Genomic DNA, 60,948 nt, shown 5'->3' with positions numbered 1-60,948 from the left:
ACAGTACACAATACACAGGCACACACACACACGTACACAATACACAGGTACACACACACACGTACACAATACACAGGTACACACACACACGTACACAATACACAGGTACACACACACACGTACACAATACACAGGTACACAAACCATTACCACACACCTGGTAATGGTGTCTTTATTGCCTTAAAAGGTTTAGTGCGACTGCTATATAACGTCTTTATTGAAATCATCATGAATCAGGATACGTTACTTATTACATCCATTACACACACACACACGTACACAATACACAGGTACACACACGTACACAAAACACAGGTACACACACAGTACACAATACACAGGTACACACACAAACGTACACAGGTACACACACACGTACAAAATACACAGGTACACACACACGTACACAATACACAGGTACACACACACGTACACAATACACAGGTACACACACACGTACACAATACACAGGTGCACACACACACGTACACAATACACAGGTACACACACACACGTACACAATACACAGGTACACACACACACGTACACAATACACAGGTACACACACACACACGTACACAATACACAGGTACACATACACACGTACACAATACACAGGTACACACACACACAAGTACACAATACACAGGTACACACACACGTATACAATACACAGGTACACACACACGAAGTGCCTTGCAGCTAACCACTACACTACCATTCCCTACACAGACACACGCACAGTGATACACACGTACACAATACACAGGTACACACCCACACGTACACAATACACAGGTACACACACATACAGGTACACAATACACAGGTACACACACACACGTACACAATACACAGGTACACACACACGTACACAATACACAGGTACACACTACACAGGTACACACACACAGTACACAATACACAGGTACACACACAGTACACAATACACAGGCACACACACACACGTACACAATACACAGGTACACACACACACGTACACAATACACAGGTACACACATACGTACACAATACACAGGTACACACACACAGTACACGATACACAGGTACACACACACAGTACACAATACACAGGTACACACACGTACACAGGTACACACAAACACACGTACACAATACACAGGTACACACACACAGTATACAATACACAGGCACACACACACACAGGTACACAATACACAGGCACACACACACTTACACAATACACAGGTACACACAAACACAAAACACAGGCACACACACAAACACGTACACAATACACAGGTACACACACACGTACTCAATACACAGGTACACACACACACGTACACAATACACAGGTACACACACGTACACAATACACAGGTACACACACACACGTACAAAATACACAGTTACACACGTACACAATACACAGGTACACACACACACGTACACAATGCACAGGTACACACACACACGTACGCAATACACAGGTACACACACACGAAGTGCCTTGCCGCTAACCACTACACTACCATTCCCTACACAGACACACGCACAGTGATACACACGTACACAATAGAGAGGTACACACACACACGTACACAATACACAGGTACACACCCACACGTACACAATACACAGGTACACACCCACACGTACACAATACACAGGTACACACACACACGTACACAATACACAGGTACACATACACGTACACAATACATAGGTACACACTACACAGGTACACAATACACAGGTACACACTACACAGGTACACACACACAGTACACAATACACAGGTACACACGCACACAGTACACAATACACAGGTACACACGCACACAGTACACAATACACAGGCACACACACACGTACACAATACACAGGTACACACACACGTACACAATACACAGGTACACACACACACGTACACAATACACAGGTACACACACACACGTACACAATACACAGGTACACAAACCATTACCACACACCTGGTAATGGTGTCTTTATTGCCTTAAAAGGTTTAGTGCGACTGCTATATAACGTCTTTATTGAAATCATCATGAATCAGGATACGTTACTTATTACACCCATTACACACACACACACAATACACAGGTACACACACACACGTACACAATACACAGGTACACATACACACGCACACAATACACACACACATTTACACAATACACAGGCACACACACACATTACACTATACACAGGTACACACACAGTACACAATACACAGGTACACACACACACGTACACAATACACAGGTACACACACACACGTACACAATACACAGGTACACACACACATGTACACAATACACAGGTACACACACACATGTACACAATACACAGGTACACACACACGTACACAATACACAGGTACACACACACACGTACACAATACACAATACACACACACGTATACAATACACAGGCACACACACAGTACACTATACACAGGTACACACACAGTACACAATACACAGGTACACGCACACACAGTACACAATACACAGGTACACACACACGTACACACACACAGTACACAATACACAGGCACACACACACACACGTGGTAATCGTGTCTTTATTGCCTTCAAAGGTTTAGTGCGACTGCTATATAACGTCTTTATTGAAATCATCATGAATCAGGATACGTTACTTATTACATCCATTACACACACACACACGTACACAAACAAAGATAACAAAGATCCCCCATATAGCCTTAACAGACTGTAGGGGCAAGTGCTGTTAGCGAGCACCTATGAAGGCCGGAACGGTACACGAGGGGGTGGGTGGCCAGCACCACGCCCGACCGCCTTTGTCTCCCTAGTGGCGATGTTTACACACCGCACCAGGTACTCATTTGAGGCTGAGTAGACCTAGGGGAGGCCCGGGACCGGTTCAGATAATCGTCACTGGTGTTGGCCGTGAGCGGGAATCGAACCCGGGTCGCCAGGTTCATAGCGCAGCGCGCTAACCGCTACACTACCGCTCCCCACAACGTACACAATACACAGGTACACACACACACAGTACACAATACACAGGTACACACACACGTACACAATACACAGGTACACACACACGTACACAATACACAGGTACACACACACGTACACAATACACAGGTACACACGCACACACGTACACAATACACACGTACACACACACATGTACACAATACACAGGCACACACACACACACATGGTAATGTAGTCTTTATTGCCTTCAAAGGTTTAGTGCGACTGCTATATAACGTCTTTATTGAAATCATCATAAATCAGGATACGTTACTTATTGCACCCATTGCACACACACACACGTACACAATACACAGGTACACACACACACGAAGTGCCTTGCCACAAATGAACCGCAATTCCCTCGCCCATCTCGGTCAAGGAGCATGAACCATCGTCACACGAACTCCTCCGGTCATCCTTGCAGCAGCAGCAGCGGCAGCGGCTTTCGGATTGCCATCGGACAAAGACGGCGGTCACCGCTTCATCGCTACGGAACCTTCCAGACGCGCTCCCGCGCCCGTCTGGAACGCTCTCCCTCCCGATATCAGGAAGCCACCGGGAGATGCGCACGCTTCGAAATCATCATCATCATCATCACCAGTTTAACACGTAGTAGGCTTTCGCGACCAATATTTTTCATAATAAAGGTTGTTTTTGGGTTAGATCGCGTTTATTTATAAATGTGTCGTAACCCTCCACCACCCGACACGGCCAATCAGCAAATGTGGATTCACTCTTCAACACACCGGTGGGCTAAAGTAGTGAACTATTTGTCTTTTGTCAACGTGACACTTTTTTGTTTTGCTGATTGGCCGTGTCGGGTGGTGGAGGGTTACGACACATTTATAAATAAACGCGATCTAACCCAACAAAAACCTTGATTATGAATCATCATCATGATCATCACCATCCGGATTTGACAAGCCCGTTGCTTCACGGACCTGCTCGCTGTCGCGTTCCGTTCCGTTGTATTCATCTCGCCCCACCGGCGTAACCTCCCGATTGGAGCGCGCCGTTGGCTACGTACGGCGCCGACGGCGTTCAACGTGAGCCGTACGTCCCGAACGCCTCTCCCTTCGCGCCTTTCAAAATCGTCGCCTCCGCCGACGAACGGATCCCTTCGAACGGACACAGCGGGGGCGAGCGGTTGTGGTCTGTCGTGCTTTCCAACCCACCGCCCCCCTCCCCGCCCCACTCCCTTGCACCTCCGATGAAGTCTACGTCAAGGTGCGAAAGAGGAAGAATCAACTTCTTTGGTTTCTTTCGGTAAAGTCACCGCCACGTAGAATGAGAATGAAATAATAAATTGATTAAAATAAAATAACGCGATAAAATATTCTCGCGACGTTTCGGGCCACAACGACACGAGCGGCCTTCATCAGGTGAAGGGACGAGACTGTCTGGAGGACAGCGCTGGAGTGAAAAAGCCACGCTCAGATCGCGACCTTTAATCTGTGTGAGAAGAAACAAAGCGCCTTGACCAAGGAATTAGCATATAATTTAGCATTGAAATAGCTAAGTTAAAGCATACACATCTGCAGAGGCACCCCTTGACAAAGGAATTAGCATAGAATTTAGCATTGAAATAGCTAAGTTAAAGCATACACATCTGCAGAGGCACCCCTTGACAAAGGAATTAGCATAGAATTTAGCATTGAAATAGCTGAGTGATTAGCTTGTAACAGGTCACAGAAATAGCTTATTCATTCACAGAGGCACCTAGTACAAATCAAACAGGAGAATTTAGCATTGAAATAACTAGGCGAATTTAGCATTGAAATAACTGAGTGATTAGCTTGTGACTGGTCACAGAAATGGCTATGTTGAAGTCAAGGCCTACACATCTGAGCTATTCACAGTAACTGGGTATACACTACAATATATAATGAATACTACATAGTGAACCAATAAAAAACTAAAATATAAATTACCTCAATGTTATCAATAAACTCTATAAACTTCTCCAATCAGCTAAGCTAAGGGACGAGACTGTGTGGAGGACAGCGCTGTCACCTGATGAAGGCCGCTTGTGTCGTTGTGGCCCGAAACGTCGTGAGAATTTTTTTCGCGTCATTTTATTTTATCAATTTATTATTTTGTTCTCATTCTACGTGGCGGTGACTTTACCGAAAGAACCAAAGAAGACGAATCCTCGCGGTCACGAAAGCTTTCAATCGAAGAAGATCAACGTACACACACACACACACGCGTGCGTGCAAAGTACTACAACGCAGTGACGTGCGGTGAGGTCAGTGGCTGGCGAGTGTCAGAGCCAGATTCACACGCTGGCCTAACGGATGGGGGCGTGGCCACACGGATGGGGGGGGGGCGTGGCCTCACGGATGGAGGGGGGCGTGGCCTAGCTGAGGGGCGGCGGGGAGGGGGGGGCGTGTTAGGCACGTCCCGCCTCAGGTGAGGCAGACGTGATGGCTGCCTCCCCCCGGTGCTTTTCCATCGCAGTTTCACGACGAGGCCAGCGAGCCTGAACATCTTCGTACGCATTCGTGTATCACGTAAGTCTCCTGGGGTGTGGAAGGCGAGGGCATGGGACCAAGGCGCCCACAAACGTTACATTGGTCCGGTTACTGGAGGGGTTGCGCAATCAGAGGGGAGGCTGAGCTCGCCGCTGCCTCACCTCTCGTCTCTTCCTGCATTTGCGGCGGGGCTCGGCGAATTTGGCGATTTTGACTCTGAAAAAAATGATTGGAATCGTACGGAAATCACATTCATAACGCAGATCAGTGGGGGAAAAAAAAAATCTCAATATTTATTTTATTGATTATTATTATTATTTATTTTTTTGTGTTACTTTCGTGACCGCTAATTTCACTGGAGCATGTGGCAGGTGAGGCCCTGCCTCTCCCCCTGCCTTCCCCTGACCGCACGTCCCTGCTACACCGTACGTTAATTAGGCACCCGTAAGTTAGCCAACCCCCCATGTTGAAATTTTCACCGTGAGCGGTTCGCCTGCCCCTCCCCTCCCCCACCGGCTCCCCGAAGTCGGCCCGTCGCGCCGTTGTGTCGTCCGTGCCGGGTCACGTGACAACTTCCGGTCTCGCCCCATTGGCTCTGGTCACGATGACGTCACGCACGCCCCACCCACCTCCCCCCTCTCCACGGAAGGGGTCTGCCACTCCCCCACTCCCCTCCACCCCAAAAGAAATGGTGGAGTGTCACCTGCGCGTGTGTCGTGATGTCTCACGCTCTAAACTATAAACTAAACTATTTGTTTTTGGTTATTTTGTCAAGGTGGTAAGGTCCCACTGAACAATGCTGTGCAGCTCTTCTTCAGAGGCGACCAGGCCATCAACAAATGCTTCGCGGCTCAACGAATCGGCCGATATCATCATCATCACCATGACGCGAACATTTATAAAGCCCCGCTGAGCCATGCTGTGTAGCGCTCTTTTGAGGAATTCATAGCCTGATGAAGACCGCTATGTGTTGCGATCGAAACGTTGCGAGCGTGTGTTTCGCTTAATTTATTTTCAATTCGTTTTAAAATTTGCATTTTATTTTTACTATTTTATTTGAGTGTGTTTTTTTTTACATTTTATTATTTAAAATGTATTCATTATTTTAAATTTTATTTTTTTATATCGACGTGACGTTACCGAAAGAACCGAGAATATGAAATTCCCGCAGTCGTCGCGAAAGTTTCACGTCAAAGTTTGCATTCATAGCCGAAGCCAGGTTACTCTAAAGAGTCGCGTTTCTCAAATGTGGAAAAACCTCAGGGGTGGGGGGTGGACACGGGAGAGAGAATAAAAATCCACGCGACCAACCACGGGGAGAGAGAGAGAGAGGCAAACGCAGGGTGCTTAAAAACAATGTTTTTTTTTTACACTTCTGAGAATTTGCAACAAGTCGCGTAGGTAAAAAAATAAAACAACCAAAAATCACAACGTTTCGGCCACAACACAAGCGGCCTTCATCAGGTGAAGGGATCAGGCTGTCTCGAGGACAGCGCTGACCTCCAGACAGCCTGATGCCTTCACCTGATGAAGGCCGCTTGTGTTGTGGCCGAAACGTCGTGAATTTTGGTTTTTTTATTTTTTTACTGACGCGACTTTACCGAATAGAACCAAAGAGTGTGGATCCTTGCAGTCACGAAAGCTTCAAATCTAGAATTTGCAACAACACCGCGAGGGTTCTGGAGACCACCTGGAGCAGACTCCGGGCGTTGGTTGACAACGATGACGAGCAATTGGGAGACTAAATTTTGATTTAAAGCTTTCGTGACTGCAGGGATTCATATTCTTGGTTCTTTCGGTAAAGTCACCACCACGTTAGAAGGGAAATAATGAAGCTATAAAAATATAAAACAATAAAATGATCACGACGTTTCGACTGCAACACCAAGCAGTCATCATCAGGTGTGAAAACCACAGCAAGAACAATTTGGTTTTCACACCTGATGATGATTGCTTTGTGTTGCAGTCGAAACGTCGTGACAATTTTATCGTTTAATATTTTTATTATTTTATTGCTTCCCTTCTACGTGACTTTACCGAAAGAACCAAGAATAATTGGGAGATTCTTTGACCTTTTGAAGCTATTAACATTCCATTTGTGATCATGTTACGGTGTTATTGTTACCCGCTCTTTTTCCATTAAAAAACGAGAGTCTCGTATAAGTGTTAAAAACTTTTTTTTATTTTAAGCACCCTGTATACAGCAGCAGTAGTAAGGATCAGGATCGAACCCACGACCTCCTGTATATGCGAGGCGTTTGCTATAGCCAGGTCGCTATCTGAAATATCACAGCTATTATAGCAGCTCAATAGTGGGCCTTACACGTGGTGGAATTAAAAAAAAAATAGTTTACAGTTCATCCGATTGAGGGGGCAAACGCCGTACCGCACTTAAAATCGACTTCGTTCGTGCAAATTCGTGCAAAGTTCACCTGCAGATCACGCACGCCATCTCGCTCACAAAAACAGAGATCTCCCAAGTAGCTTTGGCAGACTGTACGGGCGAGTGCTGTTAGCGAGTAAGCACCACCTACGAAAGGCCGGCCACGGCACACGAGGGGGTGGGTGACCAGCACCACGCCCGGCCGCCTTTGTCTCCCTAGTGGCCATGTTTACTGCACTACACCAGGGACTCGTTTTTGAACCCGAGTCGACCTAGGGGAGGAGGCCCAGGACCGGTTCAGGCAATCGTCACCGGCGTTGGCCATGAGCGGGAATCGAACTCGGGTCGCCGGCTTTGTAGCGGTAACCACGACACTATCACTCCCCACAGTGACCACCACGGTGGTGTTTAGTCAGCTAGAGTGACCTCTCAGTGGTCAGTAGAGTGACCACCACGGTGGTGTTTAGTCAGCTAGGGTGACTTCTCAGTGGTCAGTAGAGTGACCACCACGGTTGGTGTTTAGCCAGCTAGGGTGACTTCTCAGTGGTCAGTAGAGTGACCACCACGGTGGTGTTTAGTCAGCTAGGGTGACTTCTCAGTGGTCAGTAGAGAGACCACCACGGTTGGTGTTTAGTCAGCTAGGGTGACTACTCCGTGGTCAGTAGAGTGACCGTCACGGTGGTGTTTAGCCAGCTAGGGTGACTTCTCAGTGGTCAGTAGAGTGACCACCACGGTTGGTGTTTAGTCAGCTAGGGTGACTTCTCAGTGGTCAGTAGAGTGACCACCACGGTTGGTGTTTAGCCAGCTAGGGTGACTTCTCAGTGGTCAGTAGAGTGACCACCACGGTGGTGTTTAGTCAGCTAGGGTGACTTCTCAGTGGTCAGTAGAGTGACCACCACGGTTGGTGTTTAGTCAGCTAGGGTGACTACTCCGTGGTCAGTAGAGTGACCGTCACGGTGGTGTTTAGCCAGCTAGGGTGACTTCTCAGTGGTCAGTAGAGTGACCTCCACGGTGGAGTTTAGTCAGCTAGGGTGACTTCTCAGTGGTCAGTAGAGTGACCACCACGGTGGTGTTCAGTCAGCTAGGGTGACTACTCAGTGGTCAGTAGAGTGACCACCACGGTGGAGTTTAGTCAGCTAGGGTGACCTCTCAGTGGTCAGTAGAGTGACCACCACGGTGGAGTTTAGTCAGCTAGGGTGACTTCTCAGTGGTCAGTAGAGTGACAACTACAGCCGTGTTTAGCCAGCTAGGGTGACTTCTCAGTGGTCAGTAGAGTGGTCAGTAGAGTGGTCAGTAGGGTGACCTCTCAGTGGTCAGTAGAGTGACCACCACGGTGGTGTTTAGTCAGCTAGGGTGACTTCTCAGTGGTCAGTAGAGTGACCACTACCACTGGTCAAGTATTCACCACATTGCATTTATAAAGGGGCACGGGGTGACCAGTGAGTTCTGAATTGGTCTGTTATAAGGCAGGGCAGCACTGCTAAGGGGTTGAGAGGCATGTGAACGCGAATCAGATGCGTGTCTAATCATTTCCTGAACAGGTTTAATTACGAAGAGACGGAACATTTAAAAACGCACACATTTTTAAAAAGTGTCAAAGGTTATAGGGTGGTGGTGGTGGTGGGTTGGGTCAGTCTGACGTCAGAATTCGGGGGGGAGTCTTAGCGAACGACCTCAGGGATTGGACGGATTCACGCAGCCATGCGATTGGCCGCCTACGTATCAATAATCTCTCACATCCGATTGGTCGATTGACTGCCCCCTCCACTGGCTGTGTTTGAGGTCAAGGTCACGTTGAGGTTTTAAATTTTTGTTGGTTAAAAAGAAAATCGTTGATGGACATTCCACATTCCTATGGCAACGGCTCAGGACGGATGCCAAAAAAGATCATTTGCACAAACAGGAGGTGGTGCCAATTCGTTTGTTTGTTGTTGTCGTCATCGACCGCTGGTAGGAGGACGAGGATGACGAGGATGACGAGGATGATGGGCCAAGTCAACTCTCTACGGCAGGAGTTGGAACCGCTTGTAGATAAAACCTCCACCCCCCCCCCCCCCCCCCACGTACAGGTGAGTCTTTCACGTACAGGTGAGTCAACCTGTGCGTGGAAACGTCACCTACCAGGAGAGAGTCCTCCATCACCCACCTCACCTATCACCCCCCCCCCCCTACCCACCCACCACCCCCCACCCCCCACCTCTACAGGTGAGCGCCGGCTGCCCAGGTGAGCAGCGATGCGAGGATGAGCAGGGAGGTGGTGAGGCCGGGCAACGGAGGGTGTTGGCCGGGCGCTGCAGCTGTGGGCGATGCTGTGGCCGGCGAGAGGGTGGTGGCGTTGGTGGTGGCGTTGGTGGAGGCGGTGGTGGTGGCGTTGGCGGTCCCCGTGTAGTAGACGGCACGGCTGCCCAGGTTCTGGACGGGGCGGAAGTTGTTGACCAGCGGCTCCTTCCCCTCGGCGTCGTAGTACAAGAGGGTGCGGAACAGATCCAGCTGTGGGGCGGTGCGGGCAGGTGAGAAGTTCGGGCAGCGGTTTACCACACAACAACAACAACAACAACCGCCATTCGCCACTAAGTGGCGGTGACGTCACCACAACGCTTGTGCCAGGCTAGGTGCACCTTCAGGCCACGTCAAGTGTCGAACGCCTGCTGGCAGGAAGTCAAGGGTCAAGGGGCAGACCCGGGTGCCACGGGTCGACTGACTGAGATGACCGAGATGGCTGGCTGATGCACCACCTGTGCCCCCTACTGTGCCGACCTGCTGTGCTTTAGCCACCCGGCGCTCCGCTCGTTGTTGTGAGCGTCGCTCCTCCGCCCTCCGTTGTTGTTGGAGGGCGACTACCTCCAACTGCCCAGTAGCGTCCTTCACGAGCCTCCTCCACAGAGGCCGATCTTGACACCGCTGGTACCGGTCATTGGCAAGTCCACTCAGCTCCACGTCCTCCTGTACCACATCACTCCATCTCTTCTCTAGCCTGTGCCGCGCGAGTTTAGCCCCCTCGATCCGGCCGAACAAAAGCTGTTTGGGCATGCGGTGGCTGGGCATGCGGGCTACATGACCCAGCCATCGCAGCCTTGCCCGCCGGAGGAGCTCACCGATGGGACCTTGCCCAGATCTTTCAAGGGATTTGTGAGCTCCTCACACAATCCAGTCTGGTTAAACCTAGGATGGATCGTAGGCAGGCCAGCCTAAATGTTTCTAACCGGCGACGATGTTCCATTAGGGGGGGGTCCACGTTTCGCAAGCGTAGAGAAGGGAGGGAACGACCGTGGCCGAGAAGACCCGAAGCTTAGTGTGGAGCGACAGACCAGGTAGCTTCCACACAGCGTTACGCAACCGATGAAAAGATATTGGCGCTCGACTGATTCGGAGTGGGACCTCTGCTGTTAAACTGGAGCCGGTCCAGGACCACATACACACACACTAACACACACACTAACACACACACACACACACTAACACACACTAACACACACACTAACACACACTAACACACAAACACTAACACACAACAACCGCCATTCACCACTAAGTGGCGGTGACGTCACCACGACGCTTGTGCCAGGCCATGTGCACCCTGAGGCCACGTGAAGTGTCGAACGCCCGCTGGCAGGAGGTCACGGGGCAGACCCAGGTGCCACGGGTCGACTGACTGAGATGACTGGCCGATGCACCACCTGTGCCCCCTACTATGCCAACTGGCTGCATTTTATCTGCCTGCGCTCCGCTCGTTGTTGTGAGCTTCGCTCCTCAGCCCTCCGCTGTTGTTGTTGGAGGGGGACTGTCCCCCAACTGCCCAGTAGCCGCAGGGTGCACCTAGCCTGGCACTGCCCAGTAGCCTCAGGCTGCACCTAGCCTGGCACTTCCCAGTAACAGCGTCCTTCACGAACCTCCTCCTCCACAGAGGCCGACTCAGCTCCACGTCCTCTTGTACCACATCACTCCGTCTCTTCTCTAGCCCGTGCCACTCAATCACTCACCCACTCACCCACTCACTCACCCACTCACCCATCAGCTCCATCTCCTCTCTCGCCAATGCCGCGCCCGTTTAGCTCCCCACTGTCCGACCGGACAAAAGCTTTTTAGGCATGAGGTGGGTCGGCATGCGGGCTACGTGACCCAGCCAACTTGCCAAACGATGTCTACTGTTACCAGATGAAGCCCCACTGATTTGCTGCGTAGCTCGTTGTTCAGTAAGCGTGACCTGGACATCAACAAATGACAGCCACAGAGACCCGTAGACCCACAGGGACCCATACTCAGAGACACATACTCAGAGAACCATACTCAGAGACACATACTCATAGAGAACCATACACAGAGACCCATACTCAGAGACACATACTCAGAGACCCATACTCAGAGACACATACTCATAGAGAACCATACACAGAGTCATATACTCAGAGACCCATACTCATAGACCCATACTCATAGACTCATACTCAGAGACCCATACTCAGAGACGCATACTCATAGACACCCATACTCAGAGACACATACTCATAGAGACCCATACTCATAGACCCATACTCAGAGACACATACTCAGAGACCCCTACTCAGAGAACCATACACAGAGACACATACTCATAGAGACCCATACTCATAGACCCATACTCAAAGACACATACTCATAGACCCATAGTCAGAGACACATACTCATAGACCCATACTCAGAGACCCATACTCAGAGACACATACTCAGATACACATACTCAGAGACCCCTACTCAGAGAACCATACACAGAGACACATACTCATAGAGACCCATACTCATAGACCCATACTCAGAGACACATACTCAGAGACCCCTACTCAGAGAACCATACACAGAGACACATACTCATAGAGACCCATACTCATAGATCCATACTCAGAGACACATACTCATAGACCCATAGTCAGAGACACATACTCATAGACCCATACTCAGAGACCCATACTCAGAGACACATACTCATAGACCCATAGTCAGAGACACATACTCATAGACCCATACTCAGAGACCCATACTCAGAGACACATACTCATAGACCCATACTCAGAGACCCATACTCAGAGACACATACTCATAGAGAACCATACACAGAGACATACTCATAGAGAACCATACTCAGAGACACATACTCATAGACCCCTACTCAGAGACACATATTCAGAGACACATACTCATAGAGACCCATACTCATAGACCCATACTCAGAGACACATACTCAGAGACCCCTACTCAGAGAACCATACACAGAGACACATACTCATAGAGACCCATACTCATAGACCCATACTCAGAGACACATACTCATAGACCCATAGTCAGAGACACATACTCATAGACCCATACTCAGAGACCCATACTCAGAGACACATACTCATAGACCCATACTCATAGACACATACTCAGAGACACATACTCATAGAGAACCATACACAGAGACATACTCATAGAGACCCATACTCATAGACCCATACTTAGAGACACATACTCAGAGACACATACTCATAGACCCATATTCAGAGACACATACTCATAGAGAACCATACACAGAGACATACTCATAGACCCATACTCAGAGACACATACTCAGAGACACATACTCATAGAGACACATACTCATAGACCCATACTCATAGACCCATACTCAGAGACCCATACTCAGAGACCTACATAGACCCACAGAGACTCATACTCATAGAGACCCATACATACCCATAGAGACTCACAGATACCATAGAGACCCACAGAGTGTCTGTGTGTGTGTCTGTGTGTCTGTGTGTGTGTCTGTGTGTCTGTGTTTTGTGTATGTGGGGAGCGGTAGTGTAATGGTTAGCGCTGTGCTGCGCTACGAACCTGGCCAACACCGGTGATGATTATCTGAACCGGTCCCGGGCATCCCCTAGGTCGACTCAGCCTCAAATTAGTAGCTGGTGTAGCGGTGTGCAGTGAACATCGCTAGCACTGGGGAGACAAAGGCGTGGTGCTGGCCACCCACCCCCTCTTGTGCCGTGCCGGCCTTCAAAGGTTCTGCTCGCTAACAGCACTTCCCCCTACAGTCTTTCACAGACTACACGGGGGACCTGTGCCTTTGTCTTTGTGTGTCAGTATATCAACGGACGCACGTCAGGATCCCTCGCGTGAACAACCCCGCACCGTCAGCTCCTGCGGCTGAGACGGAGGTCTCGAGGAGTGAAATTCTTCCTGCGCTGCTCTCGTAGCAAGGAGGAAGGAGGAAGTGGAAAGACCACAACACAAGAGCTTTAAACCGCACACACACAAAACACAATTAGATAATACAACACACACACATATATACATACATACAATAATTGGTTTTGTTTCAGAAGAAGATCGATGACAATTCGAATTTAGAGGGGAAGGAACAATGCCTCTGCCGGCGGTGGTGGTGGTGGTGGCGGTGTTTGCGCTGCAAATTGGTGAGTTTAAGGGTCCGACCACTTGGAACGATCGGATGAGTCTCTGTGTGGGTCTCTGTGGGTCTGTGTGGGTCTGTGTGGGTCTCTGTGGGTCTGTGTGGGTCTGTGTGGGTTTCTGTGGGTCTCTGTGGGTTTCTGTGGGTTTCTGTGGGTCTCTGTGTGGGTCTCTGTGGGTTTTTGTGGGTCTGTGTGGGTATCTGTGGCTGTCTGTGGGTCTGTGTGGGTCTCTGTGGGTCTGTGTGGGTCTCTGTGGGTCTCTGTGGGTCTCTGTGGGTCTGTGTGGGTCTCTGTGGGTTTTATGTGGGTCTGTGTGGTTGTCTGTGTGTCTCTGTGGGTCTCTGTGGTTATATGAGTCACTATGGGTCTCTGTGGTTCAATTATTCTCTGTTGGTCTCTGTGGGTCTCTGTGGTGATATGAGTCTCTATGGGTCTCTGTGGTTCAATTATTCACTATGGGTCTCTGTGAGACTCTCTTGGTCTGAGTCTCTGTGGGTTCTTTGGGTCTATGAGTCGCTGTGGTTCTCTGTGGTTAAATGATTCTCTGTGGGTCTCTGTGGTTCTATGAGGCTCTAAGGGTTGCTGTGGTTCAATTATTCTCTGTGGGTCTCTGTGGGTCTTTGTGGGTCTATGAGTCTCTGTTGGTTCTGTGGGTCTATGAGTCTCTGTGAGTCTCTATGGTTCAATGTTTCTCTATGGGTCTCTGTGGGTCTATGATCTGTGTCTCTATGGGAATCTATTGGTCTATGAGTCTGTGTCTCTATGGGAATCTGTGTGTGTATAGTGTATAGCGTAGTTTGTGTAGTGTATAGTGTAGTGTATAGCAGAGTAGTGTAGCGGTTTGTGCTACGCTGCGCTATGAACCTGGCGACCCGGGTTCGATTCCCGCTCACGACCAACGCCAGTGACAATTATCTGAACCGGTCCAGGGCCTCCCCTAGGTCGACTCAGCCTCAAATCAGTACCTTGTGCGGTGTGCACTAAACATCGCCACTGCAGAGACAAAGTCGACCGGGCGTGGTGCTGGTCACCCACCCCCTCGTGTGCTGTGCCGGCCTTCATAGGTGCTCACTAACAGCACTTGCCCCTACAGTGTGTTACAGGCTACACGGGGGAGCTTTGCAGTGTATAGTGGAGTGTGTAGTGGAGTGTAGTGTGTAGTGGAGTGTGTAGTGGAGTGTGTAGTGGAGTGTGTAGTGGAGTGTGTAGTGGAGTGTAGTGTAGTGTGTAGTGGACTGTAGTGTGTAGTGGAGTGTAGTGTATAGTGGAGTGGAGTGTATAGTGGAGTGTGTAGTGGAGTGTAGTGTGTAGTGGAGTGTGTAGTGGAGTGTAGTGTGTAGTGGAGTGTGTAGTGGAGTGTGTAGTGGAGTGTAGTGTGTAGTGGAGTGTAGTGTAGTGTGTAGTGGAGTGTAGTGTGTAGTGGAGTGTAGTGTGTAGTGGAGTGTGTAGTGGAGTATATAGTGGAGTCGTGACCACCACGTCGTGACCACCACGTGACCACCACGTGACCACCACGTGGTGGTCACGGCGTGGTCACGTGGTGGTCACACCTTGGTGGTAACGGCGTGGTCACGTGGTGGTCACGTGGTGGTTGCGACGTGGTAGTCACCACGTGGTGGTCACGACGTGGTGGTCACGTGGTGGTCACGATGTGACCACCACGTGCGCCCGTGGAATGCGCTCTTTCAGCATTGGACGCGATTTTGTCACGGGGTGGCTCTGCCTTGCTGCTGCTGTAGCCGGCGCAGGCTTGACCTGTGGGTTACGAGTCTGTTCACTTTTTTTGTGTTTGTTTAAAGGCGGTGAGATGTTAACTACCTCCCCTGGTGTGCAAGGACGTTGTGGGTTCGATCCCGACCTTGACGATGCCTGCCGCTGTAAATTTGGAGTCTGCGTGTCTCTCTCTGTCCCTTGCAGTGATATGTTAACTACCTCGACTGGTATACAGGAGGTCGTGGGTTCGATTACCCTGAGATATGTTAACTACCTCGCCTGGTCTACAGGAGGTCGTGGGTTTGATTAGCCTGAGAGATGTTAACTACCTCGCCTGGTATACAGCAGGCTTCAGGGGTCCGATCCCGACCCTGAAGATGCCTACCGCTGTATGTTTGGAGTCTGTTTCTCATTCTTTCATCATCATCACGGTGGCTAGGAGATGTTTACTACCTCGTCTGGTCTACAGGAGGTCGTGGGTTTGATTAGATTGAGAGATGTTAACTACCTCGCCTGGCATACAGGAAGTCGTGGGTTTGATTAGCCTGAGAGATGTTAACTACCTCGCCTGGTATAAAGGAGGTCGTGGGTTCGATCCCGACCCTCTCGATGCCTGCCGCTGTATGTTTGGAGCCTGCGTCTGTCTTTCTCTCTCTCCCTGTGGTGAGGCCACTCCGAGTTGAGTCTGGCACGGGGGCACGGGTGGCTGTGGCTTGTTGCTGTAGCCGGAGCAGGCTTCCCCGTGTTAAGATATTCAAATTCCCGATAGGTGTGATACCTTTTGCAAAGAGTGAAGTCTGCATTAACCACGCACACTTTAAGCGCTCATTTGCGCTCAAAGTGTTTTTTCACTTTAAGCGTGTTTTTTTTCTAATCACCGCTTGTTTCCGTGTAAAGCGAGGAATTATTTTCTGTTTTTATCGGTCGCCCTCTTGGAGTTATTCTCAACCGCAAATGATAGCGGCCTCAGCGAAGCGGCCACCGTGGCGATGCTTTCGCTTTATGCGACAAACGCTCACAACGCCTGCGTCGAGAAATAAAAACCGGGCCAAAAGCGAACGACGCTTTAAGTTTGTCGCTTCAAGAGGTTTTTTTCTTCCCCTCCTCCTTAACGACCACCACGAAGGGTGATTTTTATTGTCGATCACATGGCCTTATTCTCAAAAGTTGACCTCTCGTATGCACTGATGTTGTCATCACCGCTTGCAGGGAACGGAGCCGGGAGCAGTGTGGGACGTCAGCACTTCGGCGCATTTATGCCGAACTACAGGCGGATGGTCGACGCGCTTGTGGTGGACTTCGTCAGCTACAACAGCAGCGCTCAGGTCACCGTCTCGGTCCCCGCGGTGAACTTCTCGCAGACCGTCCTCCTGCCTCCCTTCTCCGTCGGCAATGTATCCATCCCGGTAACGGCAGAGATCAAAGAGAACGGCATCGTCACCAACAAGGTCGTGTCCGTTCGTTCTGACAGTGACATCTCAGTGTGGGGCATGTCCAAACGACTTGCAACAACCGATGGATTCATGATGATCCCTGGGCAGGAACTGGGAATAGAATATTACGTAGTCGCTCCTGTGTCTGGTGTCATAACCCGGAACGAATTTGCAATAATCAGTCCCTACAACAACGTGACGGTGCAGATTATTTTGAGCGGAAATGTTACATTCAACGGTGTGACGTACTCCAACGAACTGAACATCACTCTACAAGAGAACGAGGTCGTGCAGTTCCAAGGATCCTCTCTGACTGGGACCAGGGTACTTTCGAGTCAACCTGTGGCCGTGTTCAGTGGAGATCGGTTCATCGCTGTTCATACTTATTACAATTTTGTGACAGAGCAGCTCTTGCCAGTATCGCAGTGGGGCTCCTCTTACCTGGTCTTCCCTGTGTCCATCAAGTCAACAGACGACAGCGTCATCATCACCTCGCCTACAAGCGCGAGCGTCAGTGTCAATGTCAGTGTCGGTGGGAATTTCACAACCTACACGTTGACCAATTATGGACACATCAGCGTATCTGTATATGCAAACCAGACTTTGTCTATAAACTCATCTGTGAACGTAGGGGTCATGTACATTTGCCAGGGTGGGTCTACAACTCTAGGGTATTCCATGGACCCATTCCAGATGAGCATCATACCGACCAGCAAGTTCTCTAACAAGTACCTATTTGCGACTCAACCAGATTTTATAAACATTTTAATCGTGATCGCCAAGGATGCGGACAAATGTGGGATCGTCATCAACAACGGGACACTGTGCGATAAGATCCAGTGGGTCCGGACAAACGACCTCCAGTTCGTGGCCGGGGAGCTGAAACTGGGACTTGGGAATCAGCAGTTCCTGGTGGAACACGCGACTCAGACGTTCGGGCTCTACCTCTATGGGGTGGCATCCTACGACTCATTTGGCTACGTCCTCAGCTACGGCAACCTAAGAGGTAACTAAACGCTGAGCGTTGTTACGAGATCAGCCAGACTTGTAGCAAATCTAACTTCTACTGCTACGATTATTATTATTATTCCACTAACATACACGACGCCGTTACAACCCCCACCACCACCCTCGCCACGCCCCTCCCCAATTGTGACCTCGCCCACATTTGATTGGCTTCCTGTTACCGTGGTGCGATGAAGTCAAAACGTTCTTGCCATTACAGCCCCTCCCCCCCCCCCTGGTGGATGGGCTCATTTTGTGCACAACTTAAGTTCTCCCTAATATAAGTTATTTTCTTCTTTGGTTCTTTCAGTAAAGTCACGTAGAATGAGAATAAAATAATAAATTTTTAAAATAAAATAACACAATAATATTCTCACGACGTTTCGGCCACAACACAAGCGGCCTTCATCAGGTGAAGGGACGAGACTGTCTGGTAGGACAGCGCTAGAGTGAAAGAGCCACGTTCAGATCACGACCTTTAAGCTGTGTGAGAGGAAACAAAGCGCCTTGACAAAGGAATTAGCATATAATTTAGCATCTCATTCTACGTGACTTTACCGAAAGAACCAAAGAAGATGAATCATTGCAGTCACGAAAGCTTTAAATCGATAAGTTATTTTGGTTAGAACGCGTAAATATATAAACGTGTCGTTAAAACCCACCACTACCCGATACAGCCAACTGGTAGGGGTTGTCACGGAAACAGAACGTGCCAATTCGTCACCAGTACAGCACACCGGTGTGTTGGTGAGCCAAGCCACAACATTTACAATACGCCATCTAACAAAAAAACAACTCTATTATGGATGATTTTGGTCGCGAAAACCCACGTGTTAAAGCGACTGATGTTGTGTGAGGGGCAGAGGAGGCGCCTGCTGTGACTCGTCCACTTGGCTTGAGTATTTAATTGAGAAACTGGAATGCGCTGATGGCGGTTTCTCACATTTTGGCCTCGCACGGAGACCCAAAGATGTACAGATACCCACAGACTCCCACAGAGACTCCCACAGAGACTCACAAGGAGACCCCAGAGACGTACAGATACTCACGGACTCCCAACCATACCCCCAAAGACCCAGAGACCGATACAAACATATAGACCGATGATGAAACTAAACTGAAATTGCATTTTTTGCTAAACGCCTTTTCGGTTGCATCGCGTAACTAGAAACGTGCCTTCTAACGCGTCACCACGCGACAGCTGTCGCCTGATGAAGCTGGTTGTAATTATTGGCGAAACGTCGAACTCCGATTGTAAACATTGTGGATTTGCTCTCCGACATAGCGGTTAGTGGTGTACTCATATACTACATGATACACTACACTATACACTGCACTATACACGGCACTATACACGACACTATATACTGCACTATACACTACACTATACACTACACTATACACTACACTATACACTACACTATACACTACACTATACACTACACTATACACTAGTGCTGCATTAGTAACGAATTGGCACGTTCTGTTTATGTGACACTAAAAACTTTACTGATTGGCTGTGTCGGATGGTGGCGGGTTTAACAACACACTTATGGATTTACTCTCCAACACACCGGTGTGCTGTAGCATTTTACTTCACTATACACTACACTATACACTACACTACACACTGCACTATACACCATACTACATACCACACTAGTGCTGTATTAGTAACGAATTAGCCACTTTCTGTTCAGTGACACTAATCTCGGTACTAAAAAAACAACACCCTGGATGATATTTGCTCGCTCACGAAAGCGTTACCGACGCGTCAAACCTAACGCGGTTCATTCCCCCCCCCCCACCCCCCCCCCCCCGTCCGCTCCTGCCTCCTCTTCTTCCTCCTAACCCGCGTCGAGCACGAGGCATCTCCCCACCCCACCCCCGCGCTATCTTCAATGGATCGGTCTCAACACTCCCGCATCCTCTCCCCTCTCCCCACGCGGCGTCGTCCCTCTCACCACCCCACTTCCACGCCGCCCGCTCAACGCGCACCGTCTCACCACCCCGCCCCCCGCCCCGCCGCGCTCGCTTCCTCGTTCCCCGCACGCTCGAACCTTCCGAGGGGTCTCACACTTTTCGCGCCTCAACTTCCGCCGCCCCGGGTGGGGTGGAGAGGATTTCTGTACGCGAGCCCGGCCCCCCCCCTTTAGCGGGGGCCGGGCTCGCGACGCCAACGCCCGACCGCGTGGCGCCGGTGAAGTTCCGCCGCCGCTTGCCGCTCTCTGTCCGCGTCGGACGCGCGATTTGGTCGCTGGTGAAACTGGCACCGGGGGTGGCTCTGCCTCGCTGATTCTGCTGCCGTAGCCGGTGCAGGCTTGACCCGTGGATAGGGCGTTTGTGTAACACCAAGTCCTCTACCGATGGGACCTTTTCGTTTGTGCCGGTATCAAAGCGACACAAAGGTAAGTTTGGGTTTTCATAATTTTTTTTCTGGCATTAGCAAAACACGAGGTGCGCTAAGATTTTTTTAACGCCAAATAGGTGATACATTTTGCAAGGAGTGAAGTCTGCATTAACTACGCATGTACTCTTTGGTTCTATTCGGTAAAGTCACCACGTAGGTAAAAATAAAATAACAAAAAATCACGACGTTTCGGCCACAATACAAGTGGCCTTCATCAGGTGAAGGGACTGGACTGTCCAGAGGACAGCGTTGGAGTGAAGACAGCCATGCCCAGGTCGCGTCCTTTAAGCTGTGTGGGAGGAAACAAAAACGCCTTGACAAAGGAATTTGCATAACAATGATGTACTGGACCGGCACGGTGAGGGGGGGGGAGTATACATAATGTTGGTGTGAAAGGAAAATAAGCTGCTGTGAAAGTTTGGAATACACACTACTTGAGAAATAAAACCCCGCTAAAAGCGGACGACGCTTAAAGTTTGTCACTTCAAGAGGATGTTTTTTTCCCCTCCTGCTTAACGACCACCATGAAGGTGATTTTTTTTAATGTCGATCTCGTGGCCTTGTTCTCAAAAGTTGAACTCTCTCGCTTTGCCCTGATGTTGTCGTCACCGCTCGCAGGGAACGGAGCCGGGAGCAGTGTGGGACGTCAGTTCTTCGGCGCATTTATGCAGAACTACGTGGAGGTAGTCGACGCACTTGTGGTGGACTTCGCCAGCTACGACAGCAGCACTCAGGTCACCATCTCGGTCCCTGCGGTGAACTTCTCGCAGGCCGTCCTCCTGCCTCCCTTCTCCGTCGGCAATGTATCCATCCCGGTAACGGCAGAGATCGCAGAGAACGGCATCGTCACCAACAAGGTCGTGTCCGTTCGTTCCGACAGTGACATCTCAGTGTGGGGCATGTCCAAACGATCTGCAACAACCGATGGGTTCATGATGATCCCTGAGCAAGAGCTGGGAACAGAATATTACGTAGTCGCTCCTGTGTCTGGTTCGTCAACGAACGAATTCGCGATAGTCAGTCCCTACAACAACGTGACGGTGCAGATTATTTTGAGCGGAAATGTTATTTTCAACGGTGTGACGTACTCCAACAATCTGAACATCACTCTACAAGAGGACCAAGTCGTGCAGTTCCAAGGATCCGCTTTAACTGGGACCAGGGTACTTTCGAGTCAACCTGTGGCCGTGTTCAGTGGAGATCGGTGCATCGCAGTCCACACAGCCTGCAATTTTGTGACAGAGCAGCTCTTGCCAGTACGACAGTGGGGCTCCTCTTACCTGGTCTTCCCTGTGTCCATCAAGTCAACAAATGACAGCGTCATCATCACCTCGCCTTCAAGCGCGAGCATCAGAGTCAATGTCAGTGTCGATGGGAATTTCACAACCTACACGTTGACCAATTATGGTCGCATCAGCGTTCCTATATATGCAAACCAGACTTTGTCTATAAACTCATCTGTGAACGTAGGGGTCATGTACATTTGCCAGGGTGGGTCTACAACTCTAGGGTATTCCATGGATCCGTTCCAGATGAACATCATACCGACCAGCAAGTTCTCTAACATGTACCTGTTTGCGACTCAACCAGATTTTATAAACATTTTAATCGTGATCGTCAAGGATGCGGACAAATGTGGAATCGTCATCAACAACAAGACACTGTGCGATAAGATCCAGTGGGTCCGGACAAGCGACCTCCAGTTCGTGGCCGGGGAGCTGAACCTCGGAAGTGGGAATCAGAAGTTCCTGGTGGAACACGCGACTCAGACGTTTGGGCTCTACCTCTACGGGGTGGCATCCTACGACTCATTTGGCTACGTGCTCAGCTACGGCAACCTAAGAGGTAACTAAATGCTGAGCATTTGAAACACGATCAGCAAATCTAACTTCTACGATTATTATTATTCCACTAACATACACGACGCCGTTACAACCCCCACCACCACCCTCGCGAACGCCGCTCCCCAATTGTGACCTCGCCCACATTTGATTGGCTTCCTGTTACCGTGGTGTGAAGACGTCACGATGCCTGTGCCATTACAGCTCCTCCCCCCCTGGTGGATGGGCTGAGTCTGTGCACAACTCAAGTTGTGGGCTGGGCAGTGGCGGCGTCCGCTGTGACTCATCCACTTGGATTGAGTATTTAATTGACAGCGGCTTCTCCCGTTATGGCCTCGCATGGAGACCCAGAGATGTACAGATACCCATGGACGTCCACAGTGACCCATAGACTCCCACAGATACCCACAGACTCCTACAGAGACCCATAGACTTACAAAGAGACCAAGAGATGTACAGATACCCATGGACGTGAACAGTGACCCTCAGACTCCCACAGATACCCACAGACTCCTACGGAGATCCATAGACTTACAAAGAGACCAAGAGATGTACAGATACCCATGGACGTCCACAGTGACCCATAGACTCCCACAGATACCCACAGACTCCTACAGAGACCCATAGACTTACAAAGAGACCAAGAGATGTACAGACACCCATGGACGTGAACAGTGACCCTCAGACTCCCACAGATACCCACAGACTCCTACGGAGATCCATAGACTTACAAAGAGACCAAGAGATGTACAGATACCCATGGACGTCCACAGTGACCCACAGACTCCCACAGATACCCACAGACTCCTACAGAGACCAATAGACTTACAAAGAGACCAAGAGATGTACAGATACCCATGGACTTCCACTGAGACGCACAAACTCGTACAGATACCCACAGACTAATACAGGGACCCATGGACCTACAAAGAGACCCAGAGATGTACAGATACCATTGACTTCCAAAGAGACGCACATACTCGTACAGATACCCACAGACTAATACAGGGACCCATGGACCTACAAAGAGACCCAGAGATATACAGATACCCATGGACTTCCACAGAGATGCACAGACTCCCACAGATACCCACAGACTCCTACAGAGACCCATAGACTTACAAAGAGACCAAGAGATGTACAGATACCCATGGACGTCCACAGTGACCCACAGACTCCCACAGATACCCACAGACTCTCACAGAGACCCATGGACCTACCAAGAGACCCAGAGATATACAGATACCCATGGACTTCCACTGAGACCCACAGACTCGTACAGATACCCACAGACTAATACAGGGACCCATGGACCTACCAAGAGACCCAGAGATATACAGATACCCATGGACTTCCACAGAGACCCACAGACTCCCACAGATACCCAACAGACTCCTACAGAGACCCATAGACTTCCAAAGAGACCAAGAGATGTACAGACACCCATGGACGTCCACTGAGATGCACAGACTCGTACAGATACCCACAGACTAATACAGAGGCCCATGGACCTATAAAGAGACCCAGAGATATACAGATACCCATGGACTTCCACTGAGACCCACACACTCGTACAGATACCCACAGACTAATACAGGGACCCATGGACCTACCAAGAGACCCAGCGATATACAGATACCCATGGACGTCCACAGTGACCCACAGACTTCCACAGAGACCCACAGACTCCTACAGATACCCATGGACTTCCACAGAGACCCAGAGACTTATCTTCTTCCTCCACGCGTTTTCCCCACTCCACGTGGGGGCGTTCCTCCGCTCTCTTTGCCGACCTCCACGCCGCCCTGTTCCTGCGCCATCTCTCTTTCCGCTCCTTGGTTCACCACCACCACCACCACATCACATCACACCCACCACATCACACCCACCACATCACACCCACCACATCACACCCACCACATCACACCCACCACATCACATCACACCCACCACATCACACCCACCAGATCACATCCACCACATCACACCCACCACATCACACCACTACATCACACCACCACATCACATCCACCACATCACACCACCACATCACACACACCACATCACACCACCACAACACACCGACCACATCACACCACTACATCACACCACCACATCACACCCACCACATCACACCCACCACATTACACCCACCACATCACACCCACATCACACCACATCCACCACATCACACCACATCACACCACCACATCACACCCACCACATCACACCACCGCATCGCACTCACCAAATCGCACTCACCACATCACACCACCACATCGCACTCACCACATCACACCACCACATCACACCACTACATCACACCACCACATCGCACCCACCACATCACACCCACCACATCACACCACCACCACTACATCACACCACCACATCACACCACCGCATCGCACTCACCACATCGCACTCACCACATCACACCATACCACATCACACCACCGCATCACACCACCACATCACACCACTACATCACACCACCACATCACATCCACATCACACCACCACATCACACCCAGCACATCAAACCACCACATCACACCCACCACATCATACCACTACATCACACCACCACATCACACCCACCACATCACACCCACCACATCACACCACATCACACCACCACATCACACCACCGCATCGCACTCACCACATCGCACTCTCCACATCGCACTCACCACATCACACCACCACATCGCACTCACCACATCACACCACCACATCACACCACCACCACTACATCACACCACCACATCACACCATCACACCCACCACATCACACCACCACATCACACCACCACATCACACCCACCACATCACACCACCGCATCGCACTCACCACATCGCACCCACCACATCACACCACCACATCACACCACCACATCACACCACCACATCACACCACATCACACCCACCACATCACACCACCACATCACACCACCACATCACACCACCACATCGGACTCACCACATCACACCACCACCACTACATCACACCCACTACATCACATCCACCACATCACACGACTACATCACACCACCACATCACACCACATCACACCAGCACATCACACCCACCACATCACACCCACCACATCACACCACCGCATCGCACTCACAACATCGCACTCACCACATCACACCACCACATCACACCACTACATCACACCACCGCATCGCACCACCACATCACACCACCACATCACACCACCACATCACACCATACCACATCACACCACTACATCACACCACCACATCACACCACCACCACATCGCACTCACCACATCACACCACCACATCACACCACCACATCGCACCACCACATCACACCCACCACCACATCACACTGTAGACGCAGCTTTCCTGAACCAAAAAAATAAGCTACGCCTTAACTTGTGGGAGCAAAAAAGCCTGACGCGTTTTTGAGGTGTCTTAAGTCAAACTGTTTCCTTATTGCTTAGTTGCACAAAAACGAGCGTTTTCTAAAGTTAAATCATCGCCTGTTCACGTACTGTGCCACCTCGTGGCACGGTCAAAAGACTGCATCCACTCGCTCACCACGGCCCTTCTTGTAGCTCCCCGTTTATACTGTACAAACCGGAAGTGACGTCTGGGTTTAACCAACGGAGCGTCTAACCGCAGGGGGGTTTCTACACAGTTGGGATATTCCAAATGAAATATAACCAGTCCGTCAACAAATGTGTGACGGATGTACATCAAATGTATATACAGAAATAATACACTCACTTTCTGTCTTTTGACTCTTACACGCACCACCAAATCGCATCCACCACATCACACCACTACATCACACCCACCACATCACACCACTACATCACACCACCACGTCACACCACTACATCACACCACTACATCACACCACCACATCACACCACATCACACCACCACATCACACCATCACACCACCACATCACACCCACCACATCACACCACTACATCACACCACTACATCACACCACCACATCACACCCACTACATCACACCACTACATCACACCACTACATCACACCACTACATCACACCCACCACATCGCACCCACCACATCACACCCACCACATCACACCACTACATCACACCCACCACATCACACCACTACATCGCCCCCCCCCCCTCCCGCACCTCTTCTTCTGCCTTTCTTCCTCGCGATCCCCTTTCCATCAACTCGCATCGCTCGCCAGCCTCCAACCCACGCCATGTCCCTGTCGCCTCTCCCGCACGACCGAACCACACACAGAGCCCGTCGCTCTCTCCCTCTGTAGTGTAGTTTATAGTGTAGTGTAAAGTGTAGGGTGGTGTATAGTAGTGTAGTGTAAAGTGTAGGGTGGTGTATAGTAGTGTGGTGTATAGTAGAGTGGTGTAGTGTATAGTAGTGGGATGTATAGTGTAGTGTAAAGTGTAGGGTGGTGTATAGTAGTGTAGTGCATAGTGTAGTGTATAGTGTAGTGTATAGTGTAGTGTATAGTAGTGTGATGTATAGTGTAGTGTATAGTAGTGTAGTGTATAGTGTAGTGTATAGTAGTGTGGTGTATAGTAGTGTAGTGTATAGTGTAGTGTATAGTGTAGTGTATAGTAGTGTAGTGTATAGTAGTGTAGTGTATAGTGTAGTGTATAGTGTAGTGTATAGTGTAGTGTATAGTAGTGTAGTGTAGTGTATAGTGTAGTGTATAGTGTATAGTGTAGTGTATAGTAGTGTGGTGTATAGTGTAGTGTATAGTGTAGTGTATAGTAGTGTAGTGTATAGTAGTGTAGTGTATAGTAGTGTAGTGTATAGTAGTGTATAGTGTAGTGTATAGTGTAGTGTATAGTAGTGTAGTGTATAGTAGTCCATTGTATAGTGTAGTGTATAGTAGTGTAGTGTATAGTAGTGTAGTGTATAGTGTAGTGTATAGTGTAGTGTATAGTAGTGTAGTGTATAGTGTAGTGTATAGTAGTCTAGCAAACAGTAGTGTAGTGTATAGTAGTGTAGCATATAGTAGTGTGGTGTATAGTAGTGTAGTGTATAGTAGTGTAGTGTATTGTAGTGTAGTGTATAGTGTAGTGTATAGTAGTGTCATGTATAGTGTAGTGTAGTGTATAGTAGTGTAGTGTATAGTAGTGTAGCGTATAGTAGTGTGGTGTATAGTAGTGTAGTGTATAGTAGTGTAGTGTATAGTAGTGTAGTGTATAGTGTAGTGTATAGTAGTGTAGCGTATAGTAGTGTGGTGTATAGTAGTGTAGTGTATAGTGTAGTGTATTGTAGTGTAGTGTATAGTAGTGTGGTGTATAGAAGTGTAGTGTATAGTGTAGTGTATAGTAGTGTAGTGTATAGTAGTGTGTTGTATAGTAGTGTAGTATATAGTGTAGTGTATAGTAGTGTAGTGTATAGTAGTGTAGTGTATAGTAGTGTAGTGTATAGTAGTGTGGTGTATAGTAGTCTAGCAAATAGTAGTGTAGTGTATAGTAGTGTAGCAAATAGTAGTGTAGTATATAGTAGTGTCGTGTATAGTGTAGTGTATAGTGTAGTGTATAGTGTAGTGGAAAGTAGTGAAGTGTATAGTGTAGTGTATAGTAGTGTATTGTATAGTAGTGATGTGTATAGTGTAGTGTATAGTGTTGTGTATAGTGTAGTGTATAGCAGTGATGTGTATAGTGTAGTGTATAATAGTGTGGTGTATAGTAGTCTAGCAAATAGTAGTGTAGTGCACAGTAGTCTAGCAAATAGTAGTATAGTGTATAGTAGTGTCGTGTATAGTGTAGTGTATAGTGTAGTGTATAGTGTAGTGTATAGTGTAGTGGAAAGTAGTGAAGTGTATAGTGTAGTATATAGCAGTGATGTGTATAGTGTAGTGTATAGTAGTGTCGTGTATAGTGTAGTGTATAGTGTAGTGTATAGCAGTGATGTGTATAGTGTAGTGTATAGTCGTCTAGTGTATTGTCGTGTAGTGTATAGTGCAGCGTATATTAGTGACATGTATATTGTAGCGCGGTGTATAGTAGTGTATACTATAGTAGTAATGTGTATAGTGTAGTGTATAGTAGTGTATAGTAGTGTAGTGTATAGTGTAGTGTACAGTGTAGTGTATAGTGTAGCGTATATTACTGACGTGTACATTGTAGCGCGGTGTATAGCAGTGTATAGTGTGTAGCATCAACACATCTCTTGGTGACTCCGATGGTCATCCTCCGCCTCCCCCCCCCCCCCTTTGACGATTCGTCCGGTGAAAGTAACTAAAGAGTGGCCCGCGATGCCCTAGGCGGAGTCTGTCGCATCAACCCATCCGGCGCGAGCGGCACCGTCCGCTTCGCCGATTTGCTCGCGAGGCCCAACGTCGGTGACTGCCTCTGGACCATAACCGGCGGGCCGGGTACGGCCGTGATCCTTCGCTTCCAGACGTTCAGGTAAGCGGCGGTTGTGGGGGGAAGGGAGGGAAGGGAAGGGAGGGGATGTATAGGTGCACTCACTCTGGCCCACAGGTTCGCAACCACGCGTCACGAAACGCTTCGGGCTGTTAAGAGTCCGCTCCGCCGATGAGCACGGATGTCCCTCGTACACGACGGCGGTGGAGGTTCAACACAACGTGCACGTGTGCTCATGCTAGAGGGGGCGTAAGTGCGAACGTCGGTTTCACCACCTAGTAGGCTTTCCTCGCCAATGTCATCCATATTCTTGGTTCTTTCGGTAAAGTCACCACCACGTTAGATAGGGAAACAATAAAATATTGAAAATATAAAACAATAAAATTGTTATTCTTGGTTCTTTCGGTAAAGTCACCACATATAGAAGGGAAACAATAAAATAAAAAATATATATAAAACAATTAAAATTATTATACTTGGTTATTTCGGTAAAGTCACCACGTATAGAAGGGAAACAATAAAATAATAAAAATATTAAACAATAAAATTATTATTCTTGGTTCTTTCGGTAAAGTCACCACCACGTTAGATAGGGAAACAATAAAATAATGAAAATATAAAACAATAAAATTATTATTCTTGGTTCTTTCGGTAAAGTCACCACGTATAGAAGGGACACAATAAAATAATAAAAATATTAAACAATAAAATTATTATTATTGGTTCTTTCGGTAAAGTCACCACATATAGAAAGGAAACAATAAAATAATAAAAATATTAAACACAAAAATTATTATTCTTGGTTCTTTCGGTAAAGTGGAGGTAAAATAAGAAAAATATTAAACAATAAAATTATTTTGATTTAAAGCTTTCGTGACTGCAGTAATTCATATTCTTAGTTTTTTCGGTAAAGTCACGTTGAAGAGAAACAACAAAATAATAAAATAATTATAAAACAATAAAAAAATTATCACGACGTTTCGACCATAACTCAAACGGTTATGTTGTTTCTCTTCAACGTGACTTTACAGAAAAAACGAAGAATATAAATAAAATTATTATTATTGGTTCTTTCGGTAAAGTCACCACATATAGAAGGGAAACAATAAAATAATAAAAATATGAAACAATAAAATTATTATTCTTGGTTCTTTGGGTAAAGTCACCACGTTAGATAGGAAAACAATAAAATAATAAAAATATTAAACAATAAAATTATTATTCTTGGTTCTTTCGGTAAAGTCACCACGTATAGAAGGGAAACAATAAAATAATACAAATCTGAAACAATAAAATTATTATACTTGGTTCTTTCGGTAAAGTCACCACGTAGAAGGGAAACAATAAAATAATAAAAATATAAAACAATAAAATTATTATTCTTGGTTCTTTCGGTAAAGTCACCACGTTAGATAGGAAAACAATAAAATAATAAAAATATAAAACAATAAAATTATTATTCTTAGTTCTTTCGGTAAAGTCACCACGTAGAAGGGAAACAATAAAATATTAAAAATATAAAACAATAAAATTATTATTCTTGGTTCTTTCGGTAAAGTCACCACGTATAGAAGGGAAACAATTAAATAATACAAATATGAAACAATAACATTATTATACTTGGTTCTTTCGGTAAAGTCACCACGTAGAAGGGAAACAATAAAATATTAAAAATATAAAACAATAAAATTATTATTCTTGGTTCTTTCGGTAAAGTCACCACGTATAGAAGGGAAACAATAAAATAATAAAAATATGAAACAATAAAATTATTATACTTGGCTCTTTCGGTAAAGTCACCACGTAGAAGGGAAACAATAAAATATTAAAAATATAAAACAATAAAATTATTATTCTTGGTTCTTTCGGTAAAGTCACCACGTATAGAAGGGAAACAATAAAATAATAAAAATATGAAACAATAAAATTATTATACTTGGCTCTTTCGGTAAAGTCACCACGTAGAAGGGAAACAATAAAATAACAAAAATATTAAACAATAAAATTATTATTCTTGGTTATTTCGGTAAAGTCACCACGTTAGATAGGGAAACAATAAAATAATAAAAATATAAAACAATAAAATTATTAATCTTAGTTCTTTCGGTAAAGTCACCACGTATAGAAGGGAAACAATAAAATAATAAAAATATGAAACAATAAAATTATTATACTTGGTTCTTTCGGTAAAGTCACCACGTAGAAGGGAAACAATAAAATATTAAAAATATAAAACAATAAAATTATTATTCTTGGTTCTTTCGGTAAAGTCACCACGTATAGAAGGGAAACAATAAAATAATAACAATATGAAACAATAAAATTATTATACTTGGTTCTTTCGGTAAAGTCACCACGTAGAAGGGAAACAATGAAATCATAAAAATATATAACAAGAAAATTTTCACGACGTTTCGACTGCAACACAAGCAATCTTTTATCCGTAAGGTCACGAACCTTTCGAGGTTTCTCTCACGACGAGGTCATTCGTGCCGAATCTTTGACGCTCGCTCGTCCTCACAGTTTTGAAGCGTTTGCGGTCGTAACGGGAGCTCTGCTCAACGTAAAGCGTGGGTTTGACCCTTTCCGGCAATGCAGCTGCGGTTGCGATAAGATGTTAAAACACCAAACAGACGCGTGCTGCAAGGAATCACGTGCTGCATTAGCCACGTATGCTTGTGGTGAACATGCTCTGGTAGTGTATGATGATGATGATGATGATGCGTTGTCTCCGAAACTGATTGGTCCACGTCACCAGAGACGGCTTTCTTTAAGAGCCTAGTCGCAAACGGCGCTAGATCAGAGGACGCCAAAAAGGCGACCAGCACAAAGACAATGCCACTATCAATGGAATTGAGAGCAGCTGAATCACGGGAACTTCCTTGCCACTAGCAAAATACAAGAATACGTTTGACCCTGTCTGGCAATAAAACGACTGCGTTGAGATGTAAAAAAAAAACACCAAACAGAAAACTTTTTGCCAGGAATAATGTCACTGCGTTAGCCACGTAAACTTTGTGGTGAACACACAAGCTAAAACATTTTAACACGTAGTAGGCTTTCGCGACCAATATTATTCATGATGAAGGTTTTTGTTGGGTTAGATGGCGTTATTTATAAATGTGTTGTAACCCTCCACCATCCGACACGGCCAATCAGCAAAAAAAAAGTGTCACGTTGACAAAAGACAAAATAGTTCACTACTTTAGCCCACCGGTGTGTCGAAGAGTGAATCCACAACGTTTACAGTTTGAGTTGTACTGCGACGTTTCGCCGGTGATTTACATCCAGCATCATCGGGCAAATTTGCCGCCAGAATGGTAAAGCCCTCTCCACTTGCTCCCGGTCTTAAATAGACCAGCAGCAGGGTGACGTCATCATTTAACTCATTCAGGTGCAGTGATTTGAGGCTGAGGAGGGGCGGGGGGGGTATTGTAATCATATAAACTAAAACATGCTCTGGTAGTATATGATGATGATGATGATGACGCATTGTCTTTGAAACTGATTGTCCCACAACACCAGAGACGGCTTTATTTAGAGCCGAGTCTCAAACGGCGCCAGACCAGAGGACGACGCCGAAAGGCGACCAGCGCCAGGACAATGCCACCGTCGGGGCGTGTCACAGCAGCAGCTGTCCGCTGTCCGCTGTCCGCTGTCCGCTGTCCACTCTCCGCTGTCCGCTGTCCACTCTCCGCTGTCCGCTGTCCGCTGTCCGCGCGAAGTCTGCAGGCGGGTGCCGAGGTCGTCTATGTCTACGACGGGCCATCTGCGGACTCGCCGCTCCTGGGGAAGTACGCCGGCGACGGAGTCCCAGCTCCCATCATCTCGTCCTCCAACGCCTTGTCCGTGAGGGCCACGTACGACACGCGGGGAATCGCCGGCAACTTCAGCGCGTTTTACAGGGGTGAGTTTAATTTGTCTGTCTGTCTGTCTGTTTGTTTGTCTGTCTGTTTGTTTGTCTGTTTGTCTGTCTGTCTGTCTGTTTGTCTGTCTGTTTGTCTGTTTGTCTGTCTGTCTGTTTGTGTGTCTGTTTGTTTGTCTGTTTGTCTGTCTGTCTGTCTGTTTGTTTGTCTGTCTGTCTGTCTGTGTATCTGTCTGTCTGTCTGTCTGTGTGTCTGTGTGTCTGTCTGTCTGTCTTGCTGCGATGACGCTGCGAGGCCCCTCGCTTGACTCGTTGAGCGCTCCCACGTGGCGGCGAGACTCCGGCGGGACTCACGAGAGGGCCGAGGCTTCCGTTCCGCGTCGCTGCGCCAGGGGGTGGGGTGGGGGGAGAGGCTCGGCCACCTTCCGATGTTAGTTGATGTTTTGGGCTCTCTGATTTTACATTAACCGGTTTCATTTCTCACCCTAACACGGCCGCTGAGCTCACCGAGCTCGAGGTTTTGGTTTTTTTTGCTTTGCGGTCCTCCATTAACGTGCCGATCTCTCACAGGAACACACCAATATGTCACATTAACATGCCAATATGTCACATTAACATGCCAATCGCTCACATTAACACGCCAATCTCTCACATTAACACGCCAATATCTGACATTAGCGTGCCAATATCTCACACTAACATGCCAATATCTCACGTTAACAAACCAATATCTCACATTAACGTGCCAATATCTCACACTAACGTACCTATCTCTCACAGGAACACACCAATATGTCACATTAACATGCCAATATGTCACATTAACACGCCAATATCTGACATTAACGTGCCAATATCTCACACTAACGTGCCGATCTCTCACAGGAACACGCCAATATCTCACATTAACATGCCAATATTTCACATTAACATTCCAATCTCTCACATTAACATGCCAATATCTTACATTAACGTGCCAATATCTCACATTAACACGCCAATATCTCACATTAACACACCAATATCTCACATTAACGTGCCAATATCTCACATTAACATTCCAATCTCTCACATTAACATGCCAATATCTCACATTAACGTGCCAATATCTCACATTAACACGCCAATATCTCACATTAACACACCAATATCTCACATTAACGTGCCAATATCTCACATTAACGTGCCGATCTCTCACAGGAACACGGCCACCTCAGGGTGCCCGCCTTGGACCCCGCTCAACGATCTCACGTCAACTTGCTGACTCTTACCGGGCAGCCCTTTCAGTTTCAGTTTTTTTTGGCGTAGCCCTGTGAGCCATTCGGCTCTTGAATCGGAGTGCAACCCCACAACAAACAACAAAGAAAAACAAAAACACGAACAATAAAAAACATCTTAAAGTGACTTTGGGTTGACTGTGCAAAACAGAAAATCCATGGGGGAAAAAAAAAAAACAGCAAAAAATATTCCTGAAAAAAGCACCGTGTACACCACCAATGCCGTGTGAAAAAAATCCCAGTGGGAATGCAAGTCAAACAACAACAACAACTTTCGATTTGAAGCTTTCGTGACTGCAAGGATTCATCTTCTTTGGTTCCTTCGGTAAAGTCACCACCACGTAGAATGAGAATAAAATAATAAATTGATAAAATAAAATAACACAGTAAAATTCTCACGACGTTTTGGGCCACAACACAAGCGGCCTTCATCAGGTGAAGGGACGAGGGACGAGACTGTCTGGAGGGCAGTCTCGTCAGCGCTGTCCTCCAGACAGTCTCGTCCCTTCACCTGATGAAGGCCGCTTGTGTTGTGGCCGAAACGTCGTGAGAATTTTATTGCATCATTTTATTTTATCAATTTATTATTTTATTCTCATTCTACGTGGTGGTGACTTTACCGAAAGAACCAAAGAAGATGAATCCTTGCAGTCACGAATGCCTGAAATCGAAATCATCATCATCAGGTTATTGTTTCCCTTCTACGTGACTTTACCGAAAGAACCAAAGAATATGAATCCTATAGTGACGAAAGCTTGAAATCGAAATCATCATCAGGTTATTGTTTCCCTTCTACGTGACTTTACCGAAAGAACCAAAGAAGATGAATCTTTGCAGTCATGAAAGCTTTAAATCGAACGTTTGCGTTGTGATCGATACGTCATCGTTTTTATTTTTTTACTTTTTGTTATCTTTTCCATTCGCACCTTTCTCCATGGTTCTTTCGGTAAAAGCCACGTGGGGTATAAAACAAAATAAACAAATCACGATTTTTCCCACCTGATGACGGACTTCTTGTGCTTGCGCCCGAAACGTCGTGATCTATTTTATTTTTTTTCTATACCTGCGCGATGACTTTGCCGAAAGACCCAAAGAATACGGCATCTATACATTCACGCGATCTAAGCCCACCCCACCCCACCCCCCCCACCCCCGCTCCCCACAAATAAAACCAGCTATGGCTGTGGGACCGGGCCTGTTTTCATTAATTATTTCGGTTAAACAAAAAAAAACATACGTCTATATATATGTTGGCAAAACATTGTTATTGATATTAAAGATGGGGAAAAGGGGCCATATACAACACCCCACCCCCCAGAAATAACACCTGCATCACGGAAATATGAATGCGTCGTAACCCTCCACCACCTCCACCACCGCCAGTGGGGTCACCGTGCAGGGAGACGCTCGTCGGCGGCCAGGGGTCGCTGTCGTCGTCCAACTTCTCCGCGGCCGGCGAGAGGAGCGCCCTGTGCCGGTGGACCGTCCAGGTGGACCCCAGATACGAGGTCAAGCTGAGGTTCCAGCAATTCAAGTGAGCTCTCGATTGGGGAGGGGCGCGGTGGACCCCACAGATACCAGGTCAAGCTGAGGTTCCAGCAATTCAAGTGAGCTCTCGATTTGGGAGGGGCGCAGTGGACCCCATAGATACCAGGTCAAGCTGAGGTTCCAGCAATTCAAGTGAGCTCTCTATTGGGGAGGGGCGGTGTGGACCCCACAGATACCAGGTCAAGCTGAGGTTCCAGCAATTCAAGTGAGCTCTCGATTGGGGAGGGGCGCGGTGGACCCCACAGATACCAGGTCAAGCTGAGGTTCCAGCAATTCAAGTGAGCTCTCGATTTGGGAGGGGCGCGGTGGACCCCATAGATACCAGGTCAAGCTGAGGTTCCAGCAATTCAAGTGAGCTCTCGATTGGGGAGGGAAGGGGTGGACCCCACAGATACCAGGTCAAGCTGAGGTTCCAGCAATTCAAGTGAGCTCTCGATTGGGGAGGGGCGGTGTGGACCCCACAGATACCAGGTCAAGCTGAGGTTCCAGCAATTCAAGTGAGCTCTCGATTGGGTAGGGGCGCGGTGGACCCCACAGATACCAGGTCAAGCTGAGGTTCCAGCAATTCAAGTGAGCTCTCGATTGGGGAGGGGCGGGGTGGACCCCACAGATACCAGGTCAAGCTGAGGTTCCAGCAATTCAAGTGAGCTCTCGATTGGGGAGGGGCGGGGTGGACCCCACAGATACCAGGTCAAGCTGAGGTTCCAGCAATTCAAGTGAGCACTTGATTTGGGAGGGTCCGTGTGGACCCCACAGATACCAGGTCAAGCTGAGGTTCCAGCAATTCAAGTGAGCTCTCGATTGGGGAGGGGCCGTGTGGACCCCACAGATACCAGGTCAAGCTGAGGTTCCAGCAATTCAAGTGAGCTCTCGATTGGGGAGGGGCGCGGTGGACCCCACAGATACCAGGTCAAGCTGAGGTTCCAGCAATTCAAGTGAGCTCTCGATTGGGGAGGGAAGGGGTGGACCCCACAGATACCAGGTCAAGCTGAGGTTCCAGCAATTCAAGTGAGCTCTCGATTGGGGAGGGGCCGTGTGGACCCCACAGATACCAGGTCAAGCTGAGGTTCCAGCAATTCAAGTGAGCTCTCGATTGGGGAGGGGCGCGGTGGACCCCACAGATACCAGATCAAGCTGAGGTTCCAGCAATTCAAGTGAGCTCTCGATTGGGGAGGGGCGGTGTGGACCCCACAGATACCAGGTCAAGCTGAGGTTCCAGCAATTCAAGTGAGCTCTCGATTGGGGAGGGGCGCGGTGGACCCCACAGATACCAGGTCAAGCTGAGGTTCCAGCAATTCAAGTGAGCTCTCGATTTGGGAGGGGCGCAGTGGACCCCATAGATACCAGGTCAAGCTGAGGTTCCAGCAATTCAAGTGAGCTCTCTATTGGGGAGGGGCGGTGTGGACCCCACAGATACCAGGTCAAGCTGAGGTTCCAGCAATTCAAGTGAGCTCTCGATTGGGGAGGGGCGCGGTGGACCCCACAGATACCAGGTCAAGCTGAGGTTCCAGCAATTCAAGTGAGCTCTCGATTTGGGAGGGGCGCGGTGGACCCCATAGATACCAGGTCAAGCTGAGGTTCCAGCAATTCAAGTGAGCTCTCGATTGGGGAGGGAAGGGGTGGACCCCACAGATACCAGGTCAAGCTGAGGTTCCAGCAATTCAAGTGAGCTCTCGATTGGGGAGGGGCGGTGTGGACCCCACAGATACCAGGTCAAGCTGAGGTTCCAGCAATTCAAGTGAGCTCTCGATTGGGTAGGGGCGCGGTGGACCCCACAGATACCAGGTCAAGCTGAGGTTCCAGCAATTCAAGTGAGCTCTCGATTGGGGAGGGGCGGGGTGGACCCCACAGATACCAGGTCAAGCTGAGGTTCCAGCAATTCAAGTGAGCTCTCGATTGGGGAGGGGCGGGGTGGACCCCACAGATACCAGGTCAAGCTGAGGTTCCAGCAATTCAAGTGAGCACTTGATTTGGGAGGGTCCGTGTGGACCCCACAGATACCAGGTCAAGCTGAGGTTCCAGCAATTCAAGTGAGCTCTCGATTGGGGAGGGGCCGTGTGGACCCCACAGATACCAGGTCAAGCTGAGGTTCCAGCAATTCAAGTGAGCTCTCGATTGGGGAGGGGCGCGGTGGACCCCACAGATACCAGGTCAAGCTGAGGTTCCAGCAATTCAAGTGAGCTCTCGATTGGGGAGGGAAGGGGTGGACCCCACAGATACCAGGTCAAGCTGAGGTTCCAGCAATTCAAGTGAGCTCTCGATTGGGGAGGGGCCGTGTGGACCCCACAGATACCAGGTCAAGCTGAGGTTCCAGCAATTCAAGTGAGCTCTCGATTGGGGAGGGGCGCGGTGGACCCCACAGATACCAGATCAAGCTGAGGTTCCAGCAATTCAAGTGAGCTCTCGATTTGGGAGGGGCGCGGTGGACCCCATAGATACCAGGTCAAGCTGAGGTTCCAGCAATTCAAGTGAGCTCTCGATTGGGGAGGGGCCGTGTGGACCCCACAGATACCAGGTCAAGCTGAGGTTCCAGCAATTCAAGTGAGCTCTCGATTGGGGAGGGGCCGTGTGGACCCCACAGACACCAGGTCAAGCTGAGGTTCCAGCAATTCAAGTGAGCTCTCGATTGGGGAGGGGCGGTGTGGACCCCACAGATACCAGGTCAAGCTGAGGTTCCAGCAATTCAAGTGAGCTCTCGATTTGGGAGGGGCGCAGTGGACCCCATAGATACCAGGTCAAGCTGAGGTTCCAGCAATTCAAGTGAGCTCTCGATTGGGGAGGGGCGGTGTGGACCCCACAGATACCAGGTCAAGCTGAGGTTCCAGCAATTCAAGTGAGCTCTCGATTGAGGAGGGGCGGTGTGGACCCCACAGATACCAGGTCAAGCTGAGGTTCCAGCAATTCAAGTGAGCTCTCGATTGGGGAGGGGCCGTGTGGACCCCACAGATACCAGGTCAAGCTGAGGTTCCAGCAATTCAAGTGAGCTCTCGATTGGGGAGGGGCCGTGTGGACCCCACAGACACCAGGTCAAGCTGAGGTTCCAGCAATTCAAGTGAGCTCTCGATTGGGGAGGGAAGGGGTGGACCCCACAGATACCAGGTCAAGCTGAGGTTCCAGCAATTCAAGTGAGCTCTCGATTTGGTGAACGGCACACGTGGGTCGCGGTTAGAAGTTCGGCACGCGCTGGGCAGCTGTACGCGACTACGCTGCACTATAGGGCTGCACGCGGCTATATGCGACAGTACGTGCGTGTGTACGCGTGTGTGTGTGTACCTGTGTGCGTGTGTACGTGTGTGTGTGTGTGCTATATAATATACTATACACGGCATTGCTATACACTACACTACCCATGACTATTCACTTCTATACATGCTACACTACACACTACACGTGCTCGTACATGCTACACTACACATACTCGTACATGCTACACTACACACACTCGTACATGCTACACTACACACTACACATACTCGTACATGCTATACTACACACCACACATACTCGTGCATGCTACACTACACACTACACGTGCTCGTACATGCTACAATACACACCACACACACTCGTACATGCTACACTACACACTACACATACTCGTACATGCTACACTACACACTACACATACTCGTACATGCTACACTACACATACTCGTACATGCAACACTACACACTACACATACTCGTACATGCTACACTACACACTATACGTGCCCGTACATGCTACACCACACATACTCGTACATGCTACACTACACACTACACATACTCGTACATGCTACACTACACACACTCGTACATGCTACACTACACACTACACATACTCGTACATGCTACACCACACACACTCGTACATGCTACACCACACATACTCGTTCATGCTACACTACACACTACCCGTGCTCGTACATGTTACACTACACACTACAAATACTCGTACATGCTACACCACACACACTCGTACATGCTACACTACACACTACACATACTCGTACATGCTATACTACACACCACACATACTCGTGCATGCTACACTACACACTACACGTGCTCGTACATGCTACAATACACACCACACACACTCGTACATGCTACACTACACACTACACATACTCGTACATGCTACACTACACACTACACATACTCGTACATGCTACACTACACATACTCGTACATGCAACACTACACACTACACATACTCGTACATGCTACACTACACACTATACGTGCCCGTACATGCTACACCACACATACTCGTACATGCTACACTACACACTACACATACTCGTACATGCTACACTACACACACTCGTACATGCTACACTACACACTACACATACTCGTACATGCTACACCACACACACTCGTACATGCTACACCACACATACTCGTTCATGCTACACTACACACTACCCGTGCTCGTACATGTTACACTACACACTACAAATACTCGTACATGCTACACCACACATACTCGTACATGCTACACTACACATACTCGTACATGCTACACTACACATACTCGTACATGCTACACTACACATACTCGTACATGCTACACTACACACTACACATACTCGTACATGCTACACTACACATACTCGTACATGCTACACTACACACACTCGTACATGCTACACTACACACTACACATACTCGTAAATGCTACACCACACACACTCGTACATGCTACACTACACACTACACGTGCTCGTACATGCTACACTACACACTACACATACTCGTACATGCTACACTACACATACTCGTACATGCTACACTACACACACTCGTACATGCTACACTACACACTACACATACTCGTACATGCTACACCACACACACTCGTACATGCTACACTACACACTACACGTGCTCGTACATGCTACACTACACACTACACATACTCGTACATGCTACACTACACATACTCGTACATGCTACACTACACACACTCGTACATGCTACACTACACATACTCGTACATGCTACACTACACACACTCGTACATGCTACACTACACATACTCGTACATGCTACACCACACACACTCGTACATGCTACACTACACACTACACGTGTTCGTACATGTTACGCTACACACTACACATACTCGTACATGCTACACTACACACTACACGTGCTCGTACATGCTACACTACACACTACACATACTCGTACATGTTACACTACACATGCTCGTACATGCTACACTACACACACTACACATACTCGTACATGCTACACTACACATACTCGTACATGCTACACTACACACACTACACATACTCGTACATGCTACACTACACATACTCGTACATGCTACACTACACACACTCGTACATGCTACACTACACACCACACATACTCGTACATGCTACAATACACACCACACACACTCGTACATGCTACACTACACACTACACATACTCGTGCATGCTACACTACACACTACACATACTCGTACATGCTACACTACACATACTCGTACATGCTACACTACACACTACACATACTCGTATATGATACACTACACATACTCGTACATGCTACACCACACATACTCGTACATGCCACACTACACATACTCGTACATGCTACACCACACATACTCGTACATGCTACACCACACACGCTCGTACATGCTACACTACACACTACACGTGCTCGTACATGTTACACTACACACTACACATACTCGTACATGTTACACTACACACACTCGTACATGCTACACCACACACACTCGTACATGCTACACTACACATACTCGTACATGCTACACTACACACCACACACACTCGTACATGCTACACTACACATACTCGTACATGCTACACCACACACACTCGTACATGTTACACTACACACCATACACACTCGTACATGCTACACTACACACTACACATACTCGTACATGCTACACCACACATACTCGTACATGCTACACTACACATACTCGTACATGCTACACTACACATACTCGTACATGCTACACTACACATACTCGTACATGCTACACTACACATACTCGTACATGCTACACTACACATACTCGTACATGCTACACCACACATACTCGTACATGCTACACTACACATACTCGTACATGCTACACTACACATACTCGTACATGCTACACTACACATACTCGTACATGCTACACTACACATACTCGTACATGCTACACCACACATACTCGTACATGCTACACTACACACACTCGTACATGCTACACTACACACACTCGTACATGCTACACTACACACACTCGTAAATGCTACACTACACACTACACATACTCGTACATGCTACACCACACGTGCTCGTACATGCTACACTACACACTACACGTGCTCGTACATGTTACACTACACATACTCGTACATGCTACACTACACACTACACGTGCTCGTACATGTCACACTACACATACTCGTACATGCTACACTACACATACTCGTACATGCTACACTACACACTACACATACTCGTACATGCTACACTACACACACTCGTACATGCTACACTACACACACTCGTACATGCTACACTACACACTACACGTGCTCGTACATGCTACACTACACACTACACATACTCGTACATGCTACACTACACATACTCGTACATGCTACACTACACATACTCGTACATGCTACACTACACACTACACACACTCGTACATGCTACACTACACACTACACGTGCCCGTACATGCTACACCACACATACTCGTACATGCTACACTACACACTACACATACTCGTACATGCTACACTACACACTACACACGCTCGTACATGCTACACTACGTACCACACGTGCTCGTACATGCTACACTACACACTACACATACTCGTACATGCTACACTACACACCACACGTGCTCGTACATGCTACACTACACACACTCGTACATGCTACACTACACACTACACGTGCTCGTACATGCTACACTACACACACTCGTACATGCTACACTACGCACCACACGTGCTCTAACATGCTACGCCACACAACCCTCGCTCTCCCACCGCCGCAGCTTGTCTTCCGACCCCGACTGCGTGGACGAGTCGCTGACCGTCTACGACGACAACGGCGACTCGCTGGGCGTGTTCTGCGGCGGCGGCGTCGTGAGACCGCCCGGCCTGCGCTCGTCCGCCAACAGACTCCACCTCGTGCTCGACTCTCTGTGGGGGCTTCAAGGTGGGGCCACGGGGGGAGGGGAGGGGAGGGGGAAGGGGGGTGGGTGGTGTCCGCCATGTTCCCCTTCTCCTCTGCGAGGGAGCGGGAGTTGAGGGGTGGGACGGACAGATTCAACTAAATTGACGACAATAACAACAACAACAACAACGATCACAACAACAACACTAATGACGTTAGGGAGGTTGTGTCGTCGGTCCTCAGGAGGAGTGAGGGGACCTCCACAACAGCCAAGCACCAGGGCTGTGCGAAAGTTTATTCGCGTCCTTCGGGAGGGCAGTGGCACGTCTGTGATAACGATCAGACACGCGTCACCCTCATCACCCTCCATGTCTTAGGCAGCGTCACAAATCTCACACAAATCTTACTCAGCGTCACAAATCTCACACAAATCTTACTCAGCGTCACAAATCTCACACAAATCTTACTCAGCATCACAAATCTCACACAAATCTTACTCAGCATCACAATTATCACGCAAATCTTAATCAGCGTCACAAATCTCACACAAATCTTACTCAGCGTCACAAACCTCACACATATCTTACTCAGCGTCACAAATCTCACACAAATCTTACTCAGCATCACAAATCTCACACAAATCTTACTCAGCGTCACAAATCTCACACAAATCTTACTCAGCGTCACAAATCTCACACAAATCTTACTCAGTATCCCAAATCTCACACAAATCTTACTCAGCATCACAATTATCACGCAAATCTTAATCAGCATCACAAATCTCACACAAATCTTACTCAGTGTCACAAATCTCACACAAATCTTTCTCAGCGTGACAAATCTCACACAAATCTTTCTCAGCATCACAAATCTCACACAAATCTTACTCGGCGTCACAAATCTCAAACAAATCTTACTCAGCGTCACAAATCTCACGCAAATCTTACTCAGCGTCACAAGTCTCACACAAATCTTATTCAGCGTCATAAATCTCACGCAAATCTTACTCAGCGTCACAAATCTCACGCAAATCTTACTCAGCATCACAAATCTCACGCAAATCTTACTCAGCGTCACAAATCTCACACAAATCTTACTCAGCATCACAAATCTCACACAAATCTTACTCAGCGTCATAAATCTCACACAAATCTTACTCAGCGTCACAAATCTCACACAAATCTTATTCAGCGTGACAAATCTCACACAAATCTTACTCAGCGTGACAAATCTCATACAAATCTTTCTCAGCGTCACAAATCTCACACAAATCTTACTCAGCGTCACAAATCTCACACAAATCTTACTCAGCGTCACAAATATCACGCAAATCTTACTCAGCGTCACAAATCTCACAGAAATCTTACTCAGCGTCACAAATCTCACACAAATCTTACTCAGCGTCACAAATCTCACACAAATCTTACTCAGCGTCACAAATCTCACACAAATCTTACTCAGCATCACAAATCTCACACAAATCTTACTCAGCGTCACAAATCTCACACAAATCTTACTCAGCGTCACAAATCTCACACAAATCTTACTCAGCGTCACAAATCTCACACAAATCTTTCTCAGCGTCACAAATCTCACACAAATCTTACTCAGCATCACAAATCTCACACAAATCTTACTCAGCATCACAAATCTCACACACATCTTACTCAGCGTCACAAATCTCACACAAATCTTACTCAGCGTCACAAATCTCACACAAATCATACTCAGCGTCACAAATCTCACACAAATCTTATTCAGCGTCACAAATCTCACACAAATCTTACTCAGCATCACAAATCTCACACAAATCTTACTCAGCGTCACAAATCTCACACAAATCTTACTCAGCGTCACAAATCTCACACAAATCTTACTCAGCGTCACAAATCTCACACAAATCTTACTGAGCATCACAAATCTCACACAAATCTTACTCAGCGTCACAAATCTCACACAAATCTTACTCAGCGTCACAAATCTCACACAAATCTTACTCAGTGTCATAAATCTCACACAAATCTTACTCAGCATCACAAATCTCACACAAATCTTACTCAGCGTCACAAATCTCACACAAATCTTTCTCAGCGTCACAAATCTCACACAAATCTTACTCAGCGTCACAAATCTCACGCAAATCTTACTCAGCGTCACAAATCTCACGCAAATCTTACTCAGCATCACAAATCTCACGCAAATCTTACTCAGCGTCACAAATCTCACGCAAATCTTACTCAGCGTCACAAATCTCATGCAAATCTTACTCAGCGTCACAAATCTCACACAAATCTTACTCAGCGTCACAAATCTCACACAAATCTTACTCAGCATCACAAATCTCACACAAATCTTACTCAGCATCACAAATCTCACACAAATCTTACTCAGCATCACAAATCTCACACAAATCTTACTCAGCATCACAAATCTCACGCAAATCTTACTCAGCGTCACAAATCTCACACAAATCTTACTCAGCGTGACAAATCTCACACAAATCTTACTCAGCGTCACAAATCTTACACAAATCTTTCTCAGCGTCACAAATCTCACACAAATCTTACTCAGCGTCACAAATCTCACACAAATCTTACTCAGCGTCACAAATCTCACACATATCTTACTCAGCGTGACAAATCTCACACAAATCTTTCTTAGCGTCACAAATCTCACACAAATCTTACTCAGCGTCACAAATCTCACACAAATCTTACTCAGCATCACAAATCTCACACAAATCTTACTCAGCGTCACAAATCTCACACAAATCTTACTCAGCGTCACAAATCTCACACAAATCTTACTCAGCGTCACAAATCTCACACACATCTTACTCAGCGTCACAAATCTCACACAAATCTTACTCAGCGTCACAAATCTCACACAAATCTTACTCAGCGTCACAAATCTCACACAAATCTTACTCAGCGTCACAAATCTCACACAAATCTTACTCAGCGTCACAAATCTCACACAAATCTTACTCAGCGTCACAAATCTACACAAATCTTACTCAGCGTCACAAATCTCACACAAATCTTTCTCAGCGTCACAAATCTCACACAAATCTTACTCAGCGTCACAAATCTCATGCAAATCTTACTCAGCGTCACAAATCTCACGCAAATCTTACTCAGCGTCACAAATCTCACGCAAATCTTACTCAGCGTCACAAATCTCACGCAAATCTTACTCAGCGTCACAAATCTCACACAAATCTTACTCAGCGTAACAAATCTCACACAAATCTTACTCAGCATCACAAATCTCACACAAATCTTACTCAGCGTCACAAATCTCACGCAAATCTTACTCAGCATCACAAATCTCACGCAAATCTTACTCAGCGTCACAAATTTCACACAAATCTTACTCAGCGTCCCAAATCTCACGCAAATCTTACTCAGCATCACAAATCTCACGCAAATCTTACTCAGCGTCACAAATCTCACACAAATCTTACTCAGCGTCATAAATCTCACGCAAATCTTACTCAGCGTCACAAATCTACACAAATCTTTCTCAGCGTCACAAATCTCACACAAATCTTACTCAGCGTCACAAATCTCACGCAAATCTTACTCAGCGTCACAAATCTCACGCAAATCTTACTCAGCGTCACAAATCTCACGCAAATCTTACTCAGCGTCACAAATCTCACGCAAATCTTACTCAGCGTCACAAATCTCACGCAAATCTTACTCAGCGTCACAAATCTCACACAAATCTTACTCAGCGTCACAAATCTCACACAAATCTTACTCAGCGTCACAAATCTCACACAAATCTTACTCAGCGTCACAAATCTCACGCAAATCTTACTCAGCGTCACAAATCTCACGCAAATCTTACTCAGCGTCACAAATCTCACGCAAATCTTACTCAGCGTCACAAATTTCACACAAATCTTACTCAGCGTCACAAGTCTCACACAAATCTTACTCAGCGTCACAAATCTCACACAAATCTTGCTCAGCGTCACAAATCTCACACAAATCTTACTCAGCGTCATAAATCTCACGCAAATCTTACTCAGCGTCACAAATCTCACACAAATCTTACTCAGCGTCACAAATCTCACACAAATCTTACTCAGCATCACAAATCTCACACAAATCTTACTCAGCGTCACAAATCTCACACAAATCTTACTCAGCGTCACAAATCTCACACAAATCTTACTCAGCGTCACAAATCTCACACAAATCTTACTCAACGTCATAAATCTCACACACATCTTACTCAGCGTCACAAATCTCACGCAAATCTTACTCAGCGTCACAAATCTCACACAAATCTTACTCAGCATCACAAATCTCACACAAATCTTACTCAGCGTCACAAATCTCACACAAATCTTACTCAGCGTCACAAATCTCACACACATCTTACTCAACGTCACCAATCTCACACAAATCTTACTCAGCGTCACAAATCTCACACAAATCATACTCAGTGTCACAAATCTCACGTAAATCTTACTCAGCATCACAAATCTCACGCAAATCTTACTCAGCGTCACAAATCTCACACAAATCTTACTCAGCGTCATAAATCTCACGCAAATCTTACTCAGCGTCACAAATCTCACACAAATCTTACTCAGCGTCACAAATCTCACACAAATCTTACTCAGCATCACAAATCTCACACAAATCTTACTCAGCATCACAAATCTACACAAATCTTACTCAGCATCACAAATCTCACACAAATCTTACTCAGCGTCACAAATCTCACACAAATCTTACTCAGCGTTACAAATCTCACACAAATCTTACTCAGCGTCACAAATCTCACACAAATCTTAATCAGCGTCACAAATCTCACACAAATCTTACTCAGCGTCACAAATCTCACACAAATCATACTCAGTGTCACAAATCTCACACAAATCTTACTCAGCGTCACAAATCTACACAAATCTTACTCAGCGTCACAAATCTCACACAAATCTTACTCAGCGTCACAAATCTCACACAAATCTTTCTCAGCGTCACAAATCTCACACAAATCTTACTCAGCGTCACAAATCTCACGCAAATCTTACTCAGCGTCACAAATCTCACGCAAATCTTACTCAGCATCACAAATCTCACGCAAATCTTACTCAGCGTCACAAATCTCACGCAAATCTTACTCAGCGTCACAAATCTCATGCAAATCTTACTCAGCGTCACAAATCTCACGCAAATCTTACTCAGCGTCACAAATCTCATGCAAATCTTACTCAGCGTCACAAATCTCACGCAAATCTTACTCAGCGTCACAAATCTCACGCAAATCTTACTCAGCGTCACAAATCTCACACAAATCTTACTCAGCGTCACAAATCTCACACAAATCTTACTCAGCGTCACAAATCTCACACAAATCTTACTCAGCATCACAAATCTCACACAAATCTTACTCAGCATCACAAATCTCACACAAATCTTACTCAGCATCACAAATCTCACGCAAATCTTACTCAGCGTCACAAATCTCACACAAATCTTACTCAGCGTGACAAATCTCACACAAATCTTACTCAGAGTCACAAATCTTACACAAATCTTTCTCAGCGTCACAAATCTCACACAAATCTTACTCAGCGTCACAAATCTCACACAAATCTTACTCAGCGTCACAAATCTCACACAAATCTTACTCAGCGTCACAAATCTCACACAAATCTTACTCAGCGTCACAAATCTCACACAAATCTTACTCAGCGTCACAAATCTCACACAAATCTTACTCAGCGTCACAAATCTCACACAAATCTTACTCAACGTCACAAATCTCACACAAATCTTACTCAGTGTCACAAATCTCACACAAATCTTACTCAGCGTCACAAATCTACACAAATCTTACTCAGCGTCACAAATCTCACACAAATCTTTCTCAGCGTCACAAATCTCACACAAATCTTACTCAGCGTCACAAATCTCACGCAAATCTTACTCAGCGTCACAAATCTCACGCAAATCTTACTCAGCGTCACAAATCTCACGCAAATCTTACTCAGCGTCACAAATCTCACGCAAATCTTACTCAGCGTAACAAATCTCACACAAATCTTACTCAGCGTCACAAATCTCACACAAATCTTACTCAGCGTCACAAATCTCACGCAAATCTTACTCAGCGTCACAAATTTCACACAAATCTTACTCAGCGTCCCAAATCTCACGTAAATCTTACTCAGCATCACAAATCTCACGCAAATCTTACTCAGCGTCACAAATCTCACACAAATCTTACTCAGCGTCATAAATCTCACGCAAATCTTACTCAGCGTCACAAATCTCACACAAATCTTACTCAGCGTCACAAATCTCACACAAATCTTACTCAGCATCACAAATCTCACACAAATCTTACTCAGCATCACAAATCTACACAAATCTTACTCAGCGTCACAAATCTCACACAAATCTTACTCAGCGTCACAAATCTCACACAAATCTTACTCAACGTCATAAATCTCACACACATCTTACTCAGCGTCACAAATCTCACGCAAATCTTACTCAGCGTCACAAATCTCACACAAATCTTACTCAGCATCACAAATCTCACACAAATCTTACTCAGCGTCACAAATCTCACACAAATCTTACTCAGCGTCACAAATCTCACACACATCTTACTCAACGTCACCAATCTCACACAAATCTTACTCAGCGTCACAAATCTCACACAAATCATACTCAGTGTCACAAATCTCACGTAAATCTTACTCAGCATCACAAATCTCACGCAAATCTTACTCAGCGTCACAAATCTCACACAAATCATACTCAGTGTCACAAATCTCACGTAAATCTTACTCAGCATCACAAATCTCACGCAAATCTTACTCAGCGTCACAAATCTCACGCAAATCTTACTCAGCGTCACAAATCTCATGCAAATCTTACTCAGCGTCACAAATCTCACGCAAATCTTACTCAGCGTCACAAATCTCATGCAAATCTTACTCAGCGTCACAAATCTCACGCAAATCTTACTCAGCGTCACAAATCTCACGCAAATCTTACTCAGCGTCACAAATCTCACACAAATCTTACTCAGCGTCACAAATCTCACACAAATCTTACTCAGCGTCACAAATCTCACACAAATCTTACTCAGCATCACAAATCTCACACAAATCTTACTCAGCATCACAAATCTCACACAAATCTTACTCAGCATCACAAATCTCACGCAAATCTTACTCAGCGTCACAAATCTCACACAAATCTTACTCAGCGTGACAAATCTCACACAAATCTTACTCAGAGTCACAAATCTTACACAAATCTTTCTCAGCGTCACAAATCTCACACAAATCTTACTCAGCGTCACAAATCTCACACAAATCTTACTCAGCGTCACAAATCTCACACAAATCTTACTCAGCGTCACAAATCTCACACAAATCTTACTCAGCGTCACAAATCTCACACAAATCTTACTCAGCGTCACAAATCTCACACAAATCTTACTCAGCGTCACAAATCTCACACAAATCTTACTCAACGTCACAAATCTCACACAAATCTTACTCAGTGTCACAAATCTCACACAAATCTTACTCAGCGTCACAAATCTACACAAATCTTACTCAGCGTCACAAATCTCACACAAATCTTTCTCAGCGTCACAAATCTCACACAAATCTTACTCAGCGTCACAAATCTCACGCAAATCTTACTCAGCGTCACAAATCTCACGCAAATCTTACTCAGCGTCACAAATCTCACGCAAATCTTACTCAGCGTCACAAATCTCACGCAAATCTTACTCAGCGTCACAAATCTCACGCAAATCTTACTCAGCGTAACAAATCTCACACAAATCTTACTCAGCGTCACAAATCTCACACAAATCTTACTCAGCGTCACAAATCTCACGCAAATCTTACTCAGCGTCACAAATCTCACGCAAATCTTACTCAGCGTCACAAATTTCACACAAATCTTACTCAGCGTCCCAAATCTCACGTAAATCTTACTCAGCATCACAAATCTCACGCAAATCTTACTCAGCGTCACAAATCTCACACAAATCTTACTCAGCGTCATAAATCTCACGCAAATCTTACTCAGCGTCACAAATCTCACACAAATCTTACTCAGCGTCACAAATCTCACACAAATCTTACTCAGCATCACAAATCTCACACAAATCTTACTCAGCATCACAAATCTACACAAATCTTACTCAGCGTCACAAATCTCACACAAATCTTACTCAGCGTCACAAATCTCACACAAATCTTACTCAACGTCATAAATCTCACACACATCTTACTCAGCGTCACAAATCTCACGCAAATCTTACTCAGCGTCACAAATCTCACACAAATCTTACTCAGCATCACAAATCTCACACAAATCTTACTCAGCGTCACAAATCTCACACAAATCTTACTCAGCGTCACAAATCTCACACACATCTTACTCAACGTCACCAATCTCACACAAATCTTACTCAGCGTCACAAATATCACACAAATCATACTCAGTGTCACAAATCTCACGTAAATCTTACTCAGCATCACAAATCTCACGCAAATCTTACTCAGCGTCACAAATCTCACACAAATCTTACTCAGCGTCATAAATCTCACGCAAATCTTACTCAGCGTCACAAATCTCACACAAATCTTACTCAGCGTCACAAATCTCACACAAATCTTACTCAGCATCACAAATCTCACACAAATCTTACTCAGCATCACAAATCTACACAAATCTTACTCAGCATCACAAATCTCACACAAATCTTACTCAGCGTCACAAATCTCACACAAATCTTACTCAGCGTCACAAATATCACACAAATCTTACTCAGCATCACAAATCTCACACAAATCTTACTCAGCGTCACAAATCTCACACAAATCTTACTCAGCGTTACAAATCTCACACAAATCTTACTCAGCGTCACAAATCTCACACAAATCTTAATCAGCGTCACAAATCTCACACAAATCTTACTCAGCGTCACAAATCTCACACAAATCATACTCAGTGTCACAAATCTCACACAAATCTTACTCAGCGTCACAAATCTACACAAATCTTACTCAGCGTCACAAATCTCACACAAATCTTACTCAGCGTCACAAATCTCACACAAATCTTTCTCAGCGTCACAAATCTCACACAAATCTTACTCAGCGTCACAAATCTCACGCAAATCTTACTCAGCGTCACAAATCTCACGCAAATCTTACTCAGCATCACAAATCTCACGCAAATCTTACTCAGCGTCACAAATCTCACGCAAATCTTACTCAGCGTCACAAATCTCATGCAAATCTTACTCAGCGTCACAAATCTCACACAAATCTTACTCAGCGTCACAAATCTCACACAAATCTTACTCAGCATCACAAATCTCACACAAATCTTACTCAGCATCACAAATCTCACACAAATCTTACTCAGCATCACAAATCTCACACAAATCTTACTCAGCATCACAAATCTCACGCAAATCTTACTCAGCGTCACAAATCTCACACAAATCTTACTCAGCGTGACAAATCTCACACAAATCTTACTCAGCGTCACAAATCTTACACAAATCTTTCTCAGCGTCACAAATCTCACACAAATCTTACTCAGCGTCACAAATCTCACACAAATCTTACTCAGCGTCACAAATCTCACACATATCTTACTCCGCGTGACAAATCTCACACAAATCTTTCTTAGCGTCACAAATCTCACACAAATCTTACTCAGCGTCACAAATCTCACACAAATCTTACTCAGCATCACAAATCTCACACAAATCTTACTCAGCGTCACAAATCTCACACAAATCTTACTCAGCGTCACAAATCTCACACAAATCTTACTCAGCGTCACAAATCTCACACACATCTTACTCAGCGTCACAAATCTCACACAAATCTTACTCAGCGTCACAAATCTCACACAAATCTTACTCAGCGTCACAAATCTCACACAAATCTTACTCAGCGTCACAAATCTCACACAAATCTTACTCAGCGTCACAAATCTCACACAAATCTTACTCAGCGTCACAAATCTACACAAATCTTACTCAGCGTCACAAATCTCACACAAATCTTTCTCAGCGTCACAAATCTCACACAAATCTTACTCAGCGTCACAAATCTCATGCAAATCTTACTCAGTGTCACAAATGTCACGCAAATCTTACTCAGTGTCACAAATCTCACGCAAATCTTACTCAGCGTCACAAATCTCACGCAAATCTTACTCAGCGTCACAAATCTCACACAAATCTTACTCAGCGTAACAAATCTCACACAAATCTTACTCAGCATCACAAATCTCACACAAATCTTACTCAGCGTCACAAATCTCACGCAAATCTTACTCAGCGTCACAAATCTCACGCAAATCTTACTCAGCGTCACAAATTTCACACAAATCTTACTCAGCGTCCCAAATCTCACGCAAATCTTACTCAGCATCACAAATCTCACGCAAATCTTACTCAGCGTCACAAATCTCACACAAATCTTACTCAGCGTCATAAATCTCACGCAAATCTTACTCAGCGTCACAAATCTCACACACATCTTACTCAGCGTCACAAATCTCACACACATCTTACTCTAGCGTCACAAATCTCACACAAATCTTACTCAGCATCACAAATCTCACACAAATCTTACTCAGCATCACAAATCTACACAAATCTTACTCAGCGTCACAAATCTCACACAAATCTTACTCAGCGTCACAAATCTCACACAAATCTTACTCAACGTCATAAATCTCACACACATCTTACTCAGCGTCACAAATCTCACGCAAATCTTACTCAGCGTCACAAATCTCACACAAATCTTACTCAGCATCACAAATCTCACACAAATCTTACTCAGCGTCACAAATCTCACACAAATCTTACTCAGCGTCACAAATCTCACACACATCTTACTCAGCGTCACAAATCTCACACAAATCTTACTCAACGTCACAAATCTCACACAAATCTTACTCAGCGTCACAAATCTCACACAAATCATACTCAGTGTCACAAATCTCACACAAATCTTACTCAGCGTCACAAATCTACACAAATCTTACTCAGCGTCACAAATCTCACATAAATCTTTCTCAGCGTCACAAATCTCACACAAATCTTACTCAGCGTCACAAATCTCACGCAAATCTTACTCAGCATCACAAATCTCACGCAAATCTTACTCAGCGTCACAAATCTCACGCAAATCTTACTCAGCGTCACAAATCTCACGCAAATCTTACTCAGCGTCACAAATCTCACGCAAATCTTACTCAGCGTCACAAATCTCACACAAATCTTACTCAGCGTCACAAATCTCACACAAATCTTACTCAGCGTCACAAATCTCACACAAATCTTACTCAGCGTCACAAATCTCACGCAAATCTTACTCAGCGTCACAAATCTCACGCAAATCTTACTCAGCGTCACAAATCTCACGCAAATCTTACTCAGCGTCACAAATTTCACACAAATCTTACTCAGCGTCACAAGTCTCACACAAATCTTACTCAGCGTCACAAATCTCACACAAATCTTGCTCAGCGTCACAAATTTCACACAAATCTTACTCAGCATCACAAATCTCACACAAATCTTACTCAGCGTCACAAATCTCACACAAATCTTACTCAGCGTCACAAATCTCACACAAATCTTACTCAGCGTCACAAATCTCACACAAATCTTACTCAGCGTCACAAATCTCACACAAATCTTACTCAGTGTCACAAATCTCACGCAATTCTTACTCAGCGTCACAAATATCACACAAATCTTACTCAGCGTCACAAATCTCACACAAATCGTACTCAGCGTCACAAATCTCACACAAATCTTACTCAGCGTCACAAATCTCACACAAATCTTACTCAGCGTCACAAATCTCACACAAATTTTACTCAGCGTCACAAATCTCACACAAATCTTACTCATTGTCACAAATCTCACGCAAATCTTACTCAGTATCACAAATTTCACACAAATCTTACTCAGCGTCACAAATCTCACACAAATCGTACTCAGCGTCACAAATCTCACACAAATCTTACTCAGCGTCACAAATCTCACACACATCTTACTCAGCGTCACAAATCTCACACAAATCTTACTCAGCGTCACAAATCTCACACAAATCTTACTCAGCGTCACAAATCTCACACAAATCTTACTCAGCGTCACAAATCTCACGCAAATCTTACTCAGCGTCACAAATCTCACACAATCTTACTCAGCGTCACAAATCTCACGCAAATCTTACTCAGTGTCAAAAATCTCACACAAATCTTACTCAGCGTCACAAATCTCACACAAATCTTACTCAGCGTCACAAATCTCACACAAATCTTACTCAGCGTCACAAATCTCACACAAATCTTACTCAGCGTCACAAATCTCACACAAATCTTACTCAGCATCACAAATCTCACACAAATCTTACTCAGCGTCACAAATCTCACACAAATCTTACTCAGCGTCACAAATATCACACAAATCTTACTCAGCATCACAAATCTCACACAAATCTTACTCAGCGTCACAAATCTCACACAAATCTTACTCAGCGTTACAAATCTCACACAAATCTTACTCAGCGTCACAAATCTCACACAAATCTTAATCAGCGTCACAAATCTCACACAAATCTTACTCAGCGTCACAAATCTCACACAAATCATACTCAGTGTCACAAATCTCACACAAATCTTACTCAGCGTCACAAATCTACACAAATCTTACTCAGCGTCACAAATCTCACACAAATCTTACTCAGCATCACAAATCTCACACAAATCTTTCTCAGCGTCACAAATCTCACACAAATCTTACTCAGCGTCACAAATCTCACGCAAATCTTACTCAGCGTCACAAATCTCACGCAAATCTTACTCAGCGTCACAAATCTCACGCAAATCTTACTCAGCGTCACAAATTTCACGCAAATCTTACTCAGCGTCACAAATCTCATGCAAATCTTACTCAGCGTCACAAATCTCACACAAATCTTACTCAGCGTCACAAATCTCACACAAATCTTACTCAGCGTCACAAATCTCACACAAATCTTACTCAGCATCACAAATCTCACACAAATCTTACTCAGCATCACAAATCTCACACAAATCTTACTCAGCATCACAAATCTCACGCAAATCTTACTCAGCGTCACAAATCTCACACAAATCTTACTCAGCGTGACAAATCTCACACAAATCTTACTCAGAGTCACAAATCTTACACAAATCTTTCTCAGCGTCACAAATCTCACACAAATCTTACTCAGCGTCACAAATCTCACACAAATCTTACTCAGCGTCACAAATCTCACACAAATCTTACTCAGCGTCACAAATCTCACACAAATCTTACTCAGCGTCACAAATCTCACACAAATCTTACTCAGCGTCACAAATCTCACACAAATCTTACTCAGCGTCACAAATCTCACACAAATCTTACTCAACGTCACAAATCTCACACAAATCTTACTCAGTGTCACAAATCTCACACAAATCTTACTCAGCGTCACAAATCTACACAAATCTTACTCAGCGTCACAAATCTCACACAAATCTTTCTCAGCGTCACAAATCTCACACAAATCTTACTCAGCGTCACAAATCTCACGCAAATCTTACTCAGCGTCACAAATCTCACGCAAATCTTACTCAGCGTCACAAATCTCACGCAAATCTTACTCAGCGTCACAAATCTCACGCAAATCTTACTCAGCGTCACAAATCTCACGCAAATCTTACTCAGCGTAACAAATCTCACACAAATCTTGCTCAGCGTCACAAATCTCACACAAATCTTACTCAGCGTCACAAATCTCACGCAAATCTTAATCAGCGTCACAAATCTCACGCAAATCTTACTCAGCGTCACAAATTTCACACAAATCTTACTCAGCGTCCCAAATCTCACGTAAATCTTACTCAGCATCACAAATCTCACGCAAATCTTACTCAGCGTCACAAATCTCACACAAATCTTACTCAGCGTCATAAATCTCACGCAAATCTTACTCAGCGTCACAAATCTCACACAAATCTTACTCAGCGTCACAAATCTCACACAAATCTTACTCAGCATCACAAATCTCACACAAATCTTACTCAGCATCACAAATCTACACAAATCTTACTCAGCGTCACAAATCTCACACAAATCTTACTCAGCCTCACAAATCTCACACAAATCTTACTCAACGTCATAAATCTCACACACATCTTACTCAGCGTCACAAATCTCACGCAAATCTTACTCAGCGTCACAAATCTCACACAAATCTTACTCAGCATCACAAATCTCACACAAATCTTACTCAGCGTCACAAATCTCACACAAATCTTACTCAGCGTCACAAATCTCACACACATCTTACTCAACGTCACCAATCTCACACAAATCTTACTCAGCGTCACAAATCTCACACAAATCATACTCAGTGTCACAAATCTCACACAAATCTTTCTCAGCATCACAAATCTCACACAAATCTTACTCAGCGTCACAAATCTCACGCAAATCTTACTCGGAGTCACAGATCTTACGCAAATCTTACTCAGCGTCACAAATCTCACGCAAATCTTACTCAGCGTCACAAATCTCACGCAAATCTTACTCAGCGTCACAAATCTCACGCAAATCTTACTCAGCATCACAAATCTCACGCAAATCTTACTCAGCGTCACAAATCTCACACAAATCTTACTCAGCGTGACAAATCTCACACAAATCTTACTCAGCGTCACAAATCTTACACAAATCTTTCTCAGTGTCACAAATCTCACACAAATCTTACTCAGTGTCACAAATCTCACACAAATCTTACTCAGCGTCACAAATCTACACAAATCTTACTCAGCGTCACAAATCTCACACAAATCTTTCTCAGCGTCACAAATCTCACACAAATCTTACTCAGCGTCACAAATCTCACGCAAATCTTACTCAGCGTCACAAATCTCACGCAAATCTTACTCAGCGTCACAAATCTCACGCAAATCTTACTCAGCGTCACAAATCTCACGCAAATCTTACTCAGCGTCACAAATCTCACGCAAATCTTACTCAGCGTCACAAATCTCACACAAATCTTACTCAGCGTAACAAATCTCACACAAATCTTACTCAGCGTCACAAATCTCACACAAATCTTACTCAGCGTCACAAATCTCACGCAAATCTTACTCAGCGTCACAAATCTCACGCAAATCTTACTCAGCGTCACAAATTTCACACAAATCTTACTCAGCGTCCCAAATCTCACGTAAATCTTACTCAGCATCACAAATCTCACGCAAATCTTACTCAGCATCACAAATCTCACACAAATCTTACTCAGCGTCATAAATCTCACGCAAATCTTACTCAGCGTCACAAATCTCACACAAATCTTACTCAGCGTCACAAATCTCACACAAATCTTACTCAGCATCACAAATCTCACACAAATCTTACTCAGCATCACAAATCTACACAAATCTTACTCAGCGTCACAAATCTCACACAAATCTTACTCAGCGTCACAAATCTCACACAAATCTTACTCAACGTCATAAATCTCACACAAATCTTACTCAGCGTCACAAATCTCACACAAATCTTACTCAGCGTCACAAATCTCACACAAATCTTACTCAGCGTCACAAATCTCACGCAAATCTTACTCAGCGTCACAAATCTCACACAAATCTTACTCAGCATCACAAATCTCACACAAATCTTACTCAGCGTCACAAATCTCACACAAATCTTACTCAGCGTCACAAATCTCACACAAATCTTACTCAGCGTCACAAATCTCACACAAATCTTACTCAGCATCACAAATCTCACACAAATCTTACTCAGCATCACAAATCTACACAAATCTTACTCAGCGTCACAAATCTCACACAAATCTTACTCAGCGTCACAAATCTCACACAAATCTTACTCAACGTCATAAATCTCACACACATCTTACTCAGCGTCACAAATCTCACGCAAATCTTACTCAGCGTCACAAATCTCACACAAATCTTACTCAGCATCACAAATCTCACACAAATCTTACTCAGCGTCACAAATCTCACACAAATCTTACTCAGCGTCACAAATCTCACACACATCTTACTCAACGTCACCAATCTCACACAAATCTTACTCAGCGTCACAAATCTCACACAAATCATACTCAGTGTCACAAATCTCACACAAATCTTTCTCAGCGTCACAAATCTCACACAAATCTTACTCAGCGTCACAAATCTCACGCAAATCTTACTCAGCGTCACAAATCTCACGCAAATCTTACTCAGCGTCACAAATCTCACGCAAATCTTACTCAGCGTCACAAATCTCACGCAAATCTTACTCAGCGTCACAAATCTCACGCAAATCTTACTCAGCATCACAAATCTCACGCAAATCTTACTCAGCGTCACAAATCTCACACAAATCTTACTCAGCGTGACAAATCTCACACAAATCTTACTCAGCGTCACAAATCTTACACAAATCTTTCTCAGCGTCACAAATCTCACACAAATCTTACTCAGCGTCACAAATCTCACACAAATCTTACTCAGCGTCACAAATCTCACACAAATCTTACTCAGCGTCACAAATCTCACACAAATCTTACTCAGCGTCACAAATCTCACACAAATCTTACTCAGCGTCACAAATCTCACACAAATCTTACTCAGCGTCACAAATCTCACACAAATCTTACTCAACGTCACAAATCTCACACAAATCTTACTCAGTGTCACAAATCTCACACAAATCTTACTCAGCGTCACAAATCTACACAAATCTTACTCAGTGTCACAAATCTCACACAAATCTTTCTCAGCGTCACAAATCTCACACAAATCTTACTCAGCGTCACAAATCTCACGCAAATCTTACTCAGCGTCACAAATCTCACACAAATCTTACTCAGCGTCACAAATCTCACGCAAATCTTACTCAGCGTCACAAATCTCACGCAAATCTTACTCAGCGTCACAAATCTCACGCAAATCTTACTCAGCATCACAAATCTCACACAAATCTTACTCAGCGTCACAAATCTCACACAAATCTTACTCAGCGTCACAAATGTCACGCAAATCTTACTCAGCATCACAAATCTCACACAAATCTTACTCAGCGTCACAAATCTCACACAAATCTTACTCAGCGTAACAAATCTCACACAAATCTTACTCAGCGTCACAAATCTCACACAAATCTTACTCAGCATCACAAATCTCACACAAATCTTACTCAGCGTCACAAATTTCACACAAATCTTACTCAGCGTCCCAAATCTCACGTAAATCTTACTCAGCATCACAAATCTCACGCAAATCTTACTCAGCGTCACAAATCTCACACAAATCTTACTCAGCGTCATAAATCTCACGCAAATCTTACTCAGCGTCACAAATCTCACACAAATCTTACTCAGCGTCACAAATCTCACACAAATCTTACTCAGCATCACAAATCTCACACAAATCTTACTCAGCATCACAAATCTACACAAATCTTACTCAGCGTCACAAATCTCACACAAATCTTACTCAGCGTCACAAATCTCACACAAATCTTACTCAACGTCATAAATCTCACACACATCTTACTCAGCGTCACAAATCTCATGCAAATCTTACTCAGCGTCACAAATCTCACACAAATCTTACTCAGCATCACAAATCTCACACAAATCTTACTCAGCGTCACAAATCTCACACAAATCTTACTCAGCGTCACAAATCTCACACACATCTTACTCAACGTCACCAATCTCACACAAATCTTACTCAGCGTCACAAATCTCACACAAATCATACTCAGTGTCACAAATCTCACACAAATCTTTCTCAGCGTCACAAATCTCACACAAATCTTACTCAGCGTCACAAATCTCACGCAAATCTTACTCAGCATCACAAATCTCACGCAAATCTTACTCAGCGTCACAAATCTCACGCAAATCTT

The 60,948-nt window shown here is 45.8% G+C and overlaps 1 protein-coding gene across 1 annotated transcript; it reads left to right on the top strand.

Moving 5' to 3' along the window:
• Nucleotides 1-17,200: 17,200 nt before the first annotated feature.
• On the top strand, nt 17,201-43,331 carry LOC142907328 (IgGFc-binding protein-like). Its single transcript, XM_076056737.1, has 6 exons — nt 17,201-18,472; nt 28,995-29,139; nt 32,823-33,004; nt 35,623-35,773; nt 42,833-42,996; nt 43,198-43,331. Exons 1-6 carry the CDS (start codon nt 17,221-17,223, stop codon nt 43,329-43,331), a joined length of 2,028 nt encoding a protein of 675 aa, XP_075912852.1. The 5' UTR covers nt 17,201-17,220.
• Nucleotides 43,332-60,948: the final 17,617 nt, after the last annotated feature.

This window comes from Petromyzon marinus, chromosome 77 (genome assembly GCF_048934315.1).
Source record: "Petromyzon marinus isolate PM22_M1 ecotype Great Lakes invasive population chromosome 77, UKy_Petmar_22M1.pri1.0, whole genome shotgun sequence".
In the NCBI taxonomy this organism is placed as follows: domain Eukaryota; kingdom Metazoa; phylum Chordata; class Hyperoartia; order Petromyzontiformes; family Petromyzontidae; genus Petromyzon; species Petromyzon marinus.
Note: the sequence above shows the minus strand (reverse complement) of the source record. Positions and strands in the feature narration are given on the sequence as shown.

Coding starts and splice junctions, on each gene's coding strand:
- LOC142907328 (XM_076056737.1), top strand. CDS start 17,221: ATGTTGTCATCACCGCTTGCAGGGAACGGAGCCGGGAGCAGTGTGGGA. Junction 29,140..32,822: donor CTTCGCTTCCAGACGTTCAG/GTAAGCGGCGGT, acceptor GTCCGCGCGAAG/TCTGCAGGCGGGTGCCGAGG. Junction 33,005..35,622: donor CTTCAGCGCGTTTTACAGGG/GTGAGTTTAATT, acceptor CACCACCGCCAG/TGGGGTCACCGTGCAGGGAG.